Genomic DNA, 72,089 nt, shown 5'->3' with positions numbered 1-72,089 from the left:
CCGAATCGGAAGGTACACAGCTTGAAGAAGGCAACGAAGGACGAGCCCCCTCCTCCGACTGCGCCAGTGCACGCATGCCAGATAACGCCTCGCTATTCGGCCGACGACCACTGCTGTAATGACGACGGTGAAAGTCGCGAGCGCAGGGCGCGAAGGGAAATGTGCCAGAATCGGGGCTCTGGCTAAAGACTTGCGTTGCGTGATCCCGGGCTCCAGTGCTTAACGCTGTCTGGTAGATGCCGGCAGAGCGGCCGTTGACCAGCTAGGTTGTTTTCAAGAGCAGTGCACTCTGTGCTGGCACGTTTCTTCTGGAGCAATAAAAGACCCACACTTGGGTCTCTGAAAATCTAAATGCAGGTTTATTCTCCCTCTGTGGAGCACAAAAGCGTTCAGTGCCCTCCACGCAAGCCATTTTGTTTCGTCTTCGGAGTTACATGAATGTGCGCATAAAAACGTCAGAAAATTTATTCCAATCAGCCGGACCCGGGAAACATCCTATCTTAACAAGGCCATACAAAGTAGCCCACAAGATAGCTTGGTTTATCTGATTCTCGTTGAATGACGCTAGCCACCAGTGTATAGCCCTTATTCATGCCCACCTATATAGTCCTAAACACCCTGAATTTACTCTAGCAACATATGTGTCAACACAAGCGACTCTTTTTTTCATCTCAGCACAGCCGTTAAATATCATCTCTAAGCTTTCTTTCTCTATCTGAAAAAAAGAAAAGAAAAAATCAGGACGTGCGGGCTTCATCAACTCGGCATCGCTAAGCGTCATTTTTGAAGGTCACTTTGAGGTTAAATGGGCGGAGACATGAAACTCGAAAACAGTCCTTCGTGGCCTCTCATCACCGGCTTTATTCTTATCGCAAACGGTTGTGTCCTACCCGACAATTCGAAGCGAAGTTTACCCGCCACAAGTTGGTCACGGTCACGGAGTACATATATATATATATATATATATATATATATATATATATATATATATATATAGATGGTGGTCTGCTCTTGGCCGCCACGGTGGCTTAGTGGCGTTGGCGTTGCGCTACTAAGCACGAGGTCCCGGAATCAAGTCCCGGCCGCAGCGGCCGTATTTTGATGGGCGCAAAATGCAAGAACGCCCGTGCAGCGTGCATTTGGTGCACGTTAAAGAACCGCAGGTTGTCGAAATTAATCTGGAGTACCCCAATACGGCGTGCCTCATAATGAGATGGTGTTCTTGGCACGCAAAATCCCAGGATTTAATTGAAATTTGAAGCGTCATCAGCGAGTTCGCCCCCCCCCCCCTCGCTGTCGTATCCTATCGCTTAATATTTACTTGCACAAATGTGGTCTGGCGGTAATCGCCTCTGCGGTACATTTGCAATCTATTGATCACTTTTTCTTTCTAGCCTGCCGTCGAGTTCACGCTCAACAAAAAGGACTTTTGGGTGTGTTTAGAAAAAGTTTATTTCGAGAAGAGACGATACGAACACTGAGTCACAATCACGGCACAATTCCACCAGGATGATAACTTATAAAGAAACGAAGCATTGTTTACACGGCACATTTTCAAAGTAGTGTCCGAATCCACACCCACTAACATATAATCACATAAACCCCCGGAAAGGTATAGTTACACATAAATTCTGACATGTATAAAGTGATGTTCCGTGTATACAGTGTGCGCAACGACTTTTGGAGATTCCGCTTCATAATCTTGGGTTGATTATATGTGGTATATTTAGTAGAGTAGTTTGCTGGGCCAGTTGGTGCATGGTGAACGTATAATGGTTTCCAGCAAGTACGGACGTGAGCACAAGAAGTAGAAACAGACAGGACCCCCCCAACGCTGGACTTACAACTGAAGTTTATTGTGAAAACATTCCACAAATCACCGCCACGCATGCGTATACACCCAAGAACAATAACAAGGTTTGCAGTCAATTATCAACAAAAGTTCTACACGTACACAAAAGCAAAGTCAAACCCCTTCCCGACAAAGGCAACAACACGTGGATTAACATGATAAATTTAGAAATTGCAGTTCTTTATCATTGATATGAACCGAAGGTTCACTCACACATGTATGTGCGCCCAACTTTTTCATGTGGAACGCTTCGCTAATTTCTATTTCTAGTTTGCTGGCGGCAAATCCAAAGTGCGGCAAATGAGACGCCTAGCTGACACAGTGACAGAGGTGTACTGGAACGACATTCGCAGGAATCCCCCCCCCCCCCCCCCCGAAGAAACCTCAGAAAAAACATAACCATGTGAGTGTCGTGTACTTGCAAGCGGTTGAAGCACCGGATGATATTGACAGGCTCCTTAGCAAAGGCCCGAAGTTCAGTTTGGTGTCACAGGACACCGGACCTCAGCTTCTGGCCACCATTCACAAAATAGCGGAAAAGGCCCCACTGGAGGAAAAGGACAGGGCCCTTTCAGAAGGAGCTGATTGCCTGATGAGGTGGCACGGAAAACAGAGTGGACGTGATGACAAAATTCTCGAACGTGTCGTTAAGCAATTCAACAGCCGGGATCTGAACCTGGTACAGTCCGACAAAGAAGGTGGGTTTGTCGTGCTTCCAAAGGTTCTCTTTCAAGAAAAAGCAATCCGTGCCATTCAGAAGAATTTTCGGCCAGTGGATGTGTCGCCCAAAAAGTCAAAGGCTCTAGCAATAAAACTCCTCAAGAAACTGAAGCTTGAGGCCTTGGAAAAAGCAGTAAAACTAAGTAAGCAAGATGCGTTACGCGTGTTTTTTGCAGCTAAGACGCACAAGCCAGATATTCCGTTTCGCGCTATCGTCACAGAAGGAGAGTCATGGCAGATAGTGGTTAGTGGGTTCCTTCAGCGTACGTTGAAAACCCTGGAAACTTCCGATCTTTTTGGCGTCCAGAGCTCCTTGGAAGTTGTGGACTGGTTAAAGTGAAGTGAGATTTGTGCCAATGCTGCGATGTCTGTAGATATTGAAGATCTGTTCTATTCTATCCCACACGATGACCTGTGCACAGCTGTACGTGATCTGATTGAAGAAAGTGGGGAAGTAGCTTTTATGAATTCCTGCGCTTTGTCACTTGAGTCTTTTATGGAACTTCTCACGTTTTACCTGTAAACCACTGTAGTGTCCTGTAACACAGATGTCTTCATTGAGAGAAAGGGTATTTGCATCGGATCTAAGGTTGCTCCTGTATTGTGTAACATCTTTTTATCAAAGTTTGACAGTAATGTAATTCACAGGCTGCAGGACAAACGTATTGTGCGAATTTTTAGGTATGTGGATGATATTTTAGTGCTTTTAAGGTTAAAATCTGATGATAGCCGTGAATCAAACGCGAGAAGGATTTTAACGTGTTTCGAGGAGTCCTCCAGAGATCTCAGGTTCACGTTCGAACTTTGCAAAGAAAACTTGATCAGATTTCTTGATTTGGAAATTTAATTTAAAAGTGAGAGTCATGTGTGTTGGCAGTATTGCCCTAGATCGAAAAAATCGCTCCTCCCGTACAAATCGTCCCACTCCAAATTAATAAAACGTGGCATAGTTTCCTTGTGCTTGACGAATGCTCTTAACAAAAGTTGCACCTGCTGCAACTCTGCAACAAGAGTTGCACGTTTTGAAGCCCAGAAGGCGATATTAATGTCGGCAGAGCACCCGGTCTCACTTTTGATGGCTGTGTCAGAATCCTTGTTTAGAAAGTACACAAAAAAGAAAACCGTGGAAACCGAGGACGACAATGAATGTTCAAAAAGAAAAAAAGGCCGTAGTGATGCCGTATTTGCATGGCTTGTCTCAAATTCTTAAGAGGGTGGCCACTAGGAATGGCGTCACTCTAGTGTTTTCGGCGCCAAGCAAACTGGTTAGGCTGTGCAAAAGCATCACAGGAGAGAAGAAAGATGCGACTAGTGGCTGTGGAAAAAAGCACACCACTTTTTTTCACAAAAACTGTGCATCTTCGGTTGTGTATCGCATACCTCTCTCATGCGGACTGTCCTATATCGGCCAGACAGGTCGTTGCATTAATGACCGCATGCGTGAGCATCGCTATTTGCTACCTACAGGTACAGGAGGGAACTTGCCATTGCATTGCAAAAAGCACGAATGCCGATCTGTTTTTGATAATGTATTGATAGTTGGGAGAGAGCGCAGCAAACTGGAAAGAGAAATTAGCGAAGCGTACCACATGAAAAAGTTGGGCGCACATACATGTGTGAGTGAACCTTCGGTTCATATCAATAATAAAGAAATGCAATTTCTAAATTTATCATGTTATACCACGTGTTGTTGCCTTTGTCGGGAAGGGGTGTGACTTCGCTTTTGTGTACGTGTAGAACTTTTGTTGATAATTGACTACAATCCTTGTTAATATTCTTGGCTGTATACGCATGCGTGGCGGTGATTTGTGGAATGTTTTCACAATAAACTTCAGTTGTAAGTCCAGCGTTGTTCTGTCTGTTTCTACTTCCTGTGCTCGCGTCCGTACTTGCTGGAAACCATTATACGTTTATATGTGGTACGTTGTTTTACTCTCACTTGGGTCATCGACACTAGGTTACATCCTAGGGACGTTTGCCCAGCCGCGTATGATTACATTTGCGAAAGAAGAATGTTACCTTGTTATTCGCCTCCTATTCTAATCTTTCTCTGTCAAATGCGCGCGATTTATTTCTTGATCATAAATAATAAAATTCAAATTACTAGATACGTAAACGCTAAAAAATTTAGTTGAACATCTACGAGATACCATTTACCACACTCCTTTGCTTTCCGTTAGCGTTTTCTTTTTCATTTCGTAAACGCTTTTTTTTTTTTGCATGACTGACTATACTGTTTATTACGCATTACTTGCTCTTATTTATGATCAGTTTCTCCTGTATTTTCATTTATTCTTTTGTTCTCAGAATATCATCCGATTCTCTCCTTATCCCCCACAGTGGGCTTGTGGTATTTTGGGAGGAAATCATCATCATCACGCCCGCAGTAGCTACTACCTTGATATGCCAACAATCGCGGTGGTAGCAAAGCTGCTGTGTTGACGTGGGTTATGGATACCTATGAACTATCAGACGGCGCTTTCGTTGAATCGGAATGCTTGAATATTACTAAGACAGCCGAGCAGCAAACCACCAGTCTGTCCGGGATGTGCAAAAGCCAGGACGGAATCGTTGGCGTGACTTCTATACGTCACTCGCACTGTTAATATCACTACTCGAAATGTGAAGAATAACGAAATGCACCTGCCTGTTCACTAATAGAATGTACACGTCTCAGAAGCGTTGCAACAGGTTCAAGAGGGGGGAACTTTGGGCCAGTTGGCCCGACATGTTTAAAGAGGAAAAGAACCGCGACTTCGGACGGGACGTGACAAGAACGTTCTGAACGTTTCGTCCTGTCCACTCCTTCGTCACGTCCCGTCTGAAGTCGCGATTCTTTTCCTCTTTAAACGTTTCACAAGCTTCTATCTCCTTTGAACGGGAGACCGCAAACGTGAACCGCGAACGAACTCGAATCAATGAACCTTGTGCGTAAGTAGATTGGCAACTTGGAAGTGCTTGCAATTTACATCATACCGCGCTGAATAGTCCGTAATTTTTAGAACTGCGACATTCTCTCCAGAAGACAAGGTAAGTGGAGGGACCGGTCGGGAAAAAAATCTCCTATTGCACCTTGAACAACCTATAGCCTTATAGATAGATGCGCTCTCCGCCATGTTTTCGACAAAGCGGATGAGGAAGCAAATGTTCTCTAGGGGATTGCTAATGTGGTTTCTTTGCTACAGCCCTGAAAGTCATTCATATTGATTCACTTCTTCCGCCCCTTGACTCTGACAGCTGCGTTTTTAAGATGACCGGAAAAAATTTCTCGTATTACAATAAGATGTCCCAACTTTGTTATATGATGGGCAGAGTGATGCATACAGCGTGAATAAAGGCGTTCTTATGTATCTTATGTCTACTGTTCTACTTAGTATCTTATGTCTACTGTTCTTCAATGCTGCAAGGGCAGGGAATTACCAATGGGACTTCCGGCAGTCATTAACACATCTATGTGTGCTGATAAAATCAGTTTATGGTCTTCGCACAAGTCTCTAAAGATGTTCAGGCATTACCGGCAGGAAGTCTCAGATACAATAAGCGGGCACTTAACGGAGCCAGGCGTCCAGCCATCCGATCCCAAATTAGCGCTGTTGGCCTACACACACAAGAGACAGAGAGAGAGACAGAGATAGAGAGAGAGAGAGATAGAGAAAGCATAAAGCTTCCGACTTCCCATGAATGACCATTGTGTTAAACATCATTATCTCGCCATAATTTAGGCTACAAGGTCTGATGAACTCTCCATTTGTCCGCTATAAAAGTAAGTTCCATTATAAATGTTCTTGATCAAGCCGCAGCAAAACGAGAAGGGACTCACGTTCTTGAGGCCCTTTACCGCCGGGAACTAGCTTTCTCTGCCGCTGTTCTACACAAGCTGTCTACTCTTTGTCTTCACTGACTACAGTATTCACAGGCATGGAGTTTGTGCATGCGTCCAGAATCACTGGTTTATGTGTGGCTCGTAATAAATCCCAGGCACATCAGTGTTGCCAATCGTAGGGTAATTGCCCTACTGCAGCGCATTTTCAGCCTTTGGAATGCGTGGTAGGGTCCTAGGGCAGTCCACGAAGTTTTTGGCAATATGTAGGGTAATTCTGTAACCATGTTGCCAGCCATAGGGTGATTAAACTTCTGTAGGTTATTTACAGCAACCGACCACCATCCAGAACTTCTACATGAATGGTTTCCTGACTCGACCATCACAAAGCAAGTGCAGTTACACAGCACAAAATGCAAAAAGATAAAAAAGTACAAAAACGCCCATGTCCCGTGCATTGGGGCACGTTAAAGATCCCCTCGTGGTCAAAATTAATCTGGAGTCATAATCAAATCGTGGTTTTGGCACGTAAAACCCCAGAATTCGACCATTCAGCAAACAACAAGCTTAGCTGGCCTCTTTTCAGGAATATTTTCAAAAGGAGAAAATGAGGATTATGCGTCCTTGTGGGACGCCAAGGGTCGTCCTTCACAAACGCGTTGAGTGTGTTTTAGAACGGCATACGCAGAGATTTATTTTCCAGGAAGAAGTCATCAGTGATCGCGTTGTCGTGGCCGAGAAAATCCTGAACGACATGAACTGCATCACGGATGATTATTCAAGCTTCATGAGGTATGTTCTGAAATTCATCAACAGGCTAAAGCACTTTTTTTTCATCACCGTCAGAATCTCACAGCAGAGCGCCGAACAGAGAGAGAGCGTCTCCGGATCATGTTGCAGAACTTCGTGCAATCCAGGGCAACAAAAATTAATGACATCGACCCTATGGACCCACAATGTTTTCTGCGGTTAGAAGATGTCTACTTGGGCGAAGGCTGCAAGCGCTGCATATATGCATGCATTGAAGCAAGGCAAGCAAACTGAAATACAAGACCTCCGAGTTCGCTGTCTGATGTTTTATCAGACAGCTGTACCCGAGGTCAAGAAAAGATTTCAAGTCTCTGGCCCGTTTTTCACGAGGTCAGTTTCACAGCGCCAGCAACTGCTCTCAGTGTGCAGGCCACAGTGGAGCTGCCAATGCTGCTGACACTTCAGAAGCGTTATGCTCACTTGCTGCCTGAGCCAGGAAGAATTGCCCAGTAGTGGCGAACTCTGCCTTCCTAATTTACTGACCACGAGAAAGTCCCTATGGAAAAACAGCCACCACGTCATTCTGGGCAGACATTGGAGAGAGAAACATATATTATGGCGTGCAGGAATTCAAGACTAGCTCGGCGTTGGCCCAGCTCATATTATCTTTACCATAATGAAGCGCAGACATGGAAAGGATATTCTCTTTAGTATGACTGATCTCAAAAAAAAAAAAAGCGGAATAGACTTCGAGCTCTCACCCTGATCGTCGTCCTCGTAATGATGTCAGCCAGAGACTGTCCGGAGCTGCGTAAATATGAACTTCGAAGAATGGCATATTGAACTGCATTGAAAGAAATATACTGGACAGAGACACTTGATGCTGTTTTAACGGAGTTTAAACATATGTTTCGCTTTCGTCGCCCATGTGCACTATAGCTGTATGATACAACTCAATTTTAGGATGAAAGTGTTAATAAACCACTTATTAGGCCCTGTCCTTTGTTACAGTACTAAAAAATTATTCGTTCTAATTCTTATGTTGCAACTACCAGAAAGTCAAGGCAGAACCAACCTTAGGTTTATATCTTTCTGAGCGATAGCTTGCGCACTACGACAAAATACGCGCTACCGATCTCAGTGACGTACTTGCAGCTCACGCAATGATGGTGGGTCTTGCAGGGAAAGCGATACTTTTGTTCAGCATTAAAACCTGCGCAATCACGACACACGACGTGCTTGACGTCATAGAAACGCACCACAGTGCCTCAGTACGATGAGAGACGCGCATCGAATCTCGGAGACGAATGTGTTCCGCAACTTCTTGCTTCATCGTCAGCTCGAAGATGCGCGGGCTCACTATTTCTAACTAAGCGACGCGCCTAAGGCGCCAAGCTTCTTGAGCGCTGGCTTGCACGAGATCATTTTCCCTTTTCAGGCATGCGTCCGTGCTCTAAGGGTTGGAGCATCTGGCATTCTGAGCTGGAGACAAGGCCGGGTTCCAAACAGTCAATCGAATAGTTCTAGTGGCAACTATACGCCTCGTGCACCGCCTATAGAGGCGCCACTGAAAGCCACCTAGCGGACGCTTCCAACAGTACACGCGGGAGCAGTAGCAGACGGCCAACCCTTTGCAGCAAGGATGGCTGAAGTTCGCGGCTGCGATTTCTCCTTTGTTCGGGTGCCAGGCTGCTTCTTCTGCGGTGACAGCTGTAGGGAAGATGCTGACCTCTGTACGAGCGGGTATGAACACGATGTTACCGGTGTTTGGGACAACATGGTCCACATACGTGCAAAGTGTGTCCCACAGACAAACGCCATGAACCCCATTTACATGACGTGGAGCTCATGTTCACAAGCCGATAAATTTTGTTGAGTGATGCGATCTCTCGGTGGTTTTTTCATTCTACCCTTGCCGCAATGCTGCTTCTGTACCTGAATAATAAGCACCCGTCGTTAGTGCAGACTTATATCAAACAAATCCACACGGTGCAATCTCTGCATATGCCGTTGTGATTTTTCTGCCGATGAATACATGTGACATCGCCGAATAAGTCCAGTCGAAGTCGCCTCAAGAAGAGTAATTGCCAATTTATTGATGGAAACGCGTACACTAGCCAGCGAAGTCACCAAACACACGAGTTAATAAAATCGCGTGTTCGTGCTGTACCGCCGATGCGATTCTGCTGCATACGCCGATGAACTACCGTTCCCGCTGCAGTTTGTGCAATTTTAAATTCCCCAAGGGAGCTGCTTGGAAACCTACAAAGCTAAAGACTGACTAACTTTTCAGTACTTTTTTATATTACTAGAGAGAGGTGCCACATGATATATTTAAAGGCAGAGCAGCGCCAGTCAAAGTAGATGAGCACTGGCGGCAAGGCCCGGTTTAGTCGTCTGCAGCGTAAGTATAAGAAAGAATTCAGTTGAGTACAAAGCTCGAATGCAAGAAGGGACTACGTTGTGAAACAAACAAATCACTCGGCGTGTTAAGTTTGCTCAGGCAGCATCGAGGTGTGATGACTTCCCAAACGGGACGCGAACTTTTCAGGGAGAAATAGAACAAAAATACCATATGCAGCAGCTATTAGCAATTCTCGCCCTGAACTACCTATTTTCTAAACACATTTCCAAAAACGCAAGCAACATCTAAGATGCCCTCGGGCGAAAAGAATAAAGGTGTTAAAGAAGCACTTCCTTGGTATTATTCCGATAAGACACAGCGTGATTTATACCCTTTACAAACAAGGCAGGGTGAAAACTTCGCAGCTCAAAAGAATCGACAAGAGTTATGCATGGAGCAATTAGCAACAGTTAAACATGTGCAAAGCCACGCATAAAATAGATGTAAAAACATGAAGTGCGCGACAGCTGGGGCGAGGATTTACCGCGCCACATGAAACCAACAATTTCAGTTCTTGCAAACTTCAGTAGCTTTAACATACAACGCAATGCGCTCGTGCAGTCGTGCTGCCTAGCTAGCGCAACGCGGTAAAGAAGCGGAAGCAATATAAGCGGCAAACAGCATTCCGAACTTTAGCGAAATGCCTTTAAACCTCATGCTGCACTGCAGACGAACTTCGTTGCTCACGCGTCTATGATCGAGTGGAAAAAAACACCGACGAGACAAAGGAAAGGATGAGAACAAGAAATTTTCCTTCGAAGCGACGATACATTTTTGCTCCCGTTGCTCCCGCTGATGAAGCTTTGCCGGGAATGATTAGAACCGTATCGCCGGCACGTTTTCACCGGTATTTGAGCCCCCCACCCTGCAACAATTCTTGTTCGACATTCCCTGAAGCTTTGGCCACCCCACACGTGCGAATGGTGTTGCCTATCTTGCTCTGAAAACGTGAATAAGACAGAGAAGCACGATCAACGACACAACAAACTACGGCGCGCCAGGCTCCTCCCCCGCGTGTTCTGCGCAAGGCCGCCACCAGTGGCGCGTCCGTCGGCGTGCACGGCGCGTATAGTGACATCTATAGTGTCTCAAGTTCGCCATAAACGGCCAGAAACTGACAAACCGGGAATTCAGGAGAGGAGCCAACGAAAGCTGTTGTTTAAATGATTTATCGTAGCGGCGTTGCAGCGGCTTGTTAAAAAAAAATTATTTAGGCCGTACGGGACTGCTTAGCTAAGCAGGTTGAAGCTCAGCTTTTCTAAATGAAGCTCATTTAGAAAAGTTACGTCTTACAATTACCTTACAGTTTTGGTCGAAGACACAGGCTCTCCGTTATCTGTTATTAACATCCTTCTCACGTAAACAAATTGCATTTAGCTCCTCGAGCGCAAAATTAGTGCGTACATAGGGGAAAACGCAGGATCTCGGAGTAATCCGCACAGTGTAATGTAGGGCATTTTGGCCTTCGCGTAGAGTCGTTTCGAAGAATTGGTTGGCAACACTGAGGCATATGCATAGTCAACGCTTGTAACGCATAGAGAGGGAACTAGCGTCCTCTAGTTCCCTTCCTGCAGAATCATGCACGGACCCCACCTTTCGCGTTATTACACAGCCTGGAAACGTCCAAGCACCTCTTCTGTCTTTCCGCACAAATTTTGCCCAGCCCCTCTCCCCTCCCCTCGATCTTTTCCGTGTGGGAGCGCATGTACTACACACCGTGATTCAACACAACCACAGCTTCCAACATCATATTTTTCGTGCTGAGAGCTCTGCTGGCCCGATGTCTTCTACACCTATGAGGATTGTGGGGTCTTCGGGTCTCCTCAGAAGTACCGACAACCTCGGTTTCGAGCTCAGAGAGCCACAGGGCCGCGTCAGCCGTCAGCTTCTAGCGCCGCTGCGGGCGAGTTCAAGACACAAGGGGCTACTGAGCGACGCACGCAAGAACACAGTATTGCCCTGAGTTGACGGAAACCGTATTCGGCGGCACCCTACAAACGCCCGGTCCCGGGGCGGCTCACAGGATGTACACGTCAGTCCCAGGATTTCAAAATAAATGTGACGTCTTGACAATATCAGCGAAACAGTTTGCCTCACGCTACCCTTGACAATTAGCAGCACTTCATTCGTGTCGACACGGACGGATCTGTAAACACAAAAAGTCTTGACAGCAGCTCATATTTACCAGATTCACAAGGAGTGCGCTTATTTACCAAGATGCCAATTATTTTCGACAACAAAACTTGTAATCCTTCCAGTCACCTAGTTTATCAAAATATACGAGACGAAAAAATGCTTGCCTGGGCAATAGGGGCTTCCTATTAGCTATATTGGCCGCGAGATCGAGCAGAGTCGCCGCCTGGCGGACACTGGTTGAACCACGGGCAGTGTGGATTGAGCCGCGCGTTGTCTGTTAGGCACTACTTGTTTACATGTGCGCGTACGGCGTAAATATCTTTAAAGTCTGTTTCTTCGTAAATGATGCTCTACCGTTCAGCGGTAGAGCATCACCGTAATTTTACAGCGAACCTGTTAGCCTCTAGTTAGTCGCAATTTTTCGCGGCGCGTCATCTAGGGAAACAAAAATGTACCTTCAGCAATTAAAACCTTCAGTGATTGAAGCGAGAAGTGCATACATTCTTTAGTATCATGCATACAACATACAGCACAGCATTCGTTTCAATAAGGAACAAGCACAAAACAGGCATCCAAACCACCTTGATAAAAACGCTCCTCATAACAATGCGGAGCACGTAGCGCTCTCCGCGTGCGTTCCCGGTAAAGATTATTGTTACGCAAACAGTCGCGGTGACGTCAGCTCGCGACGTGGGAGTGTCACTAGCCTTTCATATATAAAAGAACCAGCCTAGCAACTGAATTCATTGTTGTTGCAGCACCGCTATGGGCGGGCAGCGCATAGTTATGATTGCCAAGGAACAGCGTGAATACGACCAGCGGCGGCGTGCTGCCAAAATTACCATTACTCCCATTACTACCATTGCTCTAAATTAGCATTACTACCATTACTCTCAAGCAGTAAAGCAATTTAGCAGTTGTAGTGGTGGTTTTCAACAGCTTCGCTGGACATCCAATTTCGCAGAGCCGAGGTGGCGAGCCAATTTTTTTCTTTTAACGGTGAACAAAAGCATGTAGCCTTGCGCTGTCGTCTTGGCGCTGTAGTAAGGTCAGTGAGCGCCCGTGTCGAGCGCACGGTGTGCGACTTTCGCGCCCTCCGCTCACCACAATCATATCAATTTCCTTATAGTTTCGTGTTTCGGGTACATCGCAAAGAAGTATTTTACCTCGTTTTAAACAAATGAAGTGGTAGCAGCGAGGCGTGAATGCCGTGCCTTAGCGACTTGTCATGATGTGTTTATCACTCCGCAATCTCTGATGCCACGAAACATGAACGGGGTGGCGTGAACATCATTCAGCAGTCGAAAAAATAATCGTAAGAATTTCCTCATATCATATCGCGCCGTACACTTTATATTACTATAACTGCATTATGATAATTTCGATAATTGCATGACTCTCGCTTAGTGGGTACGTGACCAGATCTCTTTCTTTAATATGTTGTCCTGATGCCACTATGCATGGTGAATTCATTTGCCCTGGCAATTAATTCTTTGGCTTTTGCACTTCGCTGCTGCAGAATGAAAGCGGTGATAAGGTATTATATGAGGATAAGGTATTATATACGGCAGACTCTAGACGCACGACGTCATAACACTTAGTGTAAAGGCGGCTATTATAGTTTGTGTAGATTTTAGCTTCATGCAACACAGTGGCTCCATATTAGCTGCAATAAAACAACCTAATTAATTTAGCTCCTCAAATAATTACAACATTGTCGATACGCTGTAGTGCGCGTAACCACGCAAGCGCGATAAAAATAATCACATCTAATGCAACCTGATGATCCTACTAACGTACTGTCACTCACAGTGGCCTAGCTCTCTTAATTGAACTCCTTAACTGTTTGTATTTCACAGCGAATAAAAAAGAAGAAGCGGAGTATTATGCGTACCATTGGTGATGTAGAGCGCCCATTCACTTGCTTCTTTACCTTCATTGTACAGGAATATAGACTTTTTAAACCAGTGCAAGAGACGCAGAGAAGGAGTTATTAACTTGCGCAACAATATTGACAGTGTAGGCGGAACGCAAGCGAAACATAGGCAAAAAGCCCCAAGAAAGTGCCGGAACCGAGACTGTATATACGGCTGAGTGTCAGACCGCCGCAGAATGACAGTTTGCTCTCTTTTTTAAATAAATAGGAACGTCCTACACATTTCGTGCACAAATGTGCTATTCGAGGGCAATGTGAGCTCAATTCACTGAAGTCAGCGCGTTTCATTACCACAAAATAGGGTCAAATCGTTATCAGCTAAACGCTGCGATGAACATTTCAATGCGCGTCGTCGACGGCGCATCCACACTAACGCGGCTGTGGTGCTGCCACCTGTAGTTCGATCTCGCAGCTAGTACGTCTAGAAAATACTTGTGTTGGGTAGGAGGAAGAGGGTGGGGTTCCTGCAACTCACACGCGTAACATAATACAGGCCGTACTGAAAGAGCTAACTCAAGCTGCTGAGCAAAAGCAAGAAGTGGTTTTCTAGTGGGTCCCGCGTCATGCTGCTTTACAATCAACACATTTGCCGACTCGCTGGCAAAAGTGGCACATCGTAATACGGATTCTCGTTTAATTCCGTTACCACCAATTGGTATGCGACGTGTGAAAAGGGGGAAAAAAGGGGGATTGTGTACGTCCGCAAGTGGTTCAGGAAAAGCACAAACGAATCGATCCTTTATGAAGTGGACCGTCCTTTTCAGTACGCTTTGGATCTCCAGCTTGCAAGAAACACCGAAACACTAATACAGGGACTACGCTTTGGTACAGAGTGTATGAAAGATTTCCGGTGCCAAATCAAACGTACACAAGCCCTAGGTTTATTTGTTGTCTCGGCGATTAGAGCATTCGCCATCACACACGGACTCACGCACTGATAGCGTCAACCGCAAGGACTTGATCGTTCTTTATCATTCGCCAAGCTGTTCGGCCCTTAGCCATCGAAAGCACCACAGCAGAAGGCAATTAAAAAGAACATTTCTTGGAAAAAACTGCCATAGTTAGCCCGCACCAGAGTCCCACCGGTGAATGCTACACACTGTATCATACAGTCCGTCAAAGAGTGCTATCAAACAACGCGCCGCACCGGATGGCGTTATTCAGCCTTTTCTCACTTTTTTGTTTTCATTGAAAACTATTCTAATATTCATATGTGAACCTGCACATCTGGGCCACATCAGCCTGTTATATGCGTTTTCAGATGTATTTGGGGCGCTTCTTCTCATCAGAGCTTGTTTATCTTGCATCATAAGGCCATCTTAAGTTTCTTTCTTCTTTTTTTAGGCCTCGCGGTTATTTCTGCGCTGAACCTGTGACGTTTCTTTGTATATTGTTATTTTTCCTGAATCCTACGGGAAAAAAGAGCTTGCAGACGTATTGACGCTCCCAGGGGCGTAGTTTTGCATTAATGCAGGTCACTATACACTGTCTTCGCATTAATGCAGGTCAACTATAGTAGCTGCAGAGACAGCATCATGCAATCATCGAACGAATAAGTAAATGCGGCCGTTTAGCAGACTTTTTAAGCTTTCCCTTTGTCTTTCCGTAAGCAAATTAGCTGGCATATGGTCTGCATACGGGCCAAATGTCTCGGTGTATTATGATAACTAAAGCAGCCGCAGCCCAGGAGAATCGTGACGTCACGTCACGAGGATATCGTGACGACACGAAATAGTAAGTGGGACGAGGACATTGCGACTTTTGACAAAACCTCCGGCTCCCTCCGTCGTCTGCTATGCTGCTACATCGAACCTCACAACAAGTAGCAGCACACGAAGATACTATGTCGTGACGTCATGACAAAGTATTCTCCTGGGAAATAAAAGCAAGACTCGCTGTAAAAAAAGCTTACATACCAAATGATTTAGGGCTCTCTGATGTTTGTCGCTATTTTACTATGGTTTAAAGGTCCATATACTTCAGTTAACTGGAAAAAAAAACTTGGGGGACGCTTAAGCTTCGCCTTCAAGAGTAGAAAGCGATAGCGTTATCGCATCCCGTTCGCACCGCCCACTCATTCGCTCGGCATGCTCTTGAGTCACACAAAGACGAAACATGCGCCTGAGCAAGCGGAACGAACCAAAGAACTCGGTGTCTCGGAGGGAGAAACGATCTACGCGAGCCAAACGTCGTGATCGGCACCGACAGCCGGGCCGCGACGCGCCATGAAGGCGGACGCGATCATGGGGCTGACGCCTCGATGGGATCATCCTCTATCTCGCTTGGGAGCACCACGCAGACGCATTACTCCTCGCCAGCAGCACGGCACACATATCGCAGGGGACGCTTTCCCACCAGACGCGCTACGGCGCAGCGACACGTCAGAGGCGTCCCGCATCGGACGCTGCACCTAGGAATCGCGGTGTGAGCGGAAAGAGGAGCCGCGTCGCCTAAACACGAGGGTTTGAGTGACGCACGCTGGAAGTTGGAAGGGGATAGAGCGAGAAAACTTATTAAACGCAAGGGTATTGGGGCATCCTCGCACCGGTCCCCGCTCGGCCCCAATGCGCTCAAAGGAGACGAAGGGGAGAAGCGGGCGAGTGGCTCGCCACCTGTCGGGGCAGCGCTGTACACTGCGAGGAGGAGGAGGAGGAGGAGGAGGAGGGGTGTGTTCTGTGTTTGCCGCAAGATGGCTCTGCGTGTGTGCCAAGCGCAGAAGAAATGTAGCGGCAACGTGCTTCGCTACGCGTTTAACTGCGACTGCTGTAATTTACATGCTCATAATTAAGTATAACTTTCTACGGCACGTTTCTAAGGCAACACCGCATTCACTAGAGGCGCTTTTGTCCCACGTTGAACCATTGAAGTAAGTAAGTCTACTACCGGCCACCGAGCGTGACGGACGTGCGATGACGGGCTCCGTCGGAGCGGCTACAGCGGCCATGCCTGGTCGCGGAAACAGGGCTATTGCATCGGACAACGAATACCAGGCCGTACTGCCTACTTTGCCTACAGGTCGTCTTGTCTTAAATACCGTTTTCCTGCACGGGGACATCAGTGCCCGCCCATACCGGGTGGAAGATTTTCGTGACGCGCTCGCTCCACTTTCGCTCCTGCCGGAAGTTATCGCCTTAGGCGCGTACCGCATGAGTCATGTGTGGGCGGTTACATTCAAGGATGCCGACGCCGCGAAGAAGATTCTCAACATCGGCGAGTTGAAAGTGAAGAATGCGAGATGTCTCGTGATCGACCCTGCAAACCGGGATGTTCGAATGAAGCTGCACTGGCTCCTTCACAGCGTACCAGACGAGGACGTGCGTCTTGCCTTCTCGCCATTTGGGAAGGTGACGGACGTCTCAAGAGAGCTGTGGCGCGCTCACGGCGTGTCTGATAAGGGGTCAACTACGAGGATGGTGACCTTGAAGCTGAACGCTGGTGTGAAGCTCGACGACCTGCCGCACCAGGTGAACGTTGCTGGAGAGCTGGCGCTTGTTGTCGTATCGGGCAGGCCACCCCTGTGCCTTCGCTGCCGTGGCACAGGTCATATTCGGCGTGACTGTAAAATTCCACGGTGTGGTTCGTGCCGTCGCTTTGGACACGACGAGGGCCACTGCGCACGGACGTACGCCAGCGTCGCCGGGCCAGTGAGCAGTGATGAGACGTCAGCACTTCTCATGGATGAGGCCGACGCGGAGGAGGCATCGGAAGAAGCTAGCGGATCAGCGGTGCAGGAGACCACGTCGGCTGCTCCTAGGGCGCATCAGCTGGATGCGCAACCCAAGGCTCGCGCATCTCCTGGACAGACGCCTCTACCTCCGGCACAGGACGCCGTGGCGGCGTCAAAGAACACAGCGGAAACGCCTGACGCGTCTTCGGAGAACGTCACCCAACCGGTGGCGGAGCCCATGGACTTTTCCCCTGAAGGGTCCAGCCACATGGCCGGAAAGCGGTCGCACGAGGAGGCCGTGAGCAAGGCGTCGCAACCGGATGAAATAGGCGGTGACGAGCCTCCTTTTAAAGCAGCAGGTATGAGGCGAGCGTCCTGGAAACTGCGGCCGAACATTCCGGCCGAATCACGGCAGGCGGGGAAACCGCCTCCGTATACAGTAACGTGCTGTAGATCCCGAAATGGGGTATGGGGGCGTGCGATGTTGTCGTGAGGGTAGACACCATAAGATAGGGTTTCTTTTCTCTCGATATGGCGATCCACCTTCCTGAAGCACTACGTGTAGTGACTCTGAATGTACGAGGTCTTGGAGCAAGAAGGCGTCAGTGTCAACTTAGTCGCCTTCTCTTAGAAAATAATCTACACGTGATGGCAATCCAAGAAACCAAAATTGATAGCCAGGAAGCGACTGATCGAATGGTGTCCACTTTCCGTCAGCATTACGATGTTTGTGTGTGTCATTCTGTCGGTGCCTCTGGTGGTTATGCCATTTTCATCCGCAATAGTGTCGGTATAACTGTGCAATTGCTCTTTTCGTGCCAAAGTGGACGCCTCCTGGTTGCCGATTTTTTGCAGTATGGTCTGAATTTCCGTGTCATTTGTGCTTACGCTCCAAATGTAGAGGCGGAGAGAAAAGAGTTTTTTGAGCGTTTTCAGATGTATCTTGATTGTAAAAAAGTACTAGTTTTGTTGGGTGACTTCAATTGTGTTTGTCGTTCGGTAGACCGTGTAAAAGGTTTGCCAGTGCGAGATAAGAGTGCGGAGGTCTTGAATGTTGTAGTTCACGACCACAACTTAGAAGATATCGGAAGTGTTGTCACAAATGGTGCGCGTCCGCAATTCACACATTTTCAAGGCGATAGCCAAGCGCGATTGGACAGGCTGTATGTGTCGCTTGAACTTGTGCCACTATGCACATCGTACGAGGTTAAGCCAGTGTCTTTCAGTGACCATTGTCTAGTTATTGCAACCTTTGGTAAAAAAGAATACGAAAAGTACTTCAAGTGGGAACTTTGGAAACTTAATGCGAAATTGATGGAGGATCAGGTTTTCGTTAAGGATGTAGATGAGAAGCTAAAGAAGCTACTCACAGTGCAATCTTTAAGTATTGGTGTAGGGTGGGAGGAGTTTAAGCAATTAGTAAAAATGAAAGCCATCGAAAGAAGTAGCACATTGCGTTATGAAGACAAACGAAACGAAACACTGCTTCGTGAGCAACTTGAATTTCTTACGGGTATAGAATGCTCCCAACCAGGTACTTACACCAACGAATTAAGGAACATAAAAATTCAGTTAGAGAGAATTGATACAGAAAAGTACAGAGCGGCGGTTATCCGTGCACGCGCCGAGAAGCTGTGGGCCGGTGAAACGCCCACAAAACGTGCGTTATCGGACGAAAAACAATACGCCTGTAATAAGGAAATAAGACAAATAAGAAACGGTAATGACGTTAGGGAGGACCGCAATGTAATCAAACGCGTCGTCGCTGATCATTTCAAAGAATTGCTCGGTCAACCACGCACCATTATAGGGGGCTTTAAAGCAGAGTTTCTGTCGTTACTGCCAAAGCTGGAAGAAGAAGAAAGAACGCGTTTGGAACAGCCAATTTCCATGAAAGAAATAGAGGATGCAATAGATGCACTACCTGTCGGCAAGGCACCCGGCCCTGATGGCCTAGGAGTAGCATTCTATAAAACATTCAAAACAATTGTAGCCCAGATTCTACTCAAAGTTATCGCCGAATCGTATCAGCAAAAACATATGCCACTGTCCTTCACAACTTCGCACATCGTTCTCATCCCAAAAACTGAGACACCTGAAAAACGTCAGTTGGTGGGGTCTTATCGCCCGATAAGCCTTACCAACGTCGACTACAAGATATTTATGAAGGTATTGGCCAAACGATTGCAGGGTGTGATAACGAGGCTGGTTGGCACGCATCAGACCTGTGGTATAAAGGGTAGAAGCATCGCCACGAACATACACGTAGCTCGAAGTGTGCTAGAATGTTGCGATGTATTTGGCGATCGAGTGGCTATGATGCAACTAGATCTCGCTAAAGCCTTCGACCGTGTTTCCCACGATGTTCTCTTCGCCATATTAGAGCATTCCAACGTGGGAAGCGTAATAACAGACGGTGTCAGGATGGCGTATGCTAACTGCTCAACTCGGGTCATTGTAAACGGGGACCTGACAGACAGCGTGCAAGTGCTGTCTTCTGTGAGGCAGGGATGTCCGCTGTCGCCCCTGCTATTCGCGGCTTACCTTGAGCCTTTGTGCAAGGCCATCCAAAGCAATGAACGGATAACTGGCTTCAGGTTACAGTCCACACAGGTGAAAATATTGGCGTATGCCGATGACATCGCCATATTCTGTTCAAATAGAAATAGTATTTGTGAGGCCGTGGCGGTAGTTGAATCCTTCTGCAAGTGCACCGGGGCGCAAATAAACTGGGAGAAGAGTTATGGGTTTTGGCATGGTGAATGGGAAGAAACGCCAGCCTGCTACGCTCGACTTCGGTGGTCAACCACCGCAACAACCTACCTAGGCGTGCCTCTCGACTCTTATCGCGACCCTGAGCCGTACTGGAATGAACAAGTGGCGAGAGCAAAGGAAAAGACTTACGCGTGGCAGGGGCGGCAGCTGTCAATTTTCTCGCGCGCCACGGTCTGTAACCTATTTCTTACGTCCAAGATATGGTATGTCATGAATGTGCTGTGTGCTTCGCGGATCAACATCCAAAAAATCCACCGTATCTTCGCCGTTTTCATATGGGCATCGACTTGGGAAAGGACCAGCCGCACAAACTTGTTCTTGCCAGTAAAGAAAGGGGGCCTTGGGTTGGCACATTTATTTGTGCGACAAGTTGTGTCGCGCTTTATGTAGTACCTTCGCGATCAGAATGATGTGTTCCTTCGCACAGTCATGCAAGTGCTTTTATGTCGTCACCTTCCAGGATTTGTTGTATGCTCGTGTGAAGCAATGCATGGTTCCGTTAAAGGTTACCTGCGAGAAGTCGTGCTTGCGTACAGAATGTTGCATGTGCGGTTTTCTGTGCAATATCTCGCCAATATTACTAGGAAAAAACTGTATAAGGACCTAATTGACACTATGCTCCCTGTACCGATTTACCGTATGTCAAACCGTGGAGGCCCAGGAGATGTCCTCAAAAGGGTTAAAAGAATGCCAGTACACCCTTCGGTAAAAACTTTTTTCTTTAAACTACACACTAACACATTATCAGTTAAAACATGGATGCATAACAGGGGTATTTTTGTCCCGTGGTCCATTAACTGCTTCTTATGCAAGAAACCTGAAACGATAGAGCATGCTTTTCTAGATTGCTGGGATCCCATCTTTTTCTGGGATGTGCTACAAAGGACTTTAAAGAAAGAGTTACCTTTAGATCCACATGGAATAAGATTCTTACCGGTAGAAACGGAGGCTTTTCCGTATGACGCTATAATGCTCCTGGGCCTCCACAGTTTGTGGAAAGCTAGAACTCAATTCAACAATGCCGATGTCAATTCGCGACCTACACGTGATCACTTCATTGAATCTGTAGTACGGTTCAGGGATGTCCATCGGGAACTCCCTGAACAACCAACATGGATTGACATGCTAGATAAACTTGCAGCATTGAAAAAATTTTGATATGTCGTGCCAGCAAAATCCTTGTTGACATGTTTTTTTCCTTTTTCTGTATTGTTTGTGTATGTCAAAGCCGGCAATAAAGAAAAAAAAAGTAATGGCTGAATGGTAGCGTCTCAGCCTCACACTACAGTGACCCTCGTTCGATTCCCACTCAGCCTATCTTGCAAGTTGTTTTTATTTATGAATTGCCTTCCGCCATTTTTTGCTCATGGCCAACGCCGCCGACGCCACCGGCTTTTCTGCGACACAAGCTCCTTAACGCTGTCGCGTTAAAATGGATAGTCCAAACTATCATGTCGGTAACCGTTTAGCAGACGACGACAATCGAGCGAAGAATCCGCTCCACGTAACCCAAAATCAATATTCACAAATTTTTGAAAATACCTCGGGCCGTAATTGTTCCCAGCGTGGTAATCTATAGCCGAGGCGTGATATCGTAGCAGATGACAGGAAGGCTGTGAAGAAAGCCTTTCTTCGGCAATTTCCTTTTGGGCATTTTCTAAGACCTTCGTAGCAGTTCTACATTGTACTTCTCGGTCCCCATTCTCAATGGCACAGCTGTGAAGGTTCTCGTTTTCAATACGTGTATGCACAATCATGTTCTACTAAAATACATATGCAGTATTTTTAAGCGCAGCTCTTAGGCGTCCGTTCCGTCGGCGAGCGTCGGCGCCGGCGTCCTACCTTGTAACCGAGCGAACGAGCGCAGTGAAAGATGAGAGCGAACGTGGAGCACAGGGGCGATGAAAAAAGCAGTGAGAGCGAAGAGAGCGCGAGGAGGAAAGCGGAGGAGGAGGGCATGGCGAAAGCATGAGAAGACAAGCACAGTGCCGCGCACGAGGGACTTTGCGGCAACGATGGCTAGGAGATGGCGCCAGAGTAATTCGTGTTGTAACACTGCATGAGCGGAGGTTGTCTGCGGCTCCTGCTGTGAATGGCGCCCACGCGTCGCTAGCGCTTCCTCCCACGATCTCCCGATTAGCGAGGCGGTCACGCCACACTTAACTGCGTTTGAAACGTGCCGCACGAGACAGATGATCCGCGCCAGCCAATATATTGCAAAATAAAAACACATATACAACAGCGCTCAAATCTCGCATTAGAGAGTATCGTAATCGTCGGTGATTTTTTTTTTTTACTTCGAATACGTTTCCTTTAAAAAGTCCAGGAAATTTGCTCGAATTACGTCACTGCATAAAAGGTTGCAAATGATGCCCAGGCGGACATCATTTGCAAGAACAAGCAAATAAATTATTCGCTAAATAAACTAACTACATTAATCCATTTCTGGGTTACAAGCTTTACGGTATATGTTTATATTGAAAAGTTCGAGGGAATGTTCACGTTACGTAACAGGCTTATCTACCGGGGGGGGGGGGGGGGCGCAAGGTGGGCACTGGCCCCCCACTGTCAAAAGTGGGGGGCGAAGTATGTCATTTGCCCCCCCCCCCCCCCCACTTTTGAAAATGGGCACTTTCAGCTTGAGGCTGGAAAGTCCAACACACCTACAATTGAAGCTAAATATTCTTTCCTAATTGAGTAACCACATAAATAATGCTTTTCTTTACTGCGCATACCCCGCTTGGACAGCGAGGTTTGTTATTTGTGTCTTCTTGGGACGCTGCGTAGCGGACGACGCGGGGGATTCGCCATATACGCTCGCGTTGTGAAGAACGCCTGGCGCTGGGCAGTTCCCGCCCTAAGAAACTGTCAGCTTGCGCAACTTGCATCATGTACAGTTTTTTGGGCCCGCTGTATCCGTATTCGAAAACACAATCAGCTTGCTACCATTGACCTGCGGGCGAGGGGGAGGTCCAGATTGTTACGGTTGGCGTGTAGCACCCCGGGCAAAAAGGATGCTCGACCACCATGCCTCATCGAAACGAAGGGTGAATTCCCAATTAGTTGTGGTTGTCTTGAGTGGTTACCGGTCTGGCAGGTGCCCTGAAGTACTTACAGGCCCCTTCGTGTGTATGCATGCCTAAGCGAAACAAAGAATGGATTTCTAATTTGCTACGGTTGTCTCGAGGGGTTGCTGGTCTGGCTGGCTCCCCGCAGTGCTTACAGGCCCCTTTGTGTGTGTGCGACTTTAGCAGAACCCATTCCACGAACTGTCAAGCTCTACAGGAGAACTTCCGCGAACCGACGTCACCTAGAAGAATGGATCAGTCGCCTATCCACAGTCAGCCACCCATCCACAACCAGACGCCCTTTCCGCGAACCAACGTCGCCTAAAAGAAAGAATAAGCGCCTACGATCCCGGACCTGCAGGTCGATACCTGTGGAGGCGGCCCTGTCCAGACTCACCTGATAATGCGGGAGGAGCCGCAAAGCAACAACGGAGGAGAGCAGGAGGAGACAAAGGGGAGGAAAGACAGGGACGTTTGCCAGTGTAAGTACCGGCTGGCTACCTGTGCTGGGGAAAGGAGTAAAGGGAATAAAAGGAGAAAGAAGAAGAGGAAAAAAATGGAAACCAGAAAATTCACACAGTAACGCGAAACTATGCTATGCAACTTTCAAAGGCGGTCGCACCAACGCAACAACGGGGATGTGCAACGTCGCCTAGGAGAGAAGGAGCAGCTGCAAAGCACCGATGGGGACTCGTTGCCTGTCACGGGATGTTGACGTGAGCAAGATCCCGCCTACTACTTCAGTAGGCCTATTTAAAGAGCCCCGCAATGTACTTGTTCACTTCATTCTTTCACCAACCATTGAACTAACCGTGCAAGTTTCGCACTAGAAATTGTCTCCTCCTTGCCTGGTCGCCATGGTCTACGGGATGCCTGCAGCCCGCCGACAACGCCACGCTACCCAATAGTAACGTCGGTCGAGCTTCGAGAAACAGGCATCGCAACAACTGGTCGGCAGCGGTGGGATACGCTACCCTGGACAACGTTACTAGACTAGCTTCAGTTTTAAAACTCGGCGCCGTTGCGCGGAACCGCCACCCGCCCGCGCCTTCGTGGCGCTGCAGTCGCGCCCGGCTTCACTTCCTCACTAGCCGGCTACGCGGGCGGGCCGGACTAAGCACGCGGTGCAGCGTTGATGTATTCTGTGGTTCGTTGTTGAGAGCGAATTTCGCAAGCATGTCATCCTTGGAACTGTAGCCTTCGCCGAGTTTCTTAAGAATATCAGCAGACGATGCCGCCGTGCTGCGTACCTGGCTGCATAGGCCGCTATCGGAACGATGTCAACAGTTCGGCGCACCACTTTTTCTCTGCTCCCAGCAAAGCGACGCTTCGCTCGGCGTGAAACAGAGCGATTCCTCGTACCGACCGGGAACTCTCTGCGAAATCAACGGCACGCGCTTGTGCCACTGCTCCCGCGTTTGTCGTCGTATTCCACAGCTGGCTGCGTGGCCGTTCATCTTTCCAGCGTAGAATTTCACTTCACTTCTGTCGTCGTAATGGGGAGGCCGCGTTTACGGGGTATGAGCCACTCATGGTCTTACGTAACGGAAATATTTAATTTTGAAGAAATTTAATTTTGAAGAATTACAAGCGGCAAATCGCAGGCGAAGGCTGCTAACCACGCCGCCGAGCAAACTCGAGACATCGAACGCACGCGACAACTGCGGACTGCGGGCATACCGTCAGTGACGTCGTTCTCTCTCCTAGCCGATTGTGTGTGTAACCTCATAACTGAGAAATACTTTAATGAACCCTCAACCCAGTGATAAACACAGGGGCCGCACGTTTCAGTTTCGCTGATTAAGCATCTTCACGGAATGAAAAATCCGACTTCTTTCTTTTTCTTTCTTTCTTTCTTTTTTTTTTTTGTGGCTTGTGTGTACAAAGACCGACCTCATCTTTCTTTTTGTAGCGCTTCTTTGGCGTGGTGAGAAGCTTCGGTGGGGATGCAGATCATCCTACAATCACGCACTTAGGCCAGATATTCAGGCTCGTGAGCCTGAACTGCGCGAAACGTTAAGACGACAGGAAGAAACACACGACATTTAGAAACGCAGCTTCCGCGCTTCGCTGTATGCGTTTCTTCCTTTCGAGCAGTTTACCCTTCTTTCAGTATTAACGAACTGGCGCGATAAATCTTCTTGCTATAGGTGGATACCGCTTTCTCGTGGTATCACTAATTCGGAGAAGGGAGAACGCCAGCGAGCGCGAAACACGCGCAAACTGCCCGTCCGCACGAGCTCAAGGCTGTGACGAGGCGTCTGCAGTGGAGCCCGATGGAACAGCGTTGCCCTCTGGCGGCTGTCACAGAAGTGGCGACAACGGCTGTAAGCGCGCGGGCGGGGAGTTTTACAACTGAAGCTAGTCTAGTAACGTTGACCCTGGAGAACGCAACAAGCTAAAGTATTATAATCAGCCCCGCCCAACGACTGGTGTGCCGTAGGGCATGAAATCGGCGGATTAGGAAATCCTGGAACTATTTAATCTCTGTGCACACATAGCCTACATAGCGTTGCAGTCCCAGTATCCTATCACGATCAAAAATCTAATCAAACCTCTGACAGGTATAACTGTAGAATTTCGTTGTGTAACCACGACTGATCGAAGATAAGCTCGTGAAAATGACTTTGGTCGAACGTGCGAGCCATTTCAATATCAATAGGACTCTTAAGTTTTTCTAATTTTTTTTCTAAAGGCACGTGTCACTTCTGATTTAGGCGATTTCATTTTCAGGCTGTTTCTAAATAAGAGCTACACTATTACTTGTTTGCCGGCAGGAGCATGCAAAAACAACAAATATTTGGTATTTCGAAAAAATGGGGGCCACTTCTTGGAGACGTGTACCGAAAATTTGCGCTGTGTAGATTGCCTAAGTGCTGTGAAAACAGTTACTGAATAGTTGTTTTCTGCCTATATTTGTGCGTTATTGACGGCATTTAGTTGTTTTTCCCCCGTACGCTCGGTAAAATACGTGAGGCATGGTGTTTATATTTATCCGAAGTACGAAGCAATATTCTGAATGACGAACGATGTACCTTTATTTCGTGCAGGTTCATTGGAGCCTTTGTAGAAAGTTACTAACTGAAGCGTTTCAGAGTGTCACTGCCGCAAATGAAATATTTCCCAGACTCCGAAATCAACAGCACAAGAGATGGTTCAAATTCCGTAATGATAATTAAAATTTTACACGTAATGCGTTGCGGAACTCACTTTCCCTTTTTTAATGCGAGTGTTGCAGTTATTTACTTAAACCTCGTTTTTCCATGTGTTCTCGTGCGTCATACGAGATTCATAGTTTCTTTCTCCGTTGTCCTCTGTGAGCTGAACAAGGCATCTATTTATGTATGGGGAAAATTATGGCATTGTATTGCCAATGTGTGGGCAATGTTCCAAATGTGTGAGTTAAATGCGCATTTTCCAGTATAATACGCATGCAAGTTGTCCATAGCGTTATTATTCTGTTTTGCGAGCAGTCTAAAGCTTAGACGGCTGCGCTGGCATAATTACAACTGAAGTCAAATTTTTGCGAACATAATGAGGACAATAGGCCAAGCTTACGTTATATGGTAAATGCGTGTTGTTCAAATGCAGTCTTTAAAAAAATTGTAAGCAAGTGTTCGAAAGTATCACGCTCCTGCTATTAGCTAGCTTTTCCAATGTTCCAGTAGAACTCTGCGTTTCAGATATTCTATACTTTGAAGGAATAGGCAGCATCTTAAATGCAATGTGTAGCGCAGTTGTAACGTTTCTGGCTTATTTAGAGGCGTTACAAATAATTATTGAACCCTGATATTTTTATTTTTATTTTTTCCACACGGGATATTTTAGGTTTGCCTGGTGTCATCACTGAACTAAAGCTGGCAGCTTTCTTATGTTTGCTGACTGCAAGGACAAGATAATGGATGATCTGGAGGTAAAAATTTGAAGTAGATGGGTAAGTGGGGCTCTCGCAATAAAATACGCATGCAAGCACTCTAGAGTGCTATAAGCGTGTCCAAGAAGCGGGGCAGAATTTAGCCCGCTGCCCTGGGAGAATATTAAAAGCCACCAAGACTAAATTTAGGGAAAATTGGTCGTACGCTATGAAACTCTCTGTGCGAAGTTAAATACGGTTGCATCAAACACAAAATTTAAAATAAGTGTTCGAGCGTGTGATATGGACGCTATCAGTTGTGCTTCTCAGTTTCCCGACATAGCTGTAGATTACAACAGGTTTATATTTCGGGGAAATGGTAGGGGGATCATGGTAACTATGCAATGGTCGACAAAATTTTTACATTCCTGGTCCAGTTAGAAGCGTTTGCAAATAATTACCGAGCCGTCGATTTTCTTGCCCTATTTTCTGGCATTATAACAAGTTCCGACTTGGTTTCAGCGATGTCCTCGGTGAACTGAACAATATATTTTGTTTATATTTGGTGAATATAAAGGGCGCGTTATGGGCAATATATGGATGAACTTCATAGACAGGTGACTAATTATGATATTTGCAATAAATTGCGCATGCAAGTGACCCGGAGCTTTAGGAATGTGTTTTGCGAACAAGGAACTTATCCCGTTGCCCTGGGAGAGCTTTGAACTAAACTGGCGTCAAATCTAGCGGAAATTGAGAGGGCGGGGGAGTCAAGGGAGGGAGGGAGGGCACCATGGTAAATGCAATGGCGAAGTAACATGTATGTTGATGAATGTATGTATATATATATATATATATATATATATATATATATATATATATACACACACGGGGCATTCTTTACAGTATGCGGACATTTTTTAGAGTATGCGGTGATATAATCACAAGAAACTGAAACTTTTATTGCAACTGCTAGAAAGAAACCGCTTGGTTGGAAATTAGGTTGCAAATATCCTAGGTCGCACGCATCTGCTCACTTTTTTCTTGTGCATATTGCAATTATCATATGTTAATTGTTTTTCGTTCTGTATAACCACGACAATACTATTGCCTAAACTACCGATACATTTATGCTGTAAACTTAAACATCAAGTACAATTTTTTTATTTATTAAAATTGTCTTGTAGCAAATGTGAGAGAGAGACAAAACAAGGATAGGAAAGGGCAGGGAGGTCAACTAGAACAGCATCCGGTTTGCTACCCTACACTGGGGGTGGGGGAAAGGGGAATAGAAAAAAGAAGAAAGGGAGAGAGTAAGCACTGAGTACATGTGGGAGGGACACCGTACACAAGGACACTATAAACGGTCCTTAAGCCGGTGCACTTCAAGTACTGCACTAGTGCCCGAATCGCCTTTCGAGCCTGTGACGGGTGTGGCCACGGTCCGAGTATCTTTGACTCAGTGAACGGTCTCGAGTCCAGTCGGCGTAAAGTTGCCCGCAGAGAGAGGCGTTGGACATCGTAGCGAGGGCAGGTACACAATAGGTGCTCGATGGTCTCCTCGCACCCACAGGAGTCGCACATAGGGCTCTCGGCCATTCCCATACGGTAGGAGTATGCGTTCGTGAACGCCACTCCAAGCCACAAGCGACACAACAAGGTTGTTTCGCCGCGGGAAAGGCTAGATGGCAGTTGTAGCCGTAGCGCAGGGTCCAGTTTACGTAATCTGCAATTGAAGGCAGTTGAAATCCAGAGATCTTGTGACTTCTTGCGTGCAACTAGGCGAAGTTCTCTGGCAGCGTCCGACCTCGCCAAAGGTGTTGGACGCGTCTTGGTATCTTTGTGGGCACACCGGGCAGCCTTGTCACCTAGGTTGTTGCCGACGATGCCACAGTGAAATATAATGTGGTGTCCTCTTTCCAGAGCATGGTGGGGCACTTCCCTGATGTCAGATATCATCTGCTCGTAGGTTCTGTGACGTAATGCAGACTTGATGCTGTGAAGGGCTGCCTTAGAGTCACAAAATATGACCCATTTCTCTGTTGGCTCTTCAGTGATGTACATCATAGCGGCATGGAGAGCTGCAAGTTCTGCCGATGTAGATGTAGTCGTGTGCGACAATTTGAATTTAACTGTAACGTTCTTGGCTGGAACGACGAACGCGGCAGTTGAGCTGGTAGGTGAGGCCGAGCCATCGGTATATATATGAATGTGGTCATGATACGTCTGGTGCAGTAATAGGAGCGTAAGTTGCTTCAGAGCCGGCTCTGGATGATTGGAATTTTTTGTAATTCCAGGAATAGAAAAATTCACTTGAGGCTGTCGCAGGCACCACAGGGGAGAGGAAGGCTTCGCCGCCGGTGCAAAAGATGCCGGTATGCGCTCTTGATGAGCGCTAATCACTCGTGAAAAGGTCGCTTGAGGTCTCTCGGCTGGTAGGGAGGCCAAATGATGGTCGGGGATCCTTGACAGATGGCGAATGTGCGCTCTGAGGGAGTCGACAGCTACATGTGTCTGGATTATATGATCTCCCGCGATGGCGATTGTTGCTGCTGTTGAGGTGCACCGAGGCAGCCCTAAACACGTGCGTAGGACACTATGACCTTGTATGCTCTCCAAGGCGCGAAAGTTCGTCTTGCATGCATTTGACAACACTGGTAGGCTGTAACGTAGGAGTCCGAGAAACAAAACCCTGTACAGCTGCAACATAGAATGGACTGGTGCACCCCAGTTTTTCCCGCAGAGAAATTTGAAGACCTGAGCAATGGCGACTAACTCCTTCAGATAGACGCAGTGAGGGCTGCACGAGAGGTTGCGGTCAATGATGACGCCCGGAAAGCGATGTTTCTTAACATAGGATACAGCTTGACCATTGATGGAAACAGGATACAAGGACATTTGTTTGTGTGTAAAACCAAGCAATGCGCAGTTTTCAGTAGACACACTGAGGCCTTGTTCTCGGAGATAAGACGCCGTCATGGTTGCCGCCCGCTGAAGCCTGGCTCTTAGCTGAGGGCGAGTCACCGCAGAGGCTCAGATGCAAATGTCGTCGGCGTATATTGAGACATGAACTGTCTGCGGTAGGTAATCCGCTAGTCCTACCAGGACGAGGTTGAACAAAATAGGGCTGAACACTCCACCCTGCGGCACACCACGGCAGATGTAATGGTCTGAAGTTGGGCCGTCTTCGGTTTGTAAGAAAAAAACGTCTCTCAGTCAAATAGTCGCGAATCAATTTATATATCCGGCCACCAACTCCTACAGCCTCAAGTGAGATCAGTATGGGCTCATGGGCGACGTTGTCGTATGCTCCTTTTATATCTAGAAAAAGTGCCACAGATAGGCGCTTGAGGCTTTTTTGATTTTGGACCCATGTTACGATGTCAATGACGTTGTCGATGGACGTGCAACCTCTACGAAAGCCTGTCATGGCGTCCGGATAGATGTTGAATCGTTCTAGGTACCATTCCAAGCGAGCAAGAATCATTCTTTCCATCACTTTGCCGACGCAGCTCGAAAGCGCAATCGGACGATATGATGAGAGCTCAAGCGGAGACTTTTCAGGTTTCAGAATGGGGATCAAGGGGCTCGATTTCCATTGTTTATGGAAAAAAAGGGAAAATTCACATTCATATAAAATGTGAATTTTTTATGAGCGCTGTACTGCTGCTATTGGGCAGGATCTGGGACCTCAATGGGGCACTCGTTGCCATTTCTCCCTATATCAACTTGAGATTTTATATATAGTTGCAAGAAATAACTGCAAATTCAAATACTGTTTCAGACCCCCATGGTTGACCATGTGGGATTTATAAATAGGTCTGTGTCTGTTAAATATGAATATAACTGACAGAAGCATTTCAAGGCTCTTTCACTTACTACATTAGCAATTCCCCCACAATATATATATATATATATATATATATATATATATATATATATATATATATATATATATATATATATATATATATATATATATATATATATATATATAATATTATATCATCAAAAGCCAACAAACAATGACACCAAGGACAACATTGGGGAAATTAAGTGTAATTACTAAGTTAATGAAAGAGATGATAAATTAATGGAAATGAAAGTAGATGAAAAAACTTGTAGCAGGGGGGTCAACGATCCGACGTCTTCGCATTACACGTGCCAATGGAGCTCCCGCGGCGCCGTTTCCCAATTCACTTTCTTGGGTATTTATCTTTTACTACTACAACTAACCCTGGAAGTGTTAGACAGCGCCACTACTCCCAAACCACTCACAACGTCAGGACCCTTCCCAAATCGTTTAAATGGCAGGTCAAGCCACAGCCAAGCAGGTTTCCACTGAAAATAAAGCGCGGCTACAGTCTAGTACACTGTAACGCGGCGCCAATTTTTCAGCTTTCTGTCCTGATTGCGTCATCACAGGAACCGAAGTCGCGTTAGCGTATCTTTTATGATATGACTACGGCACTTATTTTGGATATTTTCTGCAATATTTGGCGAAGAGAACTTCTTCTACAGCTATAGTGTGCACTTGAGACACGTCGACAGCGCGATGTCAGTGTGGCACAAGCGTCTTGTATTGATTGAAATCGATCGAAAAACGACCCTACTGTTTTCCTAGTCAGCTGAATCAATGTCCATTAATCGATATGCGGCCGATATGTCAGAGCGCTGCATTTCCACTGGCGTACGTCAGTGGGCAATACAGGGGGCCTATCAAGGCAAGAAATTAGATATCATTTATAACGACGAAGCTTATTGTGCAAGGCTGCATGGAGAGATGGTCAGCCAAGCCTATTTTATTTCGCATAGAGAAGTCAAACTAACATATATGTGTGCCTAATTAGTTTATAAAGACTTCGACAAGTACTAGATTGAGGTCACTTATGGCGCCATGGTCTCTCTAATAGCGTCGCACGTGGTAGCATGTGCAGATATTCGCAATTTCGAATAACAATCGAATAACCCTTGCTTTTCGATTCGTGTTCGACACGAGAATTTCCTACTCGAAGTGGCTAAGTATTCGTTTCGTTCGAATACTATAAGAAATAGCAAGAGTTCCATCTCACTTCCACTCTCTATTCATGGGATTTGCTGTGAGGCATATGTAGCAAATATAACAAAAGGGCATTCAAATAAGCGTACACAGTTTTGTCGGATGCAGGTGCCGCAACCGCGAGTTGACCCATTTGTTGCCCGTTATCCAACAGTTATAATCTTCTGGAACATTATACTTTATTTAGCAGGACTCTGGCTTTATATTGCCACCTGGTGTTTTGAGCCAGCGAACATTCAGCATTGCGTGCCCAGCAAAACGGGGCAGAATACGACGAAGTCGAAGATCCCGCACCAGCTGCAGGGAGAACCATCGCTCAGTGCTTGGCATTTTTCGTCTCTGGCTGATCGTACTGTCACTTACTCTTGTGTTAGCGCGTGACAAACTGGTGGAGGTGCGGGGTGCGGAGTTAGGGCTCCCTGCGCATCTTGTGCCTAATATACCAAGTACCTGCGCATAGCCCCAGAAGCTTATGAATGTCCACCGCATACGAAGCAACCGGTGACTTAGGGCGCGTTCCGGGCTTGTCAGTTGTAGATCCCAAGGGACTGCATATGATAGAGCCCAGGTGACTGCAGATGTCAGGGCCAGCCCGAAGCCGACGAAGGCACACTTCCCTCACCGGGGAAACGGCGCGGGGAAGGATGCACAGCAGTTCATAGGCAGAAAGGCTGATGGGAGTGAATAATTCTGCTTCAGGAGAACTGCTGTTCTTGCGCAGATGAACCATGCGGTTACTGAACGAACACAGAGAGGGAGTCACTTATGAACCATAATTACTAGCCCTTAAGTGAGCATGCCTCCCCACAGACATCCTACTTTCTTGATTTAGGCAAGACAGCCTATTATTTAGCCAACGCCACCATGTGTTGATTCATTGAGAACGATGTGCTGCGCTTAGTTAAGTATTGTCCTTAACTCCTACAACGGGCACTACACTGCTACGTGCATCTGGTGACGTGCTGTCGCTTTCTTTTTTTTTTTTTTTACTGTCACTGGTGACGGTGCACCATATAAGATCGTAATTTACTTTCTTTCTCATTCACAAGCTTTCGGTTGGCCTTACATCCAGTGGTTAACGACATTAGATATATCCAATAACGTAAAGAAGCCTCTTGTTGCTAACAGACTCCACGGAACGCTGCGTTTCACTCTTTCTACAAATTGGGAATATCCGATATTTGAATCGTTATTCGACGGTCATTTCTCCCCAATATTTGTATTCGATGCGACAATTTTGCTATTCGAACACTCCTACCTATCCGAAAACCTATTGTAACAATTCATACTAACTGTGTCTCGTACAGTACGCCAATGTGATTAGAGTTAGCTGATAGAGCTTTGCACTCGGGTGTCATTCCCTTCTCCCTCCACCCACTTCTTATGTATCCAACACTTTACCTCGCAGAACAAGAGTGTAATCTATAATATGTACGACGAGTAATAAATTACTAAATTATTTGCAACACCTTTTTGAGCATGAACCATGTTCTTCAATCACTTGTAACTTGTACCCGCCGTGGTGACTCAGTAGCTATGACGTTATGCTGCTCAGCAAATAGCCGCGTGTTCAAATCCCGGCCATGGCGGCCGCACTCTGATGAAAGCGGTGTGCAAAACAAGATCGTGTACTGTGAGGTGGGCGTACGTTAAAGAATCCCAGGTGGTCCAAATTTACCCGGAGCCCTCCACTACCGCGTCTCTGATAACCAACTCTGTGGTTTGGAGACGCTAAACGCACCCATTTAGCTAGTTACTAAAATTAATCATTAAATAAATTAATTAATTAAATGACTTTTTTTCAACCCTAAGCATCACTATGTTTTCGCCGTAGTCTCTCTTTGCTGTATAAACAGTTGTTTGAAAATAAAATATTGTAAGTTCCAGAAAACGCAATTCAATTAACGCGCGATGCCACTATAATGTTATTAAAATACTTTAACATATATACGATGGCATTCTTGTCTACAAGGTTTCCTCCAAAGGCACTAGAAAAAGGTTTGAACTGTTCTTAAGGTACGTAAGGTATTATATGACTGCAGAAGTTAGCTCCCAACAGTGGCTTAGCCGGGGGGGCACACCAAACCAATCCTCCCCCCCCCCCCCCCCCAGAAATTTCTGATAGCATGCAGCCTGCCTAACCCCCCTCCCCTCTTTCCCCTTAACCCTCCCGTCCCCGGTCAGACGCGTGCTCCTCTCCTCGAAAAAAATTTCTGGCTATGCCACTGGCTCAGGATTCGCTAGAGTACATGAAAAATCACAACAGTAACTTTGGCGCGCTCATGGTACACAAGAAGAGGAAGACCTCCTTCTCTATCCACCTCTATCTTTCTCCTCCATCCCATCCACATGGAGTTGATCCAATTTTGGACTGGCTATTGCGAAGTTAATAATGTTACTTCGGTGCAGTATTCTGGATGCTCAACATCCACGAACAAAACTTGCAGTGCGGAAGTAGCGATATTTTTGTTATAAGGCGCCTGTAGGCTTTCGTTTCTTAGGGCCAAGAAAATAAATGCTCCTTTCTCCATCAATGTTGCTACACAGGAAACTGCTGGCTGCTGCGACTGCTCCGTAAGCGCGTGAAAAATCCATTGCTGAATGGGTGGCGCCATCTCGAGGTCATAAAAGAAAAACATTTTCCCTCCTATTCGCGCTGCTGAAGCCAGGCGGCGCAACGTACCGCGGAGAGCGGAGAGGTGATGCGGAGGAGAAGGCGAAGCCCCTGAAGCGGTAAAGCGGGTAAATTCGGTTAGGTCATTGGTTTTCAGGTGTCAAAGAGGCTGTCGGGTGGTTTGCACTGCATCACCCTTTTTGTTTTTTTCGTGACTATTTAAATTAATAGTCCATTAAGAGGTCAATTTCTGTCGTATATAGTGTTCATAGCAGTATACAGTTGCGGGAATTCGCGGAAGTTGAAAGATAGAACAGCTGGACCTCAGGACCAGCTGCAGGCCCTCCGCTGCTAGTACAGGAATAACATCGGACCCATATGCTCTCGATAGCATTGTCTAGGTAATAAACAGGTCTACTTACCATGCCCATAAGGTGTTATACGGCCTCTCTAAGCATATAATACACATATGCGCATTTTGGTTAAATTTGTCCGCTTAAGCGGGCGCTTCCAGCGCCACGGCTTTCAGAACTACTTCTCTCGGTGTATGAAATTACATATTGCCTTGATGACGCAAACAATGTTGTTGCTAATGTGTGTGGCCAATCGGTAAACTATTCATTGACGCGGCGAAAGAAAGTTGCAAGCCGGAGCTGGAATTGAACCAGTGAACTTGAGGTCGCATCATCGCAAAAATGGATCTGTGGTCTTCAAAGGTGCTTGCCCTCTGTTTTTGCTGAAGGCAGTTAACAAGAGCAGGCTCTCATCTACGCTGCCCCTTGGTATATGCGAGTTTTGAAAACTGTGGCTTTCACAATACATAAAAACAGAGGCACTAAATTGTCTGGTAGAAGTAGTTGCAGTAGTAGTAGAAGTAGTAGTAGTAGTAGTAGTAGTAGTTTATTTTTGTCAGAAAGAAAATTAAATATATATTCGACAAATATAAATGCATGATGCTATAGATATACACAAGCATACATTATTCATACATATACGCGCACATAGGATTCTGCGAAGTAGGCGAGGCAAAAGGCGCATGTGGGACACTTTAGATCCAGCATTGCATTATTAGTGCAACAGCGGTGAAGGCATCATGCTTATCAGCATTAATTTACCATTGTGGCTTACAGCAAGGTAAATTATTATTAAGGCAACTCCGCCTACAGGTGGGGTAAAGTACGAGTCAGAGCGTTAATTATTTGTGAGGTAATATACATAGTCCAAGGTAATAAGAAATATTTGTTGCATGACTATCAATTTAGAAAAAATTAGGCTCAACCATTGTATGCGGATATATTCAAATCCATACATTAATAAAGCACCACCATATTATACACATTTTGCATTATTATGAATAAAAGATTACGAGGCTTTACGTGCCAAAACCACGATCTGATTGTGAGACACGCCGTAGTGGGGGACTCCGGATTAATTTTGACCACTTGGGGTTCTTTACCGTGCACCTAAATCTAAGTACACGGGTGCTTTTGCACTTCGCCCCCATCGAAATGCGGCCGCCATGGCCGGGTTTTGATCCCGCGACCTCGTGCTTAGCAGCGCAACACCAAAGCCCTTAAGCAACCACGGCGGGTATGACTATCAGTTAGGCTCACGCATTTTGTGCGGATATATACAAACGCATACATTAATAACGCGCACATAGTATTATAATGCATTAATCAAAATATATTTCACGCAGCTTTGATTGCACTACAGCAAAGCGCCTCTACAACGAACGCCGCTACAACGAAATTGCCTGTATAACGAAGGAATTATATTGTCCCAGTTATATCCTGAGCTGTGCGGTGCGCGACCTTTACGACTAAGTGACCTGTAGAACGAATGATTTTTGAGGCTCCAAGCACTTCGTTATAAAGGCATTCGTGTTGTTTTGGAGGTTCTCGCAAGGTCGGCTATTTGTGGCCGACAGTTCCGGAATTTGATAATTCAGAAGGTGCACTCCGTATAAAGTTCAAGCTTTCTTTTTAGTATATGCACTTTTCCTGACGGCATAATTCAAATTGTGGCGCTTTAAATAACCTGCTGGGTGGGGCTATGTTTAAGTATACTGAAAAAGTAGAGGATTTTGCGTTCCGTAAGGAAAGACGTCGTATGCTTGTCGTGTGCTAAGATTTCAAACAACCTAGTTGCTTTTTTCTGTAAGACGGAAAGGTTGGAAAAGTTACTTTTTGTTGTAGTTCCCCAAACCAGGATACACTAATAGACAATCGAGTAAATTATGGAATAATATAGCTGTCGTTTAAGCCATACTGGCAGAAGAAACCTTATCTTGTTCAGAACACCAACGGCTCTCGATGTGAGCATTCTCAGTGGTCCAAGCTAAATTTCCATAATAATGAATTCCAATAAATTTATTTGAAGGTATGCGTTCTTCAGGGCATTTTATTCAAACAGCAGTTTAAATCCGCTGTCTATTCTTTTGTTCTTTGTTCTAATAATACGTAGTCTGTCTTATCGGCGTCGAGTGTTATTCGGTTGTTAGACAACCAAGACAGCTCACTTACCCATGTATTGGCGTCGTTCATTACTTTGGTGAGATCATCACCTTGAAAGAACACGTTAGTGTCATCTGCGTACAAGTTCATGAGAAGTTTACCACGCATGCACACTATCTGTCATTGATATAAATAAGAAATAAAATAGACCCCAGAATTTAGGCTGGATTTTACTTCTCCAAAGCTAACAAACTGAAAGCGATTTGCTAGATAGCTTTTCACCACGTTCAGAGCGTTTCATCCGGCACCGTACGCATGCAGTTTGAAGAAAACAACATCATTTGAATAGAATCAAAGGCTTTCCTGAAATCTAAAAGTATTCCAAGTGCGTAAAGCATATCTTCGATGTTTGTGATAATCTTTTCTTTCCCATTAACTAAAGCCGTTTCTACAGATTTTCCTTTCTGGAAAGCATATTGTTTTTCCGTGATCTATAGGTTATTTTTGGATAAAAAGCAGCTCAGTTTTGTATTGATAACATGTTCTGCCATCTTTGAAAAAAATAGGCGAAACAGAGATAGGCCGGTAGTTACCTAGGACATTTCTTTCACCTCCCTTGCGTACAGTACACACACGAACTATTTTAATTTTTTCAAGGAACATACCATATCTCAACAACAGGTAAAAATAGAATGTCTGAGCACGCTTTGAGTGGCCGACCCGCAATGCTATCATAACCAGATGTGCACGTGTCTTTAAAATTTTTGATCATGGCACCAACTTCCTCTGGGGTGACTGGGAACAAGAAAACTGTGCTCGCTTGCACTACTGTTATGTACGGATAAGACTTGTTGCTTTGTGCACTTCGGGCTGCTACGGAGGGAAGAAAGTACCGGTTCAATTTATCTCCTAACGGCAGGCCGGGTCATGCTTCGCCACCAATTACCAGCTCCTGAAGACCGCCTGCCTGTTTTTTCGAGATAAATGACGTCAGAACCGCTCACGCTTTTTATGGGCAGTTCGATATTGCTGCAAATTTGTTTATGTATAATAAAGTTCACATTTTCTCATGTCAGCGCCTAACTTAGTTCCATTTTGTTTTGTGTTCTATTAGTTTAAGCTGATTTCTTTCCATTTCAGAATTCATGAAGCATTTTAGCTTGAGGTTTTGTTCTGGTCAATAATAATCTTGTGTATAAGGCTTCTTGGTCTTTTAAGGTTTTCTAAAAAGGCTTAAGAAAAGTGCCATACAAAAAACAAAGTGTGCGTGTCGGCGAATCAATTACATTACATAGCTCAGCCGAATATGCTATCTCGAATAAACGAACGGTAGAATTATCAGATTGAAGTAGCTTAATGTTAAGGCATCCTATAACTGCCACGGGAACACATAATGATAGTAGATGATTATATAACTCTAAAAAAAACTATAAAACGTGCCACATGTAACCAGACGGGGAGCGATACAGAGTGTCCCAGCTAGCTTTAGCCAGAGGTTAAAAATATGCCGATGTGCTCTATGACGACGCGACCAAATGCATCTTATTGACTATGTTATGTAGTAAGTCGTGCTATTTTTTGTATCCTCCTTAACTGCATAATTAGTCAAGATTAATTAAACAACTTCTGAAGCACCGAAGTTACGCACAAAATTCCAATTCGAAAGTTGTAGAGCGGTTTGCAAGACGTCCGATTAATCAGCCTATAACTTTATATCTATTAAGTATTAGTTTTTCCCGCTTACTGAACATTATTAAAGGAAAAATTAGGCATCCACGGAATCGTAGCAATTGCTACAAAGGAAACCTGTACGGGTTCCTGGAAAGAAAAGCCTCGTAGTTGAAGGAACATTCGTGCTGGTCCAGTACGCGAACCCGGGACCACCACCTTTCCGGGGCCAGCAGCTATACCATCTGAGCTAACCAGGCGGCTAACAGATGGCAGGGCGAAGTCGAACTTTATCAACAACTCGAAGCAAAGGCAAGAGTTTGACGTAATGGTTCTGCGGGTACCCGCAAGGTGGAGAGAAGTATATAATAAAGGGGAAATGAGGCATCCACCCAATCATAGCAATTGCTACAAAGGAAACTCGCACGGCTTATTCTGAAGAAAAGCCTCGCAGAACACCCAACGGTTATCGCTTGCACTGCGATAATGGTTGCTGGTGTCAATCGCACATGTCACGTGGTATTCTCTTATTTATTTCACGGACATCTCCAGTAAGCGGAAAACAACTAATACTTAATATATAGAACGTTATTAACTGCCTAATCGGGCGTTTTGCAAACCGCTCTACAACTTTCTAATTGGAATGTTTTGCCTAACGTTGTTGCTTGAAAAATTGGTTAATTAATTTTGACTAATTATGCAATTAAGCGGTATACAAAAAATAGTGTGACTTACTACATTCAATAGACAGCATCGCCATATTTTTAAACTCTGGCTTAAGTTAGTTGGGACACCCTGAATAGCAAGAGAACCGCTTTTAACAACCAGACACCCGTAGCTATTTCTTATAACGCAATACTTTTTTCAGAACATTGTACGGGTTGTGGTTACAGATATCAAATGCAACACCGTCTCCCTTCGTTTTTTAACAAAGTACTTCAAACTTGTAGTTTTCTATCTGTACAGTTGCTTGGTCAGAAAGCCGAGTTTCTGTAAAAGCGAGGATACTAAGCTCATAGTTCAAAATGTTCAGTAACTGCTAATTTCATCATGTTTGCTCTGCAAGCTACAGACATTCAGATAGAAGATTGAAATCAACTTCTGAAGTTGTTGCTTATCACGCAGGGCGGAAGATGACCCCATCAGGCGTCTGTAGCCTTTAGTATCTGCCTCCTCAGGCAAAACCCGAGATGAAGTGAAACTGAAAATTGAAATCACCGAGCATCGCGATAAGGACACTTCTGAATTGCACTGCACGCAGAACTTTCTCTTCCTTTAAATTTTTCTTTAATAAGTCGTATTTAAATATTTCTTGGACCCCACACTCGTCGGCGAGAACCTTTATACCAGGTCATACAAGGGGCAACATCGGCAACAGAGAGGCGCATCGGGCCAAAAAATAAATTATGGGGTTTTACGTGCCAAAACCACTTTCTGATTATAAGGCACGCCGTAGTGGAGGACTCCGGAAATTTCGACCACCTGGGGTTCTTTAACGTGCACCTAAATCTAAGTACACGGGTGTTTTCGCATTTCGCCCCCATCGAAATGCGGCCGCCGTGGCCGGGATTCGATCCCGCGACCTCGTGCTCAGCAGCCTAACACCATAGCCACTGAGCAATCACGGCGGGTGCATCGGGCCACGTGCGAGCTGCCGCATCCAGACCGTCAATGGTGGGAGAACATGATCTCCCTTCTCCAAACGGCGACCTTTATTCCCGACCCTTCTGCACTCCTGGACGCCAAGGAACACATTTGAAAAGAAAAAAAAAACGCGGAACCAAAATAGGCTCAAGGACACGATCATAACTCCTGAACCTCCCCCAGCAGGAAACCTTCCCATAGCCTGCCAGGTTCTAATACACAAAACCAGGTTTGGCTTCTCACTTACCGCCAACGTCTCAAAGCGATGGCGGGTTTACAGATGCAGGAAGACATCTGTCAACGTCGAAGAGGGCGCAGACACACCTGAGTAATCTAGCATATCCTGCCCACTATGCCGCACAGAAGAAGCCAAACCAAGCAATAAACACCTACTTTGGTATTGTCCCACCACTCAAGATGCCAGAGGTAAATTTACCGAAGCATGTGGTGCTATGACCTGCGAGGAACAACGTGTGGTGAAACCAGCTACTAGGAGTGGATCACGCTACCGCCTACTATCCCTCTGGAAACGCAGAAACGTAGTCCGAGATCGGTATACGAATTGGGACGTCGCTGGACCTCAGCACCTTTAGTGCGACTACCTCAATAACCCTTCTCGACAACCCCCACGCTCTACACAGGGGTGCTATTCTGGACATTTTGAAATTCCACCATGTTATCGAATTTGGTAGCGGCGGCATATTGAGCCAACCATGGAGGCCGTAGCAGCCTGTCGGGCCTTTATTATTCGCCCAATATGTCGCCATTGCCAAATTCGACAACGTGGCGGAATTTGACAATGTCCAGAATAGCACCCCTGGCCATAGAGGTATCCCTTCTCCAAATAATAGTTTATTCGTTCATTATTTCATACTCATGCGTGTGTCATACGTGCCTAGACGAGTCTTATTTACTTCGCTGTCTAACGTTTAGTTCGTTAACAGGCGTATTCGCTATTTTCATGAGACGCCGCACCTCTTGCGCGCCGCGAAGCACTCTCTCCGGGATCCGTGCGAGCGAATTTCAAAACCATGCAACATCTGCTGTAGTGCTGCGTATATCGGGCTCTTGTCTAGCCCTTTTTCAATGTCGACAGAGCAACGCTGCAGAAATGCACGGGGCACTTAGTTATCCATAGGTGGATGAATGCGAGCATGCCACCACGTGATGTCTATGCTCTTTCAGTTGTCTTAATTTAACTTCGCCTTAATTAACACCAAAGGTCGTGGGTTCGACTCCCACCAAATATCGTGGGTTCGAGTGCTTTAATGGACTGTATGTCAAATACCTGTGCCTTAATTAACTTCACCTTAATTAACACCAAAGGTCGTGGGGTCGACTCCCACCAAAGGCCGAGGGTTCGTAGCCTTAAAACCAAAGGTAAGGGGTTCGACTCCCGCCAAAAGTCGAGGGTTCGTAGGCTATTTGTACTATCGTGTCGTCACGCCGACGCCAACAACTACGCCGGATTTTCCTCCTCGTGAGCCATATAATGCTTTCGCATTACAAGAAATCTCGAGTGCACTGTTGCGTGTCGTTCTGCACATCCACAAGATGGAAGAGACATGGCGTATCATTGCGTCGTTTCCGAAATGCCAGCGAGGCGAAGAGTTGGCATATATTTTTCTTCAGAATCTGCGGATGGGCAAGCTCACAACGGCGACGATGGTTGTATGCTCGCGGCATTTTCAGCCAGGTGACTGTTTTTGGTCAGATGAAAGAGAGTAAATGATTTCGTGTTTTTCTTTGATGGCGAAGTGCTTTAAGTTTATGTGCAGCTAAAGCGCTTAATTATTTTGTTTGAACAGAACAGTGGCCTACATCGCTCCAGTTATAAACATATAATCATGTTGTTTTTTAACCTGAATCAGGAGCTGGCTCAGTTGTTGCTAGCCTGGCACTAAGACAATTAGAGACTTTCAACGGAGTCAGCAGTGGTGTTCAGCATTTAACTCTTGTAATACGGTAGTTACTGTGCTATAGATACACGGACAACAGAAATAGAAGTGGACAGGACGCGTCCTTTCCACTTCTACTTCTGTTGTCCGTGTTTTTATGGTGCAGTAACCCCCGTATTACAAAATGAACTTCCACGAACTAGCCCAACTTGCCGCTCTACAGCATTTCACTTGCTCCGCGATTAGTGCCCGGGAGTACTGGAATATGTTTCAACGGTAACAAATCTTAGATTTAAGAGATGCGGTTATTTCAGTTCCAGTTTCAGTTTATTGTTCATTCAAAATACATAGTTGGTTATTAGTAGTATATAGGCGAGGGTGCCAAAGTAAAACGACTGCAGTGGGACACTCGGCATAACATACTTCCGTAAAACGTCCTTCAGTATGTTTTTCACGTTCTTGGTTACATTGTCGGCAAATCTCGCTAATCGCATGCATCGTGCAGATGATCGCATACGCAGTCTGGTATGTTACGGTCTCCTCGGATGAAGAGAGAGAGAGAAGGGAGGACAGAAAGGCAGGGAGGTTAACTAGACTGAGTCCAGTTTGCTACCCTACACGTGGGGAGGGGAATGGGGAGTGAAAGAGGGAGAGAGAGAACTTAGGTGTAGGATGTCTACAGTCTGGCACTCAAGTCTGTTGCCCTCAGGTAGCGAAAAAGCGCTCGAACTGCTTTCTGGGCCAATGAACTGTGAGGCCAGGCCCCCAAGATCTTCGCTTCCGTAAATCGCCTGTCATCCAGTCTATTTAAGGCAGTTCAGTATATAAACAGGGGGCTCATTTTAGCTCTCCTAGTGATCGCATGATTGGTTGTCGCACAGAACAGGAAAACGCCGAGGAATATCGCTTCGGCACAAAGACCGTTGTGAAAATTCTGCGTTTTAGCTGTACTGAGCTGTGTTCATTTTGTGAACAGATGGCACATGAAGCAGGGCACCTGGGAAGCGGCTGTTAATTTTGACCCAGCAACATATTTATGTCGTCCTAATCAATGTATAATATATGAGAGATGCTGTAGTATCATGGCAGAACCTTGTCAGTTCCACCGCCGAGTACGTCTCCTGCACGGACTTCTTTTTCGATAACCATGCACATGTGTCGGTGCCTGGTCAGGTAGCTCGGAAAGCCCGTTCCTAAAGAAAACAGACTATGAGCTTAAAGGATATACAGAGTAAAGGCTAAGTAAATGAACATGTATTTTAAACTGGCACTGAACACCAATACCGAGATACTATGTCTTAACTAGCAGTACCGATTACATTGGCTTACATGAATTGCGTCAGTACGCGAAGCTTTATCAATTTCGTGCCTTGCATGAAATGTGTGGGAGATACGGGTGGTTCTCCTCCGTACTCTTGGGACAAAGGAACGACAACACACAGTAGTGCAAACAGTCACAAGGGCATTTATTGCACCTTTCATGGATCAATGCCTGCTAGCCGAGTTCATATCCCCAAAACATGCCGATAGGCGCGCGACAAATCTAGAAGTCCGACTCACCGCGTCCTCGCGAGCGAATATGTTCGCTCCATGCTGGATCCCAACGCCTGGTCGTTCGCGTGTATAGTCACGCGAATCGTGGCGCGTTCCAAGGCGGCCACGCGAGGCGGTCTCGCAGATGCATCGGTCGCCGCGCGCTCGCGGGAGACGTCCTCCGCCGCGCGCCGACCCGCCGGGAAAGAGGCAGCCCCTTGTCCCTCGGCGCCCGAGTAACCCCGCCGCGGTGCGACGGTCACGCCATCTCTCGCACCGCGCTTGTACCACTCCGAGCGCCGCGGGCCACGCGAGCCGTGCGGGAAAACAGCATAGCAGGGGATGCGCTATGCGGGAAAAACATCAGGGGAGGCGCGAGGGTCGCGCATCCCCACATCCCCCCAACCTTAAATCACTTCTTATTCCGGCGAAACATGTGACACGGTCTAAAATCAACACGCGCTTCGCGAACAAGGTGGTACATGCAACAGTGGCCGCGCCGGGGAAATGTCCACACGCTGTCCATAACATGCGAGCCGACTGTCCTTGGGGTACACCGCTGGCGTCCGCCGGTCACAGCAGCAGCTTTGCAGACTCGACGGCATCATTCCAGGTCAGGACTCCGGAAACGACGACGCAGTAGTCGGTACGAGCAAGTGTCGCTCGCGCCGACGCGCCCTGCTGGTAAGAGCCGCCGTAGCTGTCGGTGACCGCAGGCTCCTTTGTCCGCCGCCGAGGGTTGTGAGCTGGATGCAGGAGGCCGCCGAAGTCGCTGCGCCGAACTGGCCACAGCATCACCATCGCCCGGGGTGACTCGATCGTAGTCCGGGGCAGCAGCGCAGACGATGTGCAGGTGACAGCAAGCCAGGGGTGACTCCAATCACGCTGCGTAAACTCAACACACTCGGCAAACACTAAAGTAGTGCAAGGGAGAGGAATTCTGCATGCGCATCGCCCACGTGGTACGATGTTCAACTCGGCTAGCAAAAGATCGGGCAGCTACTCAGATGCTAAGTTCACGTGAACGAAGCTCGCTTTCTTGAGTCGAACGAGTAATTTCAATTCGTGCGAGGCTAACTAGAATGAGGGAAGCAACTTGCAACACCTCAACGCCACGGTCCACCAGGTTGTGTCCCTCCACGTGCGACAGGCAGCTTCGTAAAGCCTTAGGCCTAAAGCGTCGCTACCCTGACAACAACCGCCATCCAAAAACAACACTCAAAATGAGCGCAAAACAGGCAGCCGCGAGGAGACGTTAGCTCTGTGAGGTGGTCCTACTCCGCTCGGTGCACACAGCATCCGAGTTGACGGCGCCCACCGTCCCAGACGGTGTCGGAGCGCCCGGTGCCAGGCCGCAATACCAGTCAGCCCGTCGTGGCACCCGTGGCCCGCGGCCACCCGGCTCCCAGAGCCGCGACTTCATCCGAGTCAAAGAGATAGAAGAAGCTATTTACATAAGAAATTCGGACCACCCACGAGGCTTCCGTACTCACTCGCTTCAGGCTTGCCACTGCTCCGCGGGCACTCAGCCTCGCTCTCCCAGGATGCAGACCACGTGGCTCTCGTACCAACGAATGCCATTAAAAAAAACACTTGCGAAAAGGCTTAGCATGTTGACATGTTCAAACACACTACAGCCACCGCCGATGCTAGCGATCAAAATTCACGCTAGGCCTACGCTTCGGTTCAAACAAAGGTCTTGAACGAAGCAAAACTGTTAAATCTATCGTCCGATGCCCCAAGAGGTCCACGTTGGGCAGCCAGATGTGGGAGATACGGGGTTCTCCTCCGTACTCTTGGGACAAAGGAACGACAACACAGTAGTGCAAACAATCACAAGGGCATTTATTGCACCTTTCATAGATCAATGGCTGCTAGCCGAGTGGCTATCCACAAAACATGCCGATGGGCGCGCGACAAATCTAGAAGTCCGACTCACCGCGAGCGAGCGAATATGTTCGCCCCATGCTGGATCCCAACGCCTGGTCGTTCGCGTGTTCGGTCACGCCAACGGAGGCGCGCTCGAAGGCCGCCACGCGAGGCGGTCTCGCAGAAGCATGGGTCGCCGCGCGCGCGTGCGACGTCCACGCCGTGCGCCCGACCCGCCGGGAAAGAGCCAGCCCCTTGTCCCTCGGCGCCCGAGTAACCCCGCCGCGGTGCGACGGTCGCGCCATCTCTCGCACCGCGCTTGTACCACTCCGAGCGCCGCGGGCCACGCGAGCCGTGCGGGAAAACAGCATAGCAGGGGATGCGCTATGCGGGAAAAACATCAGGGGAGGCGCGAGGGTCGCGCATCCCCACAAATGTCAGGCGTACATGAAGCAACACGCTCGCAACCTTTGGCGCGAACAATCACCATCGTGAAGTGGCAGCTATCCATATAAGTTAATTTATTTATTTATTTATTTATTTATTTATTTATTTATTTATTTATTTAACCATACTGTCAATTGGCGATGGGGATTATTGCAGGAGTGGCAAAAATGCAGGCGAAATACAAATACATGATACAGAATAAACCAAACAAGCAGGCTAGTTTTGAAAATGAAGATGTAGGTAATAGAAATTTTAATCCATGTTTAAAGAAACAACTCAGCAAATGCAATCAACTAACAAGATGCATACGGGATATACTCGGAGGCATGCCGTAGGTGTACTAACAAAGCTAACAAGACCCAATAGTCACCATCATTACACATTATCTATAAACACTGCTGAAAATGCATGTAAAAAAAATTGGTGGCTCCCGTAATCGAGAGTAAGTGTAAGCGCGAAATGGCAACCGGCAAAGCAGATTGGTTGGAGATGATATTAGCCACAATCGTAGAATGGGTGTAGTGCGTGTTCGCAACGGCATACTCCACCACACAACACCGTACCACGCCATACTGTGCACTGGTCCATATAGACGCTGCCCAGCTGGAAGAAGGAAACCGGGTGAAGGCCTGCACAACAGGCAGCGAAAGACGACAGGGACACAGAGCGCACTGCCCAGCTAGAAGAAGAATGAATTGAATTCTGGGGTCTAACGTGCCAAAACCACGATTTGATTATGAGACACGCCGTAGTGGGGGACTCCAGGTTAATTTTGACCATCGGGGGTTCTTTTGACCCCCGGGGGTTCTTTTGACCACCGGGGGTCGATGCACGGGACACGGGCGTTTTGGGGACACGGGACACGGCCGTGTTTAAGTGGTAATTTCTTAGCGTAAATGATTGCTTGAAGCGCCTTTCCCGTACAAAATTTTTTATAGAAAGTCTATAGACAGTCTATAGACATTTGTCTATGAAGTCTATAGACTGTCTATGGACATTTCTTTAGACTAGTCTATAGACAGTCTATAGACTTACGGCAATACACTTTTTATAGACTAGTCTATAAAATGTCGGGGTCTATAGACTGTCTATAGAAAGTCTATATACAGTCTATTGACCTATGGCCATACAATGTTTATAGACTAGTCTAAAAAAGTCTGGGTCTATAGACTGTCTATAGACTTTCTATAGATTAATGAAAACACCTTTGCAGACAAATGTCTGCAGAAAGTCTGCAGACAAAAGTGTATAGGCTTATACAGTTGTACTTTTGTAGACTTGACGCCATGCTCTCGCTGATTACGTGGAAATGTGATCTCCTCATCCACAGCCTTTGTGCTAGCTCGTGACCTTCGGCCAGCCAGTACTTGCCAGCCGAAGTCGTCCTGAGCATTGTTTTCTTCATTTGTAGCAGAATCTTCATCTTCCATGTTTGTATCCGCCGTGCTTGCGGGCAGGTCGGCTTACTAGGCCCAACAAAGGCCCTGCTCCTCACTAAGCTTAGCTCCGCTAAGCTCAAGTCGGCGTACAGGAGCGGAAGAAGTCCCGTAAAGTTGTGAAAATACAAGCGCCACCTAGGATCTTGGTGTCAGTCGATTCGCCGTCGCTTCGCAGATCCAGTGGTTTGCTTTTTTTTTTTTTGTACTCTCAACAATTGGCGAGTGGAGCATGGGAAAAGCGCAGCCGATGCTTTCACGTCTGCACTGCTCGGCGCTTCTTCTTCTGCTCCTGAGCTGTTGGTGAGCAAGATCAATTTGAGAGAATGGGCGCTGGCTAGCCATGACTGTGGTTGAGAATGAGATACTACAACGAAAAAGAGCAGTGGACAGAACCGTAAAGTGTCTGCGTGTCCTTATTTTGAATTGAAATCGAATTCTGGAGTTTCACATGCCAACGCCGTAGTGGGGGACTCCGTATAAATTTGGACCACCTGGAGTTCCTTAACCTGCACCCAATGCACGGCACGCGGGCGTTCTTGCATTTCGCCCTTATCGAAATACAGCCGCCGCGCCCGGGATTTGATCCTGCGCCCTCTGGCTTTGAATCTTTTTCAAAGCGAAAAAAAATATATATAGTCAGACATAGGAGACCGCAAAAGCGCTGGCGATTGCCAGATATGCTCGTATGAGTGAGACTCTTTGTGAATCCGGCTCAATTTGTATTCGGAATGACAGGATACTTTATAGGGGCTCGTGCACAAAATGTAAACGATAACTTCTGCTCAGTCAGCCAATGGAAAAAGATTAGCAGTACCAAGCGAAAAGAGCTGCGCAGCGCAATAATCTGCATCTATAGGATGTCGTGGACAGGTCATTAGGACTGGCATTCTCGAAGATTTACAAGGCACCCACTGGCCTCTATGCCTCGCGCACTGCAATCGATGTAGATGGTAATTACCCGTCACCGTTTGAGTTAGCTTTAGCGCGAATGAGTCTGACGGCACGATGCGGACGGGCGAGTTTTGCTGGCGTGCGGTAGTTCTTCGCCGGCGTAGCGTGCATGCGTGTGCCAGAAGTACGCTGCTGACCGCGCGGCCCAAACTACCGTCGACGCGTGAAGACGGGTTATGGGTGCGCTTTGCTGCGTTTCTTACAAGCGCTGCAGTGACACGGACGGTGAAACGCGCAGTACAACGCGATCAAGACTGAGATTGAAGAAACGAGGCGAATCCGCCGCGGCGTTCACATTAGGCGCGTAGCGCGATGCGTTGTGCACTAATAGCAATGCTACTTCCTTATTCCTTATTATAGCGTTAATTGTTTTGCGTGGGCAAGACTCAGACACTGTTGCTAACTGATCATTTTGCCTAACTAATGGTGAGACACTGCGCGGTCAGCTCTAATGCCAGTAATACTTAATAGGTGGAGCCGTCTTTAGTTTACTCGTTCCCTCTCTCATACCTACAGTGGTAAGCGCAGGTAGGTCGCTCATGTATGTGTCTAAAATAAATGTCAGGTAGCTATACATCGTTCAAGCATGTTTCATATTCCCTGTGAAGCTTAATATTTATAATTTTCAGAACCATGGTTCTACTTCCTTTTTAACAGAAAAAAAAAAAAACATGCCGAAGCTAATAATAGCTCAAAGGTGCACTAAGCAGAAACACTAAATTAGTTAGGCTAAAAATGTATTTATTTTTTCAAATCTCTATTTTCGTTAATTTCGCCGTAATAGGTTGATTATTAGAAGAAAATGAAGGTCAAAGCAATTTTTTTTTTAATTTCGCACTGGAACTCCAGCACAGGTACATCACCGTGACCTTATAGATTTCAAAGTATATTTTAAACATTTGGACCATTCCAATGAAGGAAAAGATCTTGAAACTTGCAAAGTTCGGTTTTTGTCTTTTTTAGAGTACAATGACGTATACACCTTGAGCGATAAAAGAAAATTCATGGCAGACACCTTGAAAATCCGTGACGTCACGGCGAGTAAGTGCGAGTAGCAGCGGACGAGGACGACGCTGTGAGCATAGCAAGAAAGTTGTTTTGGGGAAGGTGGCGTTGACCTATGCTGCATGGCAGAGCAGGAGAAATATCTAAAATCGGCCAACTTATATATTTTTTTATTTAGCGGGAAAATGTACGCTATATGCAAGTGAAATTGGGCCAAAGTAGGTATATTTCCACTCGAAAAAAAAATTTCAGAGCCATTCCATTCTGTACAGGTGGATAACCAGCGGAGCTATATATAACTATAAAGAAAAGAAAACAACAAAACAATATTGCACAAGTATGCGCTCTTTTATGTCTATTTGTATTAACATATCTCGTGACCACAGTAATTATTGCTTTATGGTCGCTATGATAGACAACCATGGGGTCTGTGGCGTCACTGGAGATCTTCTTAGCGAACGTTAGGTCTAAGCACGACCGATGGCGCGTCGTTGAGACGTTGGTCTGGGTGTAACATTCAAGGCCGAACTTTCCCAAGAGAAGCGCCAAGAACCACTTTTCCGGGTCCACCGGGAGGATCCACCCAAATGTGTCTTTCATAAATTCTTCATGGTGCCTCTTTGACGTTCTGGGATTAACGTATATACACGGTGGTGACGATTCCTTCCCCAGTCTGTACTGTGACCGCACTAGCTTGAACCACCGGAAACTGCATGCATCGGCAACTCAGTCCAGTCTTTCTATCCAGGCCGAGGGTCAAGGTATACGCAACTCGATGGGCACCCAGTCGCCCATGATGCCATCAAAGCCAACTCCCTCGCGTAGCATGCACAAGAAACTTGGCTTTGATCCGAGCCAGAGAACCAGTATGTGGCACAAAAATGTCACCTAAATGCCCACTGCCTCGCGCGTGTCGCCTTCCCTGTACTCGATCTCTCGAAGTACACCGACGGCACCGTTCAAGAGTCCGTCCGTCTCGTCGATGTTGAACGTGACCACGTTGGGCTTCTTGCCCCGAGCTAGCAGTCGTCGGACCTGTATCCGAGGTACACATCAACTGCTCTAGCGTCGTGTACGTCTCCCACACCCTGTAGGGCGACATCGGTGTTGAACACATCGACGTCCTTATTGGAGTAGAAGAGTCGCACAGAAGCGGGCGCAACGACCAAGGCTCGATCGGCGCTGACGAACCGACTCTCCATGACGCGCACGTCTTCCGGTTGGAGGGCCCTCCCGACCCCGATTTTCGCGAGGATTGCCGAGAACGCGGCGTCCTTTTGTCGCACAACCTGCCGCAACGGGAAGTAGGAGAGATGATGCCACTTCACCTCCGGGCTTAACACCTTGTTGTGACCGCGTGCACGCCTAAAGATCTCGTTAGCACGAACCGGAGGCAGTTGTTGCAGATCGCCGCACATTATGATGTCCAGACCGCCGAATAGCTCGTAGTACTTGAACGTGATCTGTACGTCGTTCGCCTATAGAGTGATACCCCGCTACAGGTTCATACCCCCTTAAGCAATGGCTCATACCCCCGTAAACGCGGCCCACATGATGATAATTTTTGCACACGCACATCAGGAAACGCTGGAAACTAGCCCAAGACAGCTCCGCTGTAAATGAAAGAAAAAAAGAAAAGAAAGCATTGAGTGTGCCCGATAAAGACGTCATCATGCGACTGAATTATTCACTTTTCTTTGATCCCTCTACAAACATAAGTGCGATGGTCTACGTTCTGAGAATTGCAGCGGCCGCTATGGGAGAGGGGAGGGGGAGAGATGGGAGGTACGTTCAATTGTTTTGACGCACTCGTTTTAGCGAACGGCCCTCAGACTTGAGCCGCAAGATCATGTTCTTTCGAAGCTATGCACAGCGTATCGTAGTAGAGGCTAGTCGAAGCACATCGTTCCAAATATAATTAATTATTATGCTATGTCAGTGCACAGGCGTACACGATTTTCTGGTATGCGCAGGATTGACCTAGATGTGGCAGCACTATCGCTGCATTAGTGGCCGATAGGCAGTCGGCTGCAGGCACGGCAATCTACAAGCACATGGCGGCACTTCGCTGTGAACAGTTTCGGCCGATTTTAGATAAAACGCGCGGATTGCAGTTAAATTATGATTGAATTGTCCCTCATCCTGTGTTATTTGAGTTTCTTTCTCAGTTGTGAAAAGTACAGGTGTGATGAGAAAGGTTGGGAAAAAAGGCTGCATCCTAAGCGCTCATGTCACATAATGAAAAATCAAGGGAAAAATGCATCGATGACGCTTGTTGTGCAAGTCATGTCATGAAAAAAATTTGCAGTCTCCGCACTAAAATCACAGAGGCGTCCTATTGTATCCGAATAGAGCGCGAAATATAGGGCAACAGGTCTCGCATGTTTCTTTTTTCTTGAGCGAGCAATTTTCACGCCCCGTGATTCGTTCTATCTAGAACCTCATGTACTGCGCAACTTTTAACCGATGGAGACAAGAAGTCGCCTGAGCGTCTCATTTGCATCCTGCAGTTACCACTTCTTTAACTGACAGCGCATCAAACACACAGCGTGATGCGTTTGACCCGATGAGAAGCTATAATAAATTTCGCCAAAGAAGGGTGCGATGATAAGGCAGAGCGCGCTCGACACGGATGACCAGTGATCTAATTACGCACTTATTACTTCGCAAAGACGACAGTACAAGGCCCAATTCTTCTTTTAATCGTGTTTTTTTAGTAACTTTCACACTCAAAGCACTTTTGCTTCTACAGAAGTGAAATGGAGTCGCAGGAAGCGCGCGCTTCCAACTTGTCCGCCTAATTCTTTAGCTAACATCTATCTATCTATCTATCTATCTATCTATCTATCTATCTATCTATCTATCTATCTATCTATCTATCTATCTATCTATCTATCTATCTATCTATCTATCTATCTATCTATCTATCTATCTATCTATCTATCTATCTATCTATCTATCTATCTATCTATCTATCTATCTATCTATCTATCTATCTATCTATCTATCTATCTATCTATCTATCTATCTATCTATCTATCTATCTATCTATCTATCTATCTATCTATCTATCTATCTATCTATCTATCTATCTATCTATCTATCTATCTATCTATCTATCTATCTATCTATCTATCTATCTATCTATCTATCTATCTATCTATCTATCTATCTATCTATCTATCTATCTAATTGCACTCAGTTTATTCATGTCAATAGGGAGGTACAGCAAAAGATGTATTACAGAAGGAGGTCCCGTAGTTAGAAAGCTCATGTTCATCGTCAAAAAAGGTAGGCAAGCTATTTAAATGCGCTACAACTATGGAAAAAAATGTTTACAAGTTGCACATGTCATACATAGGCATGTGCACACTACTGGTTAGGAGACGATGCTATGAGCCAGCCACACCGCAGCCTCCGAAATCGCACCTGCGCCGATGCGATCTCGTAGCCCGCGCCCACACTATACGCGGTTCCACTGGAGTCCGTCAGGAGACGACTCCGTTGCGTTCATTGCTCCCACGCTGAGGAGCAATGAAATTGATATCTTGCTGCTCCGTTTTAATGCGATAGCGAATAGGCCGCACGAGTCCGCGTTCCGCGTCGGACGTCGCTTGGGCAAAACAATTTTCGAACCACCCATACCCAGGCCCTCCATGTGGCGCAAGAAAGTTACTGAACTAATTGAAATTCTCAAGCTAAGATATACAGAAAAATCGTAACGTGTGACTACACACAACCTACGGACATGATAGCGACGGATTATAATTTGAATATATGAGAAAACAATTCTGTTGCGCGAAAACTCAAACAAAACCCTTTTCCAGTGTTTCTACCAATCATAGACCGGCCATGGCGTCTGCCATTTACGCGCGCGTCAATATCTTCGAGGCCACGAAGCGGCACGCCCGGTTCCTTGCAACACCTCCAGATGGCGTGAGCCTCCGCCGCATCGCGGACCGTGCAAGAGGCCGCGTTTCTACCAGAAAGCCTGCTTCGTGCGTAGCATTCGCCGCCATCATTTCCCTGTTAACATTATGGTTACATACGCTACAGTTTCCGGAAAACGTGAGAAGCAGGCAGGGATATTTTAATGTTATCGCGTTCCACTCTTAAAGGCGAAGCGTAAGCGTCCTCCAAATGTTTATATACCATGTTTGTGCGCGGCGGCAGCCCCACAGATATGGTAGCCGCATATAGTATCCGGTCCGTTACCTTGAACATGCCAGATGATGTGACATGACTCTGCTTCACAGCGCAGCGCTCTAACCCTCCATACAGAAGTTTGGATGTCTGTATAGCACTGAAGACAGCTGTAGAGACGGTAATAGTGGCTGGAATAGAAGTTCGATAGAAGTATCAGCTTATCAGCTTCACTCATTTTCTTGTCCTTGTGTGTTCGTGCATCTGTTGCTAGGGTTGCCAACTAAAGCTCGGAAAACTCACCACCTCGAGGCTCACCAAGCCGCTAAAGAAGAGAGCGAAAAAAATGAAGCCCTGTGAATTCAGGCTCCGATCAGAACTATAGTAAGCATATAAATTTTATTGCGGCTGCGTGGCATACCAACATAGCACGGAAGAGAAAGTTGTCTTCCTCTTCCTAATCAAAACGCTACAAGTGATAGACGTAGTATAAATATCAATAAGCCTTCTTTATTGCGTGTCTATTCTTTACGAACTGCTGAACAATACTACCCCGAGCTTTTCAACATGTTTTAGCTTGCAAGGGTGTCACTTCGCTCTATAGTGTCGCATGGAGCTTCCAGCAAGCAATTTTAAAGGGCGTGCTCCTATAGCTATTCTTCCTGGCATTTTGCGTGTGTTTCACTAATAAAAATTACTATGTCTTTTTATTATACCGTCGAAAAGAAGCCAACAAGACCAGATGAAGAAAAAAAAAAAGGAAAAAAACAAATACTGTCCGAAAAACAACACTGCTTATCGCTGAACTCCACAAGGAACTAAAAATTTGTGGGAGGAACGCTATAGTCATTGGCACACAGTGTGCTTCTGCTCGTTTGTCTGCGCATCAACGTGCCATCCTTTTCGTGCTGTGTGCTGTCTTGTTTGTGCTGCGTGCTGCAGATCGACCTCGGGCCGCCCAACAGCGAGTGCATATGTGTGCGCAGCACACTGCATGGACTATAGGTGCACGTTCCTAAGCGTCCCACTATAGGTGCGCGTTTCTAAGCGACCCGTCTTACTACGAGTCGCATCTGTGTCGCAACTCCGCCTGTGACAACTAGCGCTAGAGCGACCCTTCATGCTTGGTTATACTTGAAAATGAGGACGTTAGTCGCACGGTGAATCCCGACGTACAAGCTTCAAATGAAGAAGAAAAAAAAAAGTTCCGCAAAACAAATTATTAGTTCCCTTATTTAGTTACCCCTGTAAAAGGGCCCGCCCTCGTGTAAGGACACTGTGCTCACGTTGGCGTGCGAAAATGTGGGGAAAAAAATACTTCAGTGAGTGCCACTCGCCTAAGTGAATAGCCTTAAGCCTGACTCATGCAACGACGGTGAAATGTTAGAAGTTCGAGAAGACGGAGTGAGCTGGCCTTACACGAGTAAATAAGGTAGTTACGCAACGATGCAGGCTTAAATTGCAGTATTAAAACAGAAAATCTGCGTATTAAGGTATGTGCATTTGGCAGAAATCCTGAGACTACCATCAATTTCGAAATGTCCCTCCTCAAAATATGATACGAAATATATATACATGTTCAATTTAGTTTTCTCCCAAGAGGCATGTTTTCGCACACTAAATACAAAATAATACTCATTTACAGAATTTGTTAAGGCGAAAGCCTAAAGGGGTTCATACCCCCGATAACCTTAAAAAGAACGCGTCGTCCGGTCCAATGGTACAAATACTATCATCATCAGCAATGGCTCGTTTCCCCTAAGCAATCAAAAAATGCAGTGGTTCATCCCTCTCATAATGCTGAGGCTACAAGCACTGAGCAAAGTGAAGCATACAATGCTTACATTCATTGGAATACCACAAACAACATATAGAAAGGCGCCGTATAGTCGAGTGGTAAAAAAAAAAAAAAAACACGTGACCTTCTCAATGGCTTATGCCTCCGTAAGCAATGGCTCATACCCCTTAAGAAAGCAAACAATGCAATGGCTCACACCCCCGTGAGGCTGAGGCTACGAGCGCTCGCCAAAGTGAAGCGAACAGTGCAGACGTCCATTGAAATCAGCCATGCAACACACAGAACAGCATACGTTTCAATCCCCTGCTGAGAGCATGCAACGTAAAGTCGAAGAGAAAGGTCGTTGGCGCGAGTCTGTACCCGCTATACAAGCGCGCGAAGCCACAAGCGTCGAAAACGAGCCGAAGAAACCGAACTGCGAAAGCAGCATCGCGACGATGCGAGACGGCGCATTACCAAGTGTGCAGCAGGCTTTCGCCTTCACGAGTTACAGGAGTGTAACATGCTGTCGAACTTTTTTGTGACGGAAACATATATATGTGTCCAATTAAGCAAAGCCTATCAAAAATACAAATGCTTGATATTTTACTGGCTGTCTAATTTCTTCAATGTCAGTAAACACTTCGAAGCGCTCGGCGTTTTATTATTGAGCTTGCAGAGATGAATTATCTCCGAAGGAAGTACAGGTTTGAGCACTTTATGACCAGACAAATGTATTTCTCACATTTCGTGTAATCTCAAGATGTATTCTGCCTCTGATGTTTCTACAACAAATGAAGTTCAGACACGTGATTGTTTTAGACGCCACAAGCCGTTTGTGACCTCTATAAGTGCGACACGTTTAACCAACAGCAGGATGAAAATATGTTGTCCCCAAATTCTCTAGCTGCCACGTATTTATCTTAGAAAAATTACTTAGTGTTGCACAGCGTGGGTAGAGCAGCCATACGTAGACATGTTTCACCAACTACAGAGGCATATGTTATGATATTTATTTGTTCTGTAAGGAGCGTCCTCCGACTAACTTTAGGAACATTTAGATGCTGAATTGTTAGTGAGCAGCAAAATGTTGCGATTTTAAGAGGAAGCTTTAGCTCGAATGCTCCTGTCTAAATACGTGTAAAAGAAGAATTTGTTTTCCTCGGCAACCACTGAGCCGAATTTGACGAGATTTGCTGCATTTAAAAGAAAAACTTAAAATCTAGTGACTGTTTGTTTCGAATTTTTGATTTAGGTCGTCAATCTTTTACTATAAATTGACGAAAATCGCAAATTTTCAGAAAACGAAACTATCACGTTTACAACTCCTTAACTCAGCAATGAAAAACTACATCACAATTCTGTGGATTACATCTCATAGTACATCTAAAGCGTTCAAAATTGATATGTTACACATTAATCGAAAAAAATTAGCAATGTGTAAATACAGCTTTTGCAGAACCCTTGTACATAGCGTAACAAATTCACGTAAGATTGACGATAAATTGACGTCTCTAATCTGTCAGCTTTGAATGATCTAATGGATGCCGTTTACAGAACAGCGATATCTGTTCTTGACAGAGAGTTATTAATTTATAAACTTAGTTCTTTCTTGTCTCTAACTTACGAATTTTTGAAAATTCTTTCAAAAAATTCAGACCCTAAATCGAAATTCCGCTTCCGATAATCACTAGAATGTAGCTTTCTCTCTCAAATGCAACAAATTTCATTAAAATTGGTCCAGAGGTTACCTCAGGAAAGCGTTTTGGCGTTTTACATGTATTTGAATAGGCGGCGTTGAAGTTGGGCTCGAGCTAAAGCTTTCTCTTATAATATAACCGAATTGTTCTAGATTCTCATTTCCATGCGCTTTTATTCCGGGTGAACCTGCACGTGAAATATCCTTATTGTTGTAGTGCACTAACAACGCTCCATCTTCTGTATGACATGTATTTACTTGCGCAATGCATTATCATATTTATGCAGGCTTTCTTTTTATTTATTTCTCTTACGTACTCGTACTTATATGTGCGTGTGGCCGTGGGAGCCATTTGATGTATTGCGCAGACGAAATTATACGTGCTTTGCGAGAATGTTCCCGAAAAATATTTAATTTGAATTGAATTCTGGGGTTTTACGTGCCAAAACCACGATTTGATTACGAGGCACGCCGTAGCGGGGTCGGACTCCGCAATAATTTTCACCACCAAGGGATCTTTAATGGGCCCCCAATGCACGGGACACGGAAGATTTTGCATTTCGCCCCCAACGAAATGCGGCTGCCGCGGCCGGCATTTGATCCCGCGACCTCGTGCTTAGCAGCGCCACACCATAGCCGCCAAGCCACCGCAGCGGGGGAAAAATACCCCATAACACCGAGTATGTGACGCAGGAGGAAATGTTGGTTCACGGTATTTTTTTTTTATTTTTTTTTTTGACGCCATACCTCACAATAATGTAAAATCTGGACGCGCGAGCGCTGCTTCTGGCGTGTTGCAACAATTGGGCGTTTTTTTTTTTATTATTTCAGTGCATGCGGTGTAGAAGCAGTGCAGCCATGAATACTCCCCAACCCGTTCCCTTCCTCGGGCTGCAGGCTCCCTCTCCCCCCTCCTCGTTACTCATGAATTACGCGCGTCATTATGCGGAACTAGGACGCTGCAGGAGGAGACGGCCAAGTGGCGCGAGCAGCCATTAGCCGTGCGGCGCCTGTTGGTGGGGCTCCAGCCTTTAAATGATGAGGTGACATTCGTCGCCGGCCCAGCGTAAGAGCTGCTCATTTTGTCACGCGCCATTTACTCGATTCGGACCTTTTCGAAAGATTGGCCAGCGGGGAAACGAAGAAAGGGAAGGCGCGACGCCCCGCGGCCTCGCGGCGCAATGGAGAGCCGGCCGCATAACGGACGCAGGGGCCGAGAATAATCCCTTAATGCGCGCCCTTCAGCGCCCGCTTTCTTCGCCACGCGCGAGGTGTTGTAAATGCCACGGGGGCCGCGTGGCCTGTTTAATTGCCGGCGCCTTTTTAACGGCAAAGCTGAAGATTACCTCGTATATAGGCACGCAAGGCGAGAGAAAGAGAGAGTTTTGACGCGTTTCAGATGTATCTTATTTTTTAAGTTTTATGGAGAGATGGCGGGCAGTAAAACAGGATAGTCGTCGCATAACAATACAGAGTTTGCCAAGAGTAGAGGGCATAAATGAGTCATGAGTCATTTGTTTTATTTAACCTAGGCATACTTTTTTTTTCTTTATGTGATCGCTTGCGGCACATCCTATTACAATGAAGGAGGAGGAGGATAAAGAGAAGGATGGAGGGTCAGTGAGGTCAACAAGACGCGTGTCCAGTTTGCTACACGACTTGAGGGGAAGGGGGTTGAGGAATAAAAAGAAAGAAGGGAAAGGAAGGTTGGAAGGTACTCTCAATGTGAGCGCGCGCGGGTGTCCAGCCTATCACCCCTACAATCGGTCCCTGAAGCTAGTCGATTTCATGAACCGCGGCAATTCCCGCCTCACTTTGTGAGCCTGCGACGCGTGGGTCCATGGTCCAAGCATTTTGTCTCTGAAGAATGGTCTGTTATCTAATTAGTTTAGCATATTTCGAAGATCGTCGCGTCCGATGTTAGAACGATCACAAAAACACAGCACGTGGTCGATCATTTCTTCACATTTGCGTGAGCCACAGGTAGGTGTGTTCTGACTTTCCAATAAGGAATGAGTAGGTTTCCATAAAAGCCATTCCTAACCAGAGGCGGCACAGTAATGTAGCATCACGGTGGGAGGAGTGCGATGGAACCTGCAGCTTCAGTCTAGGATCAAGTCTGTGCAGACGACCATTCGAGTCAATCGGGGTGTACCACGAAGTTTGCGTCTTGGTATGAGCAAGTAAGCGAAGACACCTCGCAGCGTCTGTTCTTAGCGGCCAAAGTAAACCATGATTATGTGGTATGGTATGGTTTATTTTCACAAAACAACCATACCGTGCCATCCAACCAACCATACCATAATCGTGGGTGTTTATTTTGTATGCTAAAATTATCCAAGAAGATCCGGAGCTGGGGGGGGGGGGGGGGGGGGGTGAAACGAAATTCCCCGCGCTGTAATTATACGGGTGCTGTCGGTTTTGATGTAAAAGGGTATTTTGACTAGAAATCGGCATCATGCCATTAGAGTCAGCAATCGAGTTTTGTAAGCCAGCTTTCTTCCATAGCATTGTCAGTTTCTCCTTGCTCTGCAGAGAAGCTTGCTTGAAGTTGATCTCTCGCTCATCGTCTTCCACACTTGACTAGAAAACTATGTCGGAACTTTCTTTACATAAATACATTTTTAGATGAATAGCAACAAAACAGAAAAAGCAACAGAATACTATCGATTGCAGTCGAAAGCATCTTTCAAAAATCCCCCACTTTCTTGTTCCTTGGCAATCGTCTGGTGTACAATGGTAACCTATAAATAGGGGATTTACTTCATCATTAGGTGAAGCTGCCTGACTAAATTCGTTTCGTGTTGCAGTGGTGCTTGCATGCATGAAATCGCAAAACCCGTGGGACGTGCCCTAAGCAGGCTGTACGTTTTAGCATGTGTATGCTTTGCCTGTCGACACTGGTCCACTTCCGATGGTCGGACAGACAACCTGTATGGTTAAGCCTCAAACTTCCCTTTCATCTCTATCTCTCTTGTCTAAACGCTGCGAAGAGAGTGATGGTCTGTTTCTGAGCCATTGGAGCACATCTGTCAGGCTACTTGTAGCCTATGAAAGCCGATTAACGTTCTGCTGCAGTATCTGTGTGGGTATTTGTAGAATTTATGTTTGTAAACTGCGGTTATATGTCTCTTGGCATTACTCTGGAAGCCAGAATGATATATATATATATATATATATATATATATTTCTCGAAGTTCTGATAGAATATAGCACTAGGTCAAGTAGCTAACGCCCAGGATCTCAATTGCAGGAGAGACAAGCCTGCCACGTCCCGTCAAACACGACGAGTCCGTAATCAAACAGCCCTCGGGACGCGACGTTTGTCCACCGCCCGTGGCACTGGCGGCCGACGTCGGGACCGACATCCGTTTCCTAGCGTCGTTCACGCGCCGTCCTTCCGGGCCACAGCGGCGGCGGCAGCAGCCCCCCCGCGCGCGATCACGGCGGCGGCCAAACAGCCTAGTGGACACCCTGCACTTTCGTCAGCTTTTTTTCGCCGCCATCGGAAAACCGGGGAACATTGGCGGCGGCGCTCAAGATGAAAGCGTGCCTTAAACTGGAGGGGGCATGTTTATCGGCGAAGGAAGAAGGATGGCAGAAGAGGGCGCTGGGCGTGGAGAGGCTCTTTCAGGCAGCCCTGTTGTCAGGGCGCCGCGCGTCACGGAGAAGGTGCGAGAAAGGCGGGCAGCCGCCGGCCGCCTCATTGTGGGGGGTCGCCGCCGACGCCAAGGTACCCGCCGCCGCCGCCCCGTCGATGAAGTTGCAACGCGGCACCACCGACCGGCTCCGTGCCGCCCGGTGCACGCTCCGCGGGCTGCCCACACGAGCTGAGGGGAGCGCAGTGGCCGCCCCGTTCGCGCAGCTATCAGGACGGCGGCGCCGCATGGCGCAGCTTAGGCTTACTTCAGGGGCTACCGTCGCCAGTCTAACGTAAGACTGCTCACTGTTAGGGGGCTGTCGGGTTATAGAGCTGACTAGCCGAACGTAACATATTGAGAGCTCCGCTCAACAGACAACCACGTCGATGACGACGAGGAGGGAAAAGACAATCATGACGAGGGAGCGACGACAGCATGACACTCACTCTCTTTGGACTGCAGCCTTCGTAGCTTAACTACGAAAACGTTTCAGAGCAAACTGTAGAACTGCTTTGGCTTCCACATTCTTTCATCGTGTCGACGTGATGATGATACTACCGAAGGACGCCAGCTGATACATAATTTTGAGCGTCGGGAAGAATCCATAACGCCATATCGCTGTAAATTGTCTCAACATCATCTAATGTATACAAAGCTGAGGAATGGCTGCATATCTGGAGCTTCTAAAAAAAATAGCTGTTACGAAATAATATGTAGAAAAGAGTTCTGATGCTAGCAGATACGGCAAATTGTCTTTCGGGATGCTTCCGATGTCTCTTGAGTGAAAGTGTGATTGTTTAGTTAACAGCGTTGATTGGCAGTTTATTCAACAAAGTTAATTGCCAAAGGCTAAAACAAAGATGTCGATTTTCGTTTCATGGTAGGCAAAGCCACTGCAGTCACATGCGCTTGCAACTCCAGGAAATACGAACAAGCCATTTCATTTGACGTGATCTTCCTTGGCTTCGTTATGGATAAACCAACGTCTTTAAACTAGACCCTGTTTTATCTGCACAGCGTTGTTTTTTCGCGAAATATAATCTCATGTAGGCTTACGACGAGAGTAGAAAAGGAAAAATTATTTTGTAGACCCTTCAAAAGTCGAAGCTACTTCTCGGCCGCATTGCACACCTTTGTCCGTTTCGTTTGCGACAGTGGTAACCATTCTCCGTGCGTCGGAATAAATGCCTCCCCAGTGGTGTTTTCGCCTGGGGTACAATCCACGCTCTCTCTTAAGAGGAAGCTTTAGCTCGGGCCCAACACCGACGCGGCTTATTCAAATACATGTAAAACGCAAAAACGCTCTTCTGAGATAACTCCTGGACAGATTTTAATAAAATTCGTTGCATTTGATAGAGAAAGTTCAATTCTAGCGACTGTTGGAAGCGGAATTTCGATTTAGGTCCTGAATTTTGTTAAAGCAACTTTCAAATATTCGAAAGTTCGAAAAAAATAGAAGTACGAACTTTACAAATTAACAGCTCTGCATCAAGAACAAATATCACGGTTTTGTAAACGGCATCCATTAGATAATTGAAAGATGACAAATTCAGCATGTCAATTTATATGTTACGGGAATATGTTACGTTGTGTACAAGGGTTCTGCAAAAGCTGTATTTCCGTATTATTAATTTTTTAGATTAACGTGTAACATATCAGTTTTGTTCACTCTAGATGTACTATTAGATTCAATTCAGATAATTGCGATATAATTTGTGTTACATAATTGTAAACTTGGTAGTTTCGTTTTCTGAACATGTTCAATTTTGTCAATTTTTCATAAAGAATTGGCGACCTAAATGAAAAATTCGAGACCAACAGTCACTATATCTTAAGTTTTTCGTTTGAATGCAACAAGCCTCGCCAAATTTTGTGCAGTGGTTGCGGAGAAAAACGAATTCTCCTTTTACATGTATTTGGATAGGAGCACTCGAGCTAAAGTTTCCTCTCAAGAAGTGAGTTCTCTGCCCTCTTCGTATAAACAAGACACTTGGAGCCTATGGTGATGCCAACAGGACCACCTGAAGCCATTTGTTACCTGCAGTATAGTATTGGAGGTAAGAGAAGCAGGGCTCCTGAAGGAGTATGACTCCAACATTTCCAGCCAGTCTCTCATTACCACAACCCGCAGTGGTTGCTCAGTGGATATGGTGTTGGGCTGCTGAGCACGAGGTCACGGGTTCGAATCCTGGCCACGGCGGCCGCATTTCGATGGAGGCGAAATGCGAAAACACCCGTGTACTTAGATTTAGGTGCACGTTAAAGAACCCCACGTGGTCAAAATTCCCGGAGTCCTCCACTACGGCGTACCTCAGAATCAGAAAGTGGTTTTGGCCCGTAAAACTCCATAATTTAGTAATTTTAAAATTACCACAACGACCGGCAAAGCTGAAAGATCTGACGTAAGGCCAGTGGCAGCCTAAATTTCCTGGCTGAGATCCCTGCAAGCGAGGCCCCTACATCGCGGCAAATCTACCTATTGCAAAGAGGCAGGCAGAAAGATACGTTTCGCATATTATATTTGGCGAAGTTATCTATGTGCAAGCAGCTGGAATATTTTGAAGTGAGGTTCGTCTAAAATGGCCGTCACTTCAGCTCCATGTTATATTCACACTAAAGCATTTCGCACTGTTCTTGTTTTGTTTTGTTTTTGTTTTTCCTCCTCGAGGCCTACAAATTAGGAGCATTGTTACGCTTAGGAAAAGCATCTGCTACGACATAAATGCCGCGATAATTTTCTCCGCGTTCAGCTGGTAAAAAGAGTGTTGAATAAAAGCATCAAATTTTGAATTGATGGCATGGTTGGGTAGAAGCCGCCACTGATCTTATTTTTTCTAAGATAAATTTACCTGATGCTGATTGTGCATTCTTTCTTCTCTTGTGAGTCGTGTGTAAACTATAGGTTCCGTCCTTCTTTGAATATTGCAAGTTTCAGCCTGCCTTTCTCATTTTTTTCTGGCAAACTGGTCTTAACGAGTTCTCATTGCGCTCGAAATGATTTCCCTCAGCTGGCTCACGGAATATCGCAACTGGAGCCCCCAATAGATATCTTAATGGCCGACACCGCAGCATGTGGCGATTGCGGCGACGCGGAAACAATTCATGTTCTTTGCGAGTACCCACAGTACAGTGTGCAGAGACAAGCGCTTTCCGTCGTGCTGAACCAATTGGATGACCGGGACCCTATTGGAAGAAAGAATTTCGAAACATCGATGCTGCTTTACATCACATCAGAAGACCGTGCAAGCGCTACTGCGCTTTTTGAGATCGACCGGTCTGTGTGAACGCTTGTGATTGGAACGTCCTTTCTTTTACCTGTTTTCTAGTTTACTTCTTTCTTTTTTTTTTGTTCCTTTTTTCCCTTACCGCTCTTTGTCGTCTTTACAACGCCTATATCCACACCCCACTGCAGGGTAGCAAACCGGAAACTCGCCTCTTGTTAACCTCCCTGCCTTTCCTCTCTCTCTCTAATCGTCTATGACAGCCGCATTGGTGTAGGTGTACTATAACAAATAAGTTACGGGACAGACATTTGACTGGCTCTCGATAAGAGTTTCACAAGGTTCACAGGGTGGGTGAAAAACCAAGCTCGCTTTCACACCTTTTATCCGGTGTCATTCTGTGACATTTCCCTGTTTTCTCCGAGTTACGCGAAGCATAAAAAGTGATAAGCTTAAGAACAAAAGTTGTACACATCAAGAGCTACAAACTGAAGCTTCATACAATGGAACGCTGCAGACGCAGGGTGGTAATGTGAAGTTTTGTGTTTCACCATCACTATATATATATATATATATATAGCTCAGATTAGGTTCACTGCAGGACGAAGGCCTCTTCCAGCGATCTCCAATGACCCTTGTCTTGACTCAACTCTTCCTATGCCTGCACATTTCCTCACCTCAACCCACCACCTTATCCTCTGCCTTCCTCGACTGCTTTTCTCTTCCATTGGTAATCATATACTGTTCCTCTAGTTGACCTATAGGTTATCTGCTCTAGCCTTATTACTTGTGCAACTCCATCTCATTCTCCTAACCTCATCTAGAATATCAGCTGCGTCCGTTTACGCTACAAACCATACGGCCATCTCCCTGTCTGTTTATCTTAGGTCTATGATTTGTCGTTCCATCGCTCCTTCTGCGGTCCTTAGCTCTTTCTGAAGCTTCTTTGCTACCTTCCAAAATTCAGCCCGATAGGTTCATACTGGTAGAATACACTGATTGTATGCGTTTATTTTCATGGATATCGGTAAGATTATGGTGGTGATTTTAGAGTGCCTGCTACATGCGCTTCAACCCATTTTCATTCGTCTCAATTTTTTTTTTCGTGATCCGGGTCACCGAGCTGTAACTACTGAGCCAAAATATACTATGTACTCTTCCACACCTGCAAGAGGCTGGCTACGTATCACGGTTGCTCTTGATAGGTAATTGAACAATACCCCAGCCTTTCACATTTCCAGCGAAACCATCTCCAGCGTTGATAAACACGACGACCATCGCCATCTATCCAAAATCCAACTCACCCTACCTTTCTCCGCCGAGTGGCTGTCTCAGGCCACACCCACCTTGAACCAAGAGTACCTGGCTTGTTACACCGAATCGGCCATGTGATCCAAGTGATCAGTAAGCCTCCGGACTGAAGAGCTTAAGCCGATCATCACTATAACTGCGGCTATTCAATAAAGCTTTCTCGCTCGTATGCGAACCATAAATTGCTGTAATATTCCCCCTTGTTCCTATTTTCTAGTGCTTCGCAGCCTAAAATTTTGAACTCTTATTCAAAGCATTAAATGAGTAGAATTGGAGAAATTGTGTCACCTTTCCTGAAGATTTATTAAGTATAGCCAGCTAATTTCGGGTTCGTCCGCTATTTTCACATTTTCCTACTATAACGACACCTCCGATACATGCTCTTCCTTTTATTCTTATTATTTATTTTTGGACTAACAGGAGGCATAGGTGTATTTCCGATTCTTCTACTGTATGATTACCTGCATTGATCGCTGGTTTGCTTCGGGGAAATATCCTTCGTTCATACCACTGAAGGTTCAGCGCGAATGAGGCTGCGTGAGAGCTAGCATTGTTGTACAAAATTTTGATGCTGATCCTTTACAGGGTAGCATGGACGTCTGTGCTCTATATACCAGTTCTCTTAAAGTTCAGCCGCGGTCGCCCTTTTCCTAAAATCCATAGGTTCTGTAGTTGATCGACCTTAGGAAGCATAACAGTTACTAACAAGGTTGTATTGCGTACAAATTAACGTTACTTTCTCATGCGTTATGTCACCTTGAGCCACATTTAATTCGGCGACTGGAGACAATCATGAAGCAGGGTGTTTGCTTTTTCTTTCTTATGGCATTTAGTTGAGTGATAAAGTGTTCGCAGCATATTTCTCATGCGAACCTTCGAGAGCAAGGAATAACGATCAGAGCGATAACAAGTCATGGCCATTAAAATTTACTTTTTAGCAGAGGTAATATACGGATTCAGCGAAAATATATCGTGTATCTAGGCACGCTCAAGACCGCGTGCATGCGTGAGATTCGGGAAACAAGAAGTTAAGGCCACCGAGAATTGCCACTATGTCGTGCAACACGAAATCACTACGAAAAGGGCTTCGCCAATACACTACCGACATACCTTGCACATGCTTTCTCGTGACAACACTAGGAAATATAACGCAGACAAATTCCGAACATCTGCACCTGCCGCGATTCCCTCTTCATAAGCCTACAATACACGAAAGCTAGCTTATGCAGACCTTGGAAACGTATTCGGGGAGCCTAATACGCGATTAGATGCTGGCACTACACACGCGATAACGCTACAAACGTTCAAGAACTTATCCACAGCAACTTACGAGGCGCACTGCCATAACGGGCTTTCTTTGAGGGTGCGAAGTTTCCGCACGAAAGGTACAGAGAAAAATGACGGGAAGGTTTTTGTTTACAGCATACACGCAAAGAATAAGGGAAAGCAAGTAGCAACAACAACTAGCTGTAAAGTTAACACAGATTTTCAGCGCGTCAGCACGATCGTATATGCGTCCATTCCTTTCGTCTACATCTGCAGTTATTCTTTCTTGCTTATTTTCGTTTGTATTCCCGAGAATTGTATTGCGGCCGCAGCGCCAGCCGAGCCATCCATTCCTTACAAGCGCGAAATGTTCAAACCATGCCTGACTGATCGAAGAAGGCACCACTGTAGGTTAAATCAGGCATACAATTCCCAAATCCCTAGCGTACGTTTAGGCCCGCATCGTTGGACGCAGCCTGAAATCAGTGAGAAGGAAACTTGGCATAGGACAAACCAAGATGTATGCACTGAAAGATAAACAGGGTAATATCATCGGCAATGTCGAAGGTATAATAAAGGCAGCGGAAGAATTCTATAGTGACCTGTACCGTACCCAGAGCACCCAGAAGTACTCTATTCGAAACAGTAATAAACAGTATAAAGAAACTCATATATATATATATATATATATATATATATATATATATATATATATATATATATACACACACACAGAAACTCCTCCTATAGCTAGAGATGAGGTCAGGGTGGCTTGCAAGACATGAAACGGGGAAAAGCGGCAGGAGAGGATGGAATAACAGTCGATTTAATCAAAGATGGAGGAGACATAATGAAAGGAAAACTGGCAGCTCTCTATACGAAGTGTCTATCGACTGCAAGGGTCCCAGAAAACTGGAAAAATGCAAACATAATACTAATCCACAAAAAGGGCGACGTTAAAGAACTGAAAACTTATAGGCCCATTAGCTTACTCCCAGTATTATATAAAATATTTACCAAAATAATCTCCAATATAATAAGGGAAACATTGGACTTTAGTCAACCAAGCCAACAGGCTGGCTTCAGGAAAGGATACTCCACAATGCATCACATCCATGTCATTAATCAGATTATCGAGAAATCGGCCGAGTACAATAAGCCTCTCTGTGTATGGCTTTCATAGATTACGAAAAAGCATTTGATTCAATAGGCATACCAGCAGTCATAGATGCATTGCGTAATCAAGAAGTACAGACCGCTTACGTTAATACCCTGGAAAATATCTACAGACATTCCACAGCGTCCTTAATTCTACACAAGAAAAGTAGGAAGATACCTATATGGAAAGGAGTCAGACAACGAGACACAATCTCTCCAAATGCGTGCTTGGAAGAAGTAATCAAGCTATTGAACTGGGAAGGTTTAGGAGTAAGGATCGACAATGAATGTCTCAGCAGCCTTCGGTTTGCCGATGACATTGTTCTATTCAGCAACACTGCGGACGAGTTACAACAAATGATTGAGGGCCTTAACAGGGAGAGTGTAAGAGTGGGGCTGAAGATTAATATGCAGAAGACAAAGATAATGATAAATAACGGGGCAAGGGAACAAGAGTTCAAGATCGCAAGTCAGCCTCTAGAGTCTGTGAAGGAGCACGTTTACCTAGGTCAACTAATCACGGGAACCCTGACCATGGGGAGGAAATTTACAGAAGAATAAGAATGGGTTGGATCGCGTACGGCAGACATTGTGAGCTCCTGACTGGAAGTTTACCGTTATCATTAAAAAGGGAAGTGTACAATCGGTGCATATACAACCGGTGCTGACATATGGCGCAGAGACTTGGAGATTGGCAAAGAAGCTTGAGAAGTTAAGGATGGCGCAAAGAGCGATAGAACGAAGAATGCTAGGCATAACTTTAAGAGACAGAAAAAGAGCGGTTTGGATCAGAGAGAGAACGGGTATAGACGATATTCTAATAGATATTAAGAGAAAAAAATGGGGCTGGGCAGGTCATGTAATGGGCAGATTAGATAACCGTTGGTCCATTACTGTGAAATAATGGGTACCACGAGAAGAGAAGTGCAGTAGAGGACGGCAAAAGACTAGGTGGTGCGACGAAATTAGGAAATTTGCGGGTGCTCGTTGGAATCGGTTGGCGCAGGACAGGGGCAATTGGAGATCACAGAGAGGCCTTCGTACTGCAGTGGACAAAAAGATTATTATTATTATTATTATTATTATTATTATTATTATTATTATTATTATTATTATTATTATTATTATTATACGAGAAAAGAAATATTGCTCCGGAAAATGTTTCACTTACCAGTGCACGTATTTCAGAGGTTTTGAGAAAACGGTCAGTAACTGCGTTCCGTCACAACCTTTTCATGGCAGTTGAAATCTGACCTGTGGTTTTGACCCTTTGGTATAGATGCGCTAGGAATAGAAAAAAAAAAAACAAAGGAAAGAAGGTTTACAACTTATCTAGAGTGGTCCATGCACTCAAGGTTCACTAATTCTTCGACTGTCGTTTCTTGCATACGGCGGTGTGTACTCCGTATGCGCACGAAACAGATTGAATATTGGCGTACGGTGGAGACCCACGCTGGGATGGTCGGCAGGAGCCATGCAGAACGGGGTAGACGCCGCGAATCACCTGGCGGCCCTTTTGAGGCGCCCCGTGCGGGCAACCCCGGGCGGCCGTGCTCGATGCCGGCGCCCATAGCATTTCGGGCGCGTCGCCCGCTGCTGCGTACGGATCATCAGCCGCGGCGCAGCCGCAACTGCGGCACGAGATCGGATGAGCGCTGGTTTTCTCGGCCAACGAGGAGGCCTAACGCGCTTTGAGGCAGCTTTTGACACGTCGCAGGCATTCATCACCCGCTAAACGAAGCCGGACGCCCGGCGGGCGTTCCATTAGAGAGTCATCCGAGCGGCCGCAGCAGCGGCGGCAGCCAGAAGGGATGACAAATGCGAAAGAGGCCGGTGTGCGCCCGTTGGCATCGGCGGCGGAGGCTCGGGGTGTGTCGAGCGCGCGGCATCAAAGGCGCCGCTCGTTCGTGCGCAGGCGGAAGACGGCGGCCGCCGCTCGGCAAACGAATCACGAGCTGCAGCAGCGCCGCCGCCAGTGGGTGGTCCCGCGCATGCCTTGCACGCCGCCCGATTAGGAGAAAGGCCCCTGACACCCCCTCGCGCCCAACACGCACTAATTACTGGTGCCTCGAAAGGGACGGTAACGAGTCAATTTTTCCTGACGCGGCCGGTTGAGGTGTCCGAGCCCTAATTGTGATGGGAGTCGACACGTGAGCCGCGAAGGCTCCCTGACAGCTCGCAGACCCGTCGGGCCCGGCTCCCATCTTAAGCCCACCGTGTTCCATAGCCGCCCGTGGGGGCCCGACCGACATCGGCGATCACTTCCGTATGCAGCCGCCGATGCACGGCTTCTGCACGCGACGCCCTCCGTTCGGGCGGCGAGCGTGGGCCGCAATCGCTCGTGCATCCGAGCGAGGGCCCCGAGTCGGTGATGGCTTACCGCGCATGTAACCTTGGCACAGATGGAAGCCCGCCGCCATTGTCTGGACGCTTCGCGTGAAAGCAAGTTTGCACCGCGCGGCCCGCTTGTATACGACGAGTGTACGTTGGGCTACTGGTATCGTGAATTGAGTACTTTGTCACGGCATCCGCATTTGAATGGCGGCAGCGGGCAAAATCACAGATATTATGTCGCCCGCCGAAGAAGCTTGAATTGTTGCAATAATTTTAGAGCCATCGACTCTGCGGCTAGAAGTCACTAGAAGTCAGTTTCAGCGCATTATCTTTATTCGCTCTTTGCTGCAGTGCCGTCTGCTTGTAATATTGAGATTTCGCTCGCTGAGAATTATTGGCTTGTACTGTGATCAACGGTTACAATGTAGTTCAAGGTAAACGCTGTCATGGACTGGGGGATTGAAACGAAGTTCTCGCTCACAACTGCTGGTACCAGTCGTTGCGCTGTCTTCATTCGTAAACGAACAAGTATTTGTTAGCTTTCGCATACTGGCAGTTGCGTAGAGTAGTTTGAGGTCATAATGGTTGGTTCGTGGTTTGGTGTGCCCGACAGCATATATATATATATATATATATATATATATATATACGGGATCGTTCGCGATCACATGCTACTAGCGATAGTTGCTGGCGCGTATCTTGCGGCCACCGGAAACGCCAAGCCCTTCCGGATAGCGCTTCATAGACAAGTGGATTTTGTTTCTTGATCAATCGTCTGGGAGCGCTGAAATGGAGGCGCTATCGTGCGTTTGTTCTTGTATTTCACGGGCTTTCTTTAAGGGCAAGAACAAGCAGCTCCATCAATGGTACTTAGTTGCAAACACTTCAGTCGGCCATTTTTAAATGTGATCTACAACTTCCATGTTGGCACTTTTTTGGTGAAGCCAATATTTAAAAAGTTAGGAAATTATTCAAACTAATTAATTGATTTAGCAAAGCGAAAAGAATACCCCAGATAGGACCCGCGACTCTCAACACCACTGAGTTGGTGTCAGCCACCTAGTATACACTCCGTCATTTTTAAAACATGAGTTAAATTTAGCAGGGACACCCTGTATATATGTATGTATGTTTGCGTGTATGTGCACATAATGGGGCCGATCCAAGGTGCCCCGCCCCCCCTTTTTTTACTCTCAACCCTATGAAGCCAACAGATAAGGAGGAGGAGGACAGAGAAAACAATGCATTGAGGTTAACCAGAATAACGTCCGGTTGGCTGCCCTACACCGGGTGAATGGTAAAGGGGAAAACAAAGATGACAGGGAGAGAGAGGAGGGAAGTAAAGAAGGAAATTAGCGGTGAGCTTGCTGACGCGTGTGGTCTAATAGAAAATGCATTAATAGACACAGATGTTTACACAAGCCTGTCGTCCTCAAAAAGCACGAAAGCGCCTTCACCGCTTTTGGGCCGACGAGCGATGGGGGCGGTGTTCCAGCAGCGCCTGCACGGGAGGCGGCCGATTGTCCGGTTTTTGGAAAGCGTTTGCAAGTTCTTGTCTTTCTGGGGCATATCGTGAACAGTGGCACAGCAGGTGGTCGATATTTTCTTCGGTACCGCTGACCTCGCGTGCTGCACTGTCGGTCACTCCAATTAATGTAGAGTATGACTTTGTGAAGGCAACTCCTAACCAAAGGCGACAGAGAAGCGCAGCTTCACGTCGAGGAAGTCCGAGTGGAGGTCGGAGTTGCAGGGAGGGGTTTAGTCGATGCAGTCATGTAAGTCGTAAGTTTGGCGAGTTCCACTCGATGAGTAAGAGACTGCGTGCCAGGTGTCGAAGCTGCCTTGCGGCGTCTGTCCTCGAAAGCGGAATTGGAACGCTGTGCTCTTCTTGATGTGCTGTGCGAGCAGTGTTATCGGCGGAATCATTGCCACTGATTCCACAATGGGCCAGGTACACATTGAAAAATAACCTCGT

General features: G+C 46.4%; 1 protein-coding gene across 1 annotated transcript; it reads left to right on the top strand.

The window, feature by feature from the left end:
• Positions 1 to 16,527: 16,527 nt before the first annotated feature.
• On the top strand, positions 16,528 to 60,741 carry LOC140217097 (uncharacterized). Its single transcript, XM_072287518.1, has 2 exons — positions 16,528 to 17,644; positions 60,437 to 60,741. Exons 1-2 carry the CDS (start codon positions 16,528 to 16,530, stop codon positions 60,739 to 60,741), a joined length of 1,422 nt encoding a protein of 473 aa, XP_072143619.1.
• Positions 60,742 to 72,089: the final 11,348 nt, after the last annotated feature.

The sequence above is a fragment of the Dermacentor andersoni genome, chromosome 1, assembly GCF_023375885.2.
Source record: "Dermacentor andersoni chromosome 1, qqDerAnde1_hic_scaffold, whole genome shotgun sequence".
Classification (NCBI taxonomy): Eukaryota; Metazoa; Arthropoda; class Arachnida; order Ixodida; family Ixodidae; genus Dermacentor; species Dermacentor andersoni.
This window is presented reverse-complemented; position numbering and strand designations above follow the sequence as displayed.

Bases quoted from the DNA above. Each gene is read 5' to 3' on its own strand.
- LOC140217097 (XM_072287518.1), top strand. From the start codon at position 16,528: ATGACGGGCTCCGTCGGAGCGGCTACAGCGGCCATGCCTGGTCGCGGA. The intron at 17,645-60,436 runs GTATGAGGCGAG...TCTCAATTGCAG, and splicing joins GCCTCCTTTTAAAGCAGCAG to GAGAGACAAGCCTGCCACGT.